Source organism: Uloborus diversus, chromosome 9 (assembly GCF_026930045.1).
Source record: "Uloborus diversus isolate 005 chromosome 9, Udiv.v.3.1, whole genome shotgun sequence".
Taxonomy (NCBI): domain Eukaryota; kingdom Metazoa; phylum Arthropoda; class Arachnida; order Araneae; family Uloboridae; genus Uloborus; species Uloborus diversus.
Window position 1 is genome coordinate 26,188,031 of NC_072739.1, and position 72,089 is coordinate 26,260,119.

At 34.7% G+C, this 72,089-nt stretch overlaps 1 protein-coding gene across 1 annotated transcript; it reads right to left on the reverse strand.

Annotated features, from left to right (window-relative positions):
• Window positions 1-9,976: 9,976 nt before the first annotated feature.
• On the reverse strand, window positions 9,977-56,625 carry LOC129229425 (mediator of RNA polymerase II transcription subunit 28-like). The gene is made up of 4 exons (XM_054863731.1): window positions 56,497-56,625; window positions 25,614-25,680; window positions 14,886-14,998; window positions 9,977-10,432 (listed from the first exon to the last, which is right to left on the reverse strand). Exons 1-4 carry the CDS (start codon window positions 56,548-56,550, stop codon window positions 9,995-9,997), a joined length of 672 nt encoding a protein of 223 aa, XP_054719706.1. The 5' UTR covers window positions 56,551-56,625; the 3' UTR covers window positions 9,977-9,994.
• Between the last annotated feature and the right edge of the window lie 15,464 nt (window positions 56,626-72,089).

Sequence of the window (72,089 nt, forward strand, 5' to 3'; positions counted from 1 at the left end):
TCAGAAGTAAATGAAACAGAAAAAAACTTACTATATGTTATTGAAGAAAAAAAGCTTCTGGTTTTATAGTTCATATAAAAAAATTGCTGGAGGTAAAAAAAAAAATCAGGTAAGATATTCTTGGCTGTAAAATACATTGTAATGAACAGATTTAAAATAATTTTCTGGATTAACCACATAACGAATGAAATAATTTAATTAGCCTTTGAAAAATAACTGCTTATTTTTTTAACTTTAGCATGTGTGGTAGATTTTTTGTCTTCTGAAGATCTTTTTGTGGGCATAGCTACTTTTATAGAAACTTTCTCAGCCATTCCTTTTTGCAACTATGGCACCTTGTCCCCATCTCTTTTTGAGTTAGGAGTAAAAACAACAGCAGATGCTGCAATAGGCTTATTTACTGTCACTTTTTTTTCTACTGCAGCAGCAGTTGGTTTCTTCTTTTTCTTATCTAAGGACAGGTGATACATTTGCCTTGAGGTATGAACAGCTTTTCTCATTTTAAAGTCTGGCTTCATTTCTGTGGATTTTATATTCCTCCTTCGCAGACCATATTTGATAATCGAAGTAGCTTCATAATTTTCTACAGTGAGAGACGATCTGTCGGAGGTTATAATGTCATCCATGATATTGAAGCTTCCTTCAACAAGTGGTCCAGTAAAAATAGATAGCACAGCTTTAATCAGCTTTCCTAAGTTTTCGTACTTAAGAGAGTCGTCAGTTTTCAAGTTTAAAATGTGAGACCACCAATTCACATCTATTCTGCATTTTTTTTTTATCAGAAAATACAGAAAGAGTCTCCAACTCATCTATATCTTTGTCTAAAGTATAGTTTCGGACTTCTTGGAGGAACTTTGGTCTGTTTGTTGGCACAATAACATTTGGAAGAAGTTCTGATAGTTTATCAAAAGCTACAACGGTCGAGCTGTTGCTTCGTTGAGAGGGATCAAGTGCTGACAAGTATATAAAAACTTTACTTTCCAATGGTAAGTTCTTTAATAAATAGGCAGCAGTTTCGACATAAGCAGTTTTAAGGCAATTAAAAAAAACAAGTTGCCACTTTTCCTTCGTTAAATAAATTTTATCATACTCAACATAAGGACCCAAGTTTATATATTTATCTTGAAAATGGTTAACATTATCCTTGAAATTTACATTTACCAAATCCTTAATATTATATTTTGGCAAAACTTCAGGCTTAACAAAATTTACCAAAAATTCTCTATAAAAATCAAAGAGTTCACCTATGAACAATATGAATCAGAGGTTTTTCACCTTGAAAGATTTTTGCTAACCTATTGAAATTAGGTAAAAGTCCTCTATAAAAATTTAAGTAACATAAATATTTTTCTTTGTGGTTAAAAAAAGTTACAAGAATACGATCTTTTCGTATTTGGTTGCTATCAGATCGCTTTTGCTTGGCAAGATAGGCCTGCACATTTTGAATACTTTTGACTTGTTCCAAGCTTGCACCACGTTTTGAGAAAACTGCTTCTGTTACAGAATGAAATTTTTCCTTTTCTTCGTCTACCAAGAAGCTAACATAATATATAAATATGGCATCATGCAGCATTTCAAGTCTGTTGCAGATGACTAGCATTTGTAAGAATCTAGTTTCAACTGGTCTTAAAACACATAAGGATTTGTTAAAATTCAATAAACCTTGCAACTCAGAAAATCTTTCTTTGGCTTTTGGGGATTCTTGCAAGTCATAATAAAGGTCATTGGCAAATTTTTCAATGAATCCATCAAAATGCGAAAAAAAATGTTTTGCAGAATTATGTAATATATGTACAATGTCTCCATGTACATCCAAAAGGTTTGGGTTCTTCTTCCGCAAAAGAACTTCCACCCCTTTTTTACAACCTCGCATTGTCGGACAGTTATCCATCAAACAGCTGATTACTTTATGGTATTCCAGCTGACATTCATTTAAACATTCGTCAATTTTCATAAAAAGATTATTTGCTGTGGCTATATTGCCTTTTTTAGAACCTAAATGATCAGTTACTATCATGTTCTGCTCTTTATCATAGAATCTGATCATAATGTTTAAAATCTTGTCCATAGCATTGCTGGTTGCTTCATCAATATTGAGAGAAAAAAACTCACCATTGAGTTTTTCAAGCAATTCAGCTTTCATACACTTAGCTACTCCGTGGGTGGTTGTGTAGGTTGCACATGTTCTGCCTATCTTTAGTTTCGACAAGGCTAATTTGTCCTTAGACAAGTGCTGACTTAGCTCCACTAAGTTTGGAGCTAATGAAAATGGTAAACAATGCTCACTAATAAACGCTGACACCACAGCCTTCTGATCAGCAATACGATCTATTACTGATACTTTAGCAATTAATGGTTTCGCACCCGGTAATGTTTGCGTTAGTTCTTGCGATACAAGAAACTTTTGATGGGCAGGATCGTTTGAATGCTTCAACAAAGCCTTTTTCCCATTGTTTCCATAGTTAATTTTTTTCGAACATAATATACAAAAGCAATATCCTGCTTCTTTTATTTTTTTGCACCAATTATTGTGCTGACGCCCATTTTTGCAATTTTCTTCTAGCCAAGTCCATCGCCATTTGTTTTTAACACTTGAATCGTTCAATAACGATAGATTTGTTTCGTCAATAAAAATCATTATTACAAAAGCTGAATATTAAAAATGTAAAACATACAAAATAAAACAACATTTAATTTAAATGACAAAATTTCAACAACAGAAATTATAATGCCAAATATGAAACTCTAATTAATCAAGTAGAAAAAGCACGATGCACATTTTTCGTAGAAAGATAAACAATCTCCCAACAGAGTTCAGTTCACTTCACTTCATTTTAAGCACACATCGCGGAGTAATGTAAAAACAGGAGGGATGCGTTTCCTCACCAGCTTCGACGCATTGCACCTCTTTTCCCACGGCAAACTGAACCACGAGAGCTAACACTATTTTTTTTACCACAGCGTTGAGGATGACACGAGCGCTGGGCTTTTAAGACTCCGCCCACCTGCCATCAACGAAGGCAGGGGTTCAAGATGTTGCCGGAAAAGAAAGAGTTAAGCAGTTGCGTCCTTTCTTTTTTTTGAAAAAATATATTTTTTTAATGCTGCGTTTGCAATACTTCCAAAACAAATTCCTAGGTGATCCGAAATTTTCAAAAGACGGAATTCCGTCCCCCAGACGGAAGTGTGGCAGCCATGAAAACAGTGAAGTGTCCAATCAGGCAATTCTTTCATTTTGTACATCGAAGTTAGATGCCTTGGTACTCAAATTTCATTTAAGTAATATAGCTCTTCGCACCAATTTTGAAAGGTGTCCTTTAAGTGCGGTGGTAGGGGATCATCCCAATTAAATTTTCTCTTCCAAATTTCTTGCAAAAGAATCTTTCCTCGTACTGTAAATGGTGAAATCAGTCCGATAGGATCAAATACTTTTCCTGCAGTTCTTATAACACCCCTCTTGGTTGCTTTCAAATCGTGTGCACTTTTCTCACTGAGCAGCTTTTCATTTTCGATGCTCAGAAGGTCTTACTTTGAGTTCCAGCAGTAGCCTAGAATTTTGCAAGAGGCAGAGTTGTTGATGGAGTCTTCGCGCAATTTAACTTCCAGTGCTTTAGAATTCGTCCTCCATTTTCTCATGTTGAATCCAGCTTTTCTCAAAATACTTTTTACTTCTAGATGAAATTTTAAAACAGTTTCTTCGTCTTTTAGACTATGGATAAGATTGTCAACATATAACTTATTGTTTAAGATATAAAATGCATCTGGATAATCTTCTTCATATTTCTTTATGTAATGTTTTATTGTAGTACTAAGCAAAAATGGGGACGGACTTGTGCCAAAACTGACACGCGTCATTCTTAAAATTTGAGATTCCATATTTAAATCTTCCTTTAATCATGAAAATCGGAGCGTGTTTCTATCTTCTAGAGCCAATGCAATTTGCAGAAAAGCTCCCTCGATACCCGCTGTTAAGGCGATTCTATTTAACCTAAATTGCAAAAACAATGCTAACAAATCTGGAGTTAGGTTCGGACCAGAATGTAAACAGTCATTGAGAGAGAGAAAGAACCGGGAGCACAAGACGACACATCAAAAACTATTCTCATTTTAGTTGTCAATTTATCTTTGCGGATGACTGCTTGATGAGGCATGTAGAAAGTCTTTGAAACATGATCATTTATGTTACCCTCCACCTTTTCAGCAATTCCTTTGGTAATATGCTTCGTTATAATGCCTTTATACTGATCACGAAATACAGCATTTTTCCTAAATTTCCTAACTACTGTTCGGAAACGTCCTTCAGCATTGAAATAGTTATCGGGCATTAAAATGGCATTTTCATTCCAAGGAAGGTTTACTTGATAGCATCCGTCAATCATCTTTATAGAATTTTCAAACTGCTTCAGTACTTCATCCTGTTCAGAAAATAAATCATCATTCGTTGCGATTCCCAAACTTTCTGAATCAAATATTTTCTGTAATATATCCCGTTCTTCTGAGTCAACATTTCTAACGATTGCCTTTATTGTTTTTATTTCTTTTGTAAGAGTATTTCCTAAAAATCTGAGATATTGGCTATGTTTTTTGTTACAATTCGAGCACCGATTGTGATTCTTGCAGTATCCATTGCAATCCTTGCATTATCGTGAAATATGGGATTTTTCGAACAATTAAAGCAATATCCCATATGCAGCAGTTTAGCCTTCCGTTCGTCTATAAATAAGGGGCAATTTTTTATCTCGTGATATTCACTGGAACAAAATAAGCAAGCATTTTTGATTGATGCATTTAAAGTCAGTCACAGCTGTTGGGAAGGGTTTATGATTTTCATATTTTCTGTAAGTCGCTTTATTTTTATCAGGTTCATCCGTTTTGCGAAACAAAAAGGTTCTTGCGTGTTTCTATTTCTTGTTTCAGAAATTCTAACAATTTAGAACAATCCCATGATTTGTGAAATACACCGCCAGCTCAGTCATTTCCAACCGAGGACTGCAGTTTCATGCTTATTAGCACTCATCACGAAACTGCAGTCCTCGGCTGGAAATGACTGAGCTGGCGGTGTATTTCACGTATTTCTGCTTTAGCCCGGGCTAATGGGCGGTAATTTCCTGAATAATCCCATGATTCTTTTTCTTTAGTAGAACAGTTATATCCTAAAATAATATCATCAGAGATCAACTTTACTAAGACTGCAAAGAGAATCCCACCGTAATTATTTAGTTCTACTCCGGCTGCCTGAAGGCTTCTAATTTGAATCATTCAAGTATCATATAATTGTCTTAAATCTTCTAAGTTAGAACTTGATCTTACTGGTGTTAGGCTTAACAGTTTGTTGACATGTGAACGCACAACTATTTCATTTTTACCAAATCTTTCTTTCAATAGATCAATCGATAAATCATAACTGCTTGGTGTTATTGGTAAACCCTGTACGCATTTTAAAGCTAAACCCTTTAAAAATGATTTTAAATAGTTAAGTTTGTCAACTGTCGCTAATTGGTTGTTTTCGTGAATAGCTCCCTCAAATTGTCCCCAGAACTCCTGCCAATTTTCGTGTTTGCCATCAAAAGGTTCAATTGTTAGTTTCGGCAATTTTACATTAGGATAATACGCATTAATAGGTTTTTCAGGAACACTGGGCTTCTCTTTTACATTTTCTTCAAAGGTTAAAGAGTGTTCATTTTGTGCATCAATTCTGTTCTCGTATTTATGTTTCCGTTTTAGATATCTATCTTTGATTTGGAGATTTCAAACTTTTCACGATAATCTAAAGTTCCTGCAATTTCAGTTTCGAGCAAGGTCAAATTCTCAATGAGATCTTCGATTTCCGAATCTAATTGCAAGATCAGTTCGGATTTCCCAATTAACTAATTGCATAAGTTTTCCAAATCATCATCGTCTATATTATCTCCACCGTCAAGTAGTTTGGTTACTTTGTTTACAATTTTGGTTAAAGCCGATCTAATGGTTCTCCGTTTACCGTTGGATCTTTCTAATTTAAGATCTCGTTTTTTTGAATCTTGTTCTTTAACTAATGATATTTTTTTAGGCTTCCGGTAATTTCGGCACCCTATAATAAATCAGCAATTCATGAAATTAGAATTTTCTTACCCGATTCTTTTCTTTCGCCTTCTAAATCAAAAGGTCACTACTTAAAGATACCAAAAACTTTAATTACATACACGAACACTTGACGACACGATAAACAATACGGAACGTCACATAAGCACACAAAGAACAGCTTGTTACATTTTTTTCCTTTTCACTCACATCCACATCGGACCTCGCTTCCACCGGTTCGGCACAGAAGCGCCACCTCCCAGGTTTTAACGTTCAATCTGCAACACACGTAGCACATGAATTCAGCTCTCATCAGCCATATGGCATCCTCTACACGAAGGATTGTCGGTAACACCTATCAGATTAAGATGCCTATTAAAAGAGCAGTGTCCAGTTAGTAACCCAACAGACTTCTTGATCTCTTTCCTACTCAAATTAAGCAGTTCCTTGGATCTAAGCCAGGGAGGTTGCTGGTTCAGAGTCTTGGCCTGTCTTTGAGAGTCGGACTGAAGCCACAGGCCATATGATTCAACCATTAGAAGGATATTTGCAGTACTCCTTACTGCATTGTAGGGCAGGCAGAGGGCAAGCTCGGGTCCCATGAATGGTGTATAGGAGCCCTGCTTAGATACCTGATCTGCCAATTCGTTACCCACAATGTCACAATGACCAGGTACCCAATAAAGGGAAACCCTACTACTGCCAGCTAGTCTTAACAGTGCATTATGGCACTCCCAAACGGTTTTGGTAGAGAAGCAGTCTCGATTGAGAGCTTTCAACACACCTTGGTTATTCGAGAATGGTGTTGTAACTACATTAATATTGAAAAACTTATGGAGAAAAATAACCAACCATGGTGTGCAGACAGCCGAATCTGCAACTAAACAGATATTTGATAGAAAGTAATAGTAACAAAAATAAAAGACTTATATTGGGGGCAGGGGATATACAACAGGTTAGGTTAATTAATATCAATTGTGCTTTTTATTTTAGGACCTGATTATGATGTTGATAGTGGTGCACTTTTTGCTCAGCATAAGTTCCAGGCCCAAAATAAACATTCTGGAAAAGTGATTTACCCACATTTTACAACAGCCACAGATACAAGCAATGTTCAAGTTGTTTTCCAAGTCGTTATGGACACAATTGTGAGAGAAAATTTAAAGACAGCTACATTGTTGTAACGTTAAACGTCCATTTTGTAGTGCCATTTTGGAGCTGTAAATATAATCCTATAATCATTTTTATGCAAATGAATACATGAACTGCATATTTTTCTTTTGATACATCTGTTCATCTTTTATACATTTTTTACTTTAATAAACTATTTTTGTTAAAAAAAGTTTGTTACTATTTCTCAACTGAAAAAAAAAAACAATGCATGTGTTAAAAGGACCCAATTTACAATGCAAAATTATTTTGAGCCTTGAGACACTAAGTATTTTTCACTCTAAAAAGGTTCCTTAGTAACTAACTGACAACACATGTGTAGAACATATACAGGTAACAATACTGGCACAATTTTCAAACATTTTAAACTTAATAATTATTGCAAAATGAATAAATCCCTTTCTGCAAAAAAGGAATTATTTTAAATTAAAAACGAACTAAAAATAGCAGGATTGCCACTCATATTTCGGATAAAATAATCTCCATAGTTGCCTTTGCTTCAAATTAGTCCTCATTTTAGTTATCAGGGACAGTCCTGCAATTGCACTTCTACAAATCCTTTACAAAAAATAATCAAAAAAATTAATTCAATGAATATTTATGTTACATATTCTTTTCCTTGTATAAGAATAAAGAGAGTTGAAATTAAAATGTTAACCTTTTTACAAAACCTCAGACAAATTATGAAGTTGAAAATAATAAGAATTGCAGCAACGTATTTCCAGGTGAATAAGAGCTCTTTTTAGAACACAAAGAACAGCTTATAGATGAGAAAACAACTCGTAAAATGGAATGTATAGTAAAAGGTATTTCTGTCCTTCTTTCAAACTTTTAGCTTTGATTCTATTGGTCGCTTTAGAACTTACTTAAATATAAAAAATTTAACAATTTTTGAGTGTTGTAATGAAGAAATCATACACTTATTTTATTTTATACTTTTCAGTTTGAACCAAGCTTGTAGAAAAAGTCTCGAGAATTAAAGAACATTTAGAAAATATTTTATTACATTATTGGCATACTTTAAAAAAGGAAAAAACAATGTTAAAATACGGCTTTTAATATGATTTCATTTGATAAATAATGAAGAAGTTTCAAGCATTTTCATTAGTTCACTTGGTTAAATAGTTTATTTCTGTTAAGAAAATGTATATCACATATCAAATAAAACACAAACTCATATTATGTACATATTTACATTTATTATTTTAGGTACAATAATATCTGTCCATACAGAAAAAAATAAAAGAAAATACTAAAAAAAATTAATTTTAAGAACTTAAATGATTTTAATGATAAATTAAAAACTATGAAAATACAAAACAAATAAGTAAGAGGAGAGGAAGCAATATCACATTGACTGCCAATGACCAGGGAATATGTGTTCGAAGGATATCGCTGTTTGAGCGACTTGTGTTTTTTGAACTTCTTTCCAAAGACAGAACTTCAAAAATAAAGAGAAAAAATTTTCAAATCAGAAAGCAGCAAATTTTAAATTGAAAATATTTTTTAATTAAACTTTCATTCTGAACTTTTGACAGAATTTCATTTAAACATATTCAAATCAAGGTTTTCAATGAAAACAACATAAACTTTTCCCACTAGCCTTTAAATTAAATGCTTAGTGATAATCAAAAATGATTTTTTTTTTAAATTCAAACACATATGCAAAAAGATTGTATTTCTCATCAGAAATTCGAAAACAGAATTTTTCAATACATAAAATTACTTTAGAATTGCATTTCAATCTGACCATATTAATAAATAACAATGAGTGAAATCCCGTTACAATGAATATGAATACAACGAAATACATTCCATTACAAAACAATTCCTGTTACATCAAACAAAATTTGAGGACTCTTGGAGTTTGTTGTTACGGAATTTCACTTTACTGACATGATTAATTGGAACTTTTGGGTGCATTAAAAAATAATGAAAAGAAAAATCTGCAATTTTGAATATTTTTTGTACATTTTAACATTTTTATTTTTGCCTGATCTTCTGAGGATCTATCAGTTTTTAAAATAACTTCAGCTTATTTTTAAAGAAAAAAAAAAAGAGGAAGAAGATCATTTTAGTGGGAAATTGGGAGACAGCTTAAGTAAGTGGGAAGCTCTTGGTAAAAAACAGTAGATTTGACAGGTATGTACATTGTACATGTAAGGATTAATTTCTCATCAGGATTGCCTCTTCCTGATCCCCCTACATGACAAGCAAATCTCTATATGAGGCAGTGAAAAGCAAAGTGATGTAAGTAGACATTTTCAAGTTTTGAGTAAAACATATGAACACTACATTCTAGGTAGGCTTTCATTGAATTTTTTTTTCTAAATCATGCTGTACAGCAGCACTTACCAGGGCATCTAGTACAATCTCTTGCCCCAAGACAGAGAAGGGGTTCACCTACCATTTGTACCTGGTTATCTCCAAATTTTTAATCTTGCCACTTGCATCCCTTTACTTCTCACTACCTCATATGAGGCAGTGAGAAGCAAAGGGATGCAAGTGGACTATTTTAAGTTTCGAGTAAAACGCGTTTAAAGATCAGATCCTAGGTAGGCTTTCATTGAAATTTTTTTCTATATCATGCTGTACAGCAGTACCTACCTGGGATACTAGTACAATACCTTGCCCCAAGAGAGAGGAGAGGTTCCCCTACCATCTGTACTGGTTATCTCCAAATTTTTAATTTTGCCACTTGCATCCCTTTGCTTCTCACTGCCTCATATATCCTTTGCATCTTACATAAACAAACATTAAGAATTCACCTTCCACTATCAGGCATCCCAATGTTGGACATGGTCCTTTCTAAATATGCCAAGGGCCCTTGCAGTCCACCTTGCTGAGCTGCTGCCATGTGTTGTGGATGCATCTGCTGCGATTGCATCATCATGCCGCCTTGCATGTTGGGTGCCGGGGAGGAAGTCATGGGTGGCACCATGTGCTGTTGCATCATGTGGTGGGGGTGGCCCGGTGGAGCCCCACCCTGTGGCACCACCTGCATCGGGGGCATCTGTTGCGGTGGGGGACCTTGCATTTGTGGCAGATTCTGCGGGGGTTGGAGATTGACTGCCGGAGGAGGAGGTCTCGGAGTTCCCGGTACTTCTTGCTGTAGGAGATTTTGCCATACCTGGTGCTTTTCGTTGTACTTGTTGAGGAGATGAGTTTTTCTTAGTAGTTCATTTTTCAGTTCAGTGATATTCTGTAAACCAGAAAGATAAAAATGTATTACAAGAACTTCAACACGATTCCTTTGATATAAAGAAAAATATAACAGTGCAGTTAAGTTTTATCACAGTAGTAGGGGTTTATTTACAAAGAGTGGGTTTGTTTACATACCTTTTACAAAAATCCTAACTTTATAAATAGATCACAAAATTTGACAACAAAAATAAACAGTTCAAAAATTTTCTAGTTCAGAAACAGAAACTAGCAATAATCATAGGTAAAAAAAATCTGTTTCATCTACAAATTTTGATTGAATTCAGTAACACTAAAAAACAAATTATACCTTTTTATTGCAAATATCAGTTATGTTTTTCCCCCGAAACTAAATTTCACTAAGTTCAATAGGTGTTTTCATATAATGTAATCAGCTTTTTTTTAAATTCAAATAGGGAGTCAGGAAAAATATACTTTGAAAAACCAGATTACTGAATGATATGCCATAGCATTATCATTACCAGCAGTTTCAACAGATTCTCTAATTGCAGGTTAGAACAGGGAGCCCACTTATTTTGTTCAGTAAGACATCTTGGTAGCCGAATCTTAAACACAGAAGATAATGAAAAGCATGAATGTTTTGTCTCAGTGTTCCCCCCCCCCCCCCCCCCCCCCCCCCCGAGTTTATTAAATTTTAACAAATACAGTACAGTACCTCTTATCCGGGAACCAGAAAACCGGGAAAATTTTGCTCAATATTCCCGTTATTTTCAAAATTACGAATTTTTCGCGAATTTCCAAAAAAGTTCGTATTTTTTGGGCCAAGGTGCTGTTTAAACCGAAACCATTTTTGTGAAACAGGTGACTTGCTGGCTGGACATACATGTGCCTTTTAATTCCTCGAAAGAATGAATAGCCCCACCTCTTCACTTTACGCATGATTGCCCCCTTCCCCATTCCTTTCATACCATGCATTGTACAATCGCGAAACACGCGGTTGGTGGTCCCATCGCATTATCTATTGCTTGACCAGCTTTAAAAGAAAGGTTCTTTCACAAGGAACGGGTTGATTCCATTCACGAAAATAGGATAGATGAGGTTACAGAAGCAACCCAAAGTGAAAGGGAGTCATCAAATTTCTATTCATAGTTCAATGCTCTTCACCCTTTTTAGAGCAGTCCATTTTTTGAGAGTATCCTGACTATTACTTGAGCTAGAATTAGTTCTCTTGAAGAAAAAAAAGCGTGGTCACTTGTTGAATCGACTGGAGAGGATTGCGAACAAATTTATTCCAATTTTGAGGGAAAATGTCATGGAGATTGTAGTGTAAAAAAAAGAAAACGTGTTAGTTTGAACATAAAAACGAAGGTTGAAGTTCTAAAAAAATTGGATGAAGGCTATTCCGTTAAAACTCTCAGCGAACAATATAAAATAGGGACATCAACCATTTACGATCTAAGAAAAGAAAGTCAAAAAACGAAATTACTCAAGTTCTATTCAAGTTGTGAACGCGAAGATGCTATGAACGATCGCAAGACATTACATCAAGCAAAGAATGCTGATGTAGACAAAGTTCTAATGGAGTGGATTAAGCAAAGAAGATCTGAAAAATTTCCGTTAACAAGGCAAATTATCATGGCTCAAGCAAATAATTTCCATAATGAGCTAGAAATTGAGAAGAACTGTGAGTACAGTGTCGGATGGTTCACCCGTTTCAAACAGAGGCACGGCATTCGATTGACAAAACTTTGTGGAGAAAAAGCTTCAGCAGATATGGAAGCTGCGGAGAGTTACGTGGAAAAAGTGTTGAATTTAGTGCAAATTGAAAATTTGACTTTGGACCAAATATTTAATGCTGACGAGACAGAATTGTATTTTAAATATCTACCTCAAACTACATACGTTACATCAAAAGAAAATCACCCAGGCGGTTTCAAGGTCGCTAAGGACAGACTAACGTTGCTAGCTTGCGCAAATGCATCGGGTAACTGTAAACTGAAACTTACAGTAATCGGGAAAAGCAAGAATCCACGGGCATTAAAAGGCATTAAGGTCTTGCCGGTAACTTACAAAGCGAATAAGAAGGCCTGGGTTACGCAGGAATTATTCACGGAATGGTTCCTGAAGGAGTTTGTACCTAGGGCCCGTGCACATTGCAAATCAGTGGGCTTAGCTGATGACTGTAAAATTGTGCTGTTTCTAGACAACTGCACCACACACCCGCCTGCTGCTCTCCTTAACGCAAACAACATTAACGTTGAATATCTTCCCCCCAACTGCACATCATTAATACAGCCCCTCGATCAAGGGGTTTTGCAAAGTTTAAAGTGCCGCTACAAAGTGGAATTTCTAAAGAAGCTTATCGATGCAGCAAATGAAGGGAAATCCGTCCAGGAGTTTCAGAAAACTTTCAATGTTAAGGAAGCGATCTGGTTGTCCGCGAAAGCACGGGATTATGTCTCGCGTGACACTTTAATTCATGCTTGGCATAATCTAATGCCGACGTCCCTTTTTTTTGAGGATGACTCCAACGAGCTGACAAGTGATGGATTAAAGGGAAAAAAGGAGAAAGAGCTCCAAAATGACCTTTGCGAATACTCTCGGAAGTGGCTAGAGCGGGATCTGTTCTCAGAAACGGACATCGAAGAATGCTTTGACGTTGATAAGGATATTCCTATTATCAATGAAATGACCGATTCCGAAATAATTCAGATGGTGCTACATCCGAATGACACGGAACAAGATAGCGACGAAGACGAGACGAGTGAGTCTGAAGATGTCGTTCCTATGATATCTAACGAACGTTGCATTGAATTAACGAAAGAACTCATAGCAGGCATGGAGCAGAAGTCTTTCATCGATGAATCTCACGTAATGGCGGTGCGCAAAATTCAGCAATTGTTTCTTGAGCGTAAACCCAACTATCGCCAATTAAAACTCAATGAAATGTTTAAAAAATAATTTTTATTGGTGAATTTTGAATTTAAAATAAAGAAAATATGCCTTATGAATAAATTTTAAGATTGATAAATGTTTTTCTTTTGATATTTCTAAGTTAATACGCCTTTACATATAGAATTTTCTTTTTATTTTGAAGTGAATATCTAATTATTATTGTCATTTACTTTTTATAAACAGTCTATAACCGGCGTTTTTTAACGATCCAGAAAACCGGGAAATTCAGTTATCCGGGATCGCGATGGTCCCGAACTTCCCAGATAATTGGTACTCTACTGTATAGTAATAGCTTGCACATTTTCACCATGTGCTTTGTTGATTTTAAAACTAAATGTTTGTATATTAACTAGAAAGATCTAAACTGATGTTTTGTAGGATTCACCAAATACAACACAAGAGCAGATGACACCTAAAGAACAAGTTAATGGCATATTACATAAATTGTAAGCAGGGTTCGAAAATATCGAAAAGATCCGACATTTTTGTACATATATACATGGCATTTTCAATCAGCACAGACTAAAGTCTTTAAATAGTAACTGCATCATCAAAATACTGTTTTATTTTCTTATATAATTGTTACAAGATATATAGACTTACTAGTGGTACCCGCACGGCTTTGCCCGTAATAGGAAAATTAAAAAGTCTTTTGGTTCGCCCGTATATTTACAAATAATGTATGGTGAATTTTCTCACCAATTGGCTTGTACTCATGTTACGGTTCTACCTTATGATAATTTCGTATCTCGCCAATTGGCTTGTGCCCATGTTACAGTTCCACATTATGATAATTTCGTAATTTACTCGTCCATCTTATGATATTTTTGTTCTTAAAATTGGAATAGAAAAAGAACCAAATCGAATTTTCGAAAAAATGCTTCGAGGTGCACACCCCCATGCTACAAACTAATTCAGTGCCAAATTTCATGAAAATCGGCCAAACGGTCTAGGCGCTATGCGCGTCACAGAGATCCTGACAGACAGACAGATATCCGGACAGAGAGAGATCCTGACAGACAGAGAGACTTTCAGCTTTATTATTAGGAAAGAAAATTGATGTTTCTTTCATTATTCGTGTATAAATATAGATTTTATATTAAAATTTAGGTATTTTAAATGGCATTTATATCTGAATGATTTTTACAATCATTTGTGAAATATGGTAATTCAATGTTTTAAAAATACATCATAACGTATATTGATACACGCTGTTCTTTGGATATTAACGATTTTTTCATATGCTCTGTAATATTGATTACATATATACATGTGCCCTGTAATGACAATGCGCCAACCGTCAATCCATTCTGACAAGCTTTACTGTCCTTTACGTTGTTGTTGCAATATATGTATTACAGATGCAGGTCAAAAGTTTCATACATAAAGTACAGTATATAGATCCACTTAGAATATTATTGTACATTTTATTTGTCTTAGGGGTAGGACGAGGTTCTCCAGAAAAATCTTGTAGTTCTAAAGGTTTCATGTGCCAATGAAGTTAGAAGACCATTGATACACACAATTCTGTACTTTACCTCAAGAACAATATGTTCTGGCTTTTGCACAGACAGCAGCAAGCGCTTCTGAAGAAAAAAACATTCCATTTGCTTTGCAACATCCAGGAAGCGTTGAATTGTTTGCTCAACGCCTGAAATGACAAAATAAATATGTTTAATATGAGTACAATAAAACTTTTGAAAACGAAATGCAAAAAAATGTGCATTATAACTAGGCATGCATCGAATATTCTGTTGCTATTCGGAAAAATATCTATTCGGCTGACAAACCAAATATTCAGTTTGGATGAATACTTGAATATTTGGCAACCAAATAGTAAACATATTTAGATAGTCGACAATTTATAATCAAACTTTTTTTATACCATGAAAGAAGGTTAAATGTCATACTAATTCAAATTGTTACTAATATTATGACATTTAAATTAAATTTATTAAAAAAGGGAACATTCAGATGTTATATTTAATTTTTCCAGCTTTTCAATTTCTTTTAAACCTTTCAACATATAACATTAACCTTATTATTACTAACTCAATCAAACATAAAACAGTAACCAGAAGAAGAAAAACACTATTAAATGTTCAAGCTATGCTAAGTCAATAAAATGCTGAATCTTTACATAAAATATGCAGCTAAAAAAATAATTGTTTTCAAAATTTCAAATGCAGTGAAACTTTGGTAACGTGGATAACTCAATTACCTCAGTAACTCGACAAAAGCTAATTTCAATGGATGAAAACATTTCTAACTCGGCACACATGTGCAGGAACCCTTCACATGGTTTAGGACCATATTTTAATAATGAAAATGTTTCTGATTTCATAAGTTCTTTAGATAATGGAGGGCTTTTCACTCTATCTTTTGACGAAGCAGCAACTTCCCAAATTAGGAAACAACTGGGCAGTGGCGCCCGACTCCATGGGACCTGAGCCCCCTTAATAAATCAAGAAAATTATTAGTTATATTATGCTTTCTAAACTCATAAATTTATCTTTTATTTTCCTTGTTTAAAGATAGTTTACCTTGTAAAATACATTAAGTAATGTATGAGTAAGTGTTGCTGATCTGGAAAAAATATATGAGGGGTTTGATTTGTATAATGGGAGGCGTGATAGTTTTGAATGCTTTTGGGAATTGATCAAAATGATGATCCTTCGCTTCCTCGGAATCGACGTATACCAAAGAAGTATGAAAACAACGAAGCCAGCTCACCGCACACTTTCAAAATCCCAAAGGAGTAGTACCAAGTGCAATTTTGCATTGTTGGGAGGTTTACATCAACTGGACTCACACAGGTTATTGCAGTTGAACAAGAGTGCTTGCTTTTATTAAACAGGGGTAAAACAAATTTTGAAAAATCAACTGAGTTTTTCAAAAATGACTTAACCAGACATTGAGAGACTGCGTGTACACTTGAATATGTTAGCTGATATCCCTAATGAAAAATCAACTGGTCTTAAAAAACATGCATAAATTAAATTACCTTTTTACAAAAATACTGTGCATGTTTGTACTTATTTTTTCCTTTTTTCAAAGCCAAAAATATGTGTCGGGCTTGTCGAGTTTTCGAGGTTCTAATGTTGATTATAAGACTATAAAATACTTTTAAAAAACTTTGAAAACTCTCTTTTTTTTAATCTCAAATTTAGAAAATTTCCCACTGCAAGATCTCCTGGCATGCCCCCCCCCCTCCAATATTTTTTTTAAGTCGGCTTCTCTGGGAGTGCCTTTCCATGCAAGTCAAGTGCCCTACCTTATATCAATGCCTAGCTACGGCACTGCACAGCTCCCCATAAAATGGAACAAAAAAATTTTTCTTACTAAGACAAGTGACATGATCTAGTTGAACTAGAAAATTTGTATACCAATTTTTAGATATTTTTACTTTGAAAACGCCTTGTCACATACTATTTGTTTTAAATTATACACACGAAAAATATCTAAATTGGCATTTTCAAGGTACAAAAAGCTGACCTTTATTTTGGGGAGGGGGACTTGGGAACCTCCGTGGAATTACATAATCCTCTAAACCCACGGTGATGTCTGGCCACCCCAATAATTTTTGCAAGTCGGCGTCCTTGCAATTGGGTATGCATTTCAGGTATTCGAGTCTAATAAGCAATTCTGTTAGGTCCTCTTATTTTAAACTAGTGGCACCTGCACGGCTTTGCCCGTAATAGAAAAAGGTCTTTTGGTTAGCCTGTATATTTACAAATAATGTATGGTGAATTTTCTCGCCAATTGGCTTGTACCCACGTTACAGTTCCATGTTATGATAATTTCGTATCTCGCCAATTGGCTTGTGCCAATGTTACGGTTCCACGTTATGATAATTTCGTAATTTATCATAGTTTTGTTCTTAAAATTGGAACAGAAAAAGAACCACATGGAATTTTCGAAAAATCGCTTCGAGGTGCACACCCCCATGCTACAAACTAACTTTGTGCCAAATTTCATGAAAATCGGCCGAACGGTCTAGGCGCTATGCGCGTCACAGACATCCGGACATCTAGACATCCAGACATTGAGCTTTATTATTAGTAAAGAGTAAAGATCATTATTTTTTGGCCATGCTGATGCTAAAATAGTTTGAATAAGTATTTTAGATGCACTACAGGCTGAAAATTTAAACGTTAAGAAAATTTTGATGTTAGGTATAGATGGTCCAAACACCAATTCATTGGTGGCAAAAAAATTAAATGATGAACTGTTTAATTTGAAATACAACGAATTGGTAGAGATTGGTACGTGTAATTTGCACAAAGTTCACAACTGTTTTGCAAAAGATTTCAGCAACCTTCCTTTAGACATCAATGAATTCTACGTTGATCTGTTTTCTTTCTTGAAATATAGTGCTGCTTGTCATGAAGATTTACAAAAGCTGCAAAGACTTTTGGAGTGTGAAGAGAATTCCTTTTTAGACATGTTAGCTGTAAATGGCTTACTCTGGGTCCTGATACAGAGTGTTGAGTGTTAATGAATCACTCAAAGAATATTTCATAGATTTCCTGCCGAAACAGAGGAGTAATTTCAGTGCTCTCAAAAACAACTCTCGTTACAAGCATATCGTAAGCAATTTTAAAAAAAAAACTGGGTACTCGTAAACATTCACTTTGTTGTTGCACTGTCACAAAATTTAAAGGTTTATTTACCATTGTTTCAAACTGAGTGACTTCTTGTTCATATATTGTATTATAAGATGAATGATCTGTTACATAACATTTTGCTAATGTTTATAAAGAACAATCAAGTGTTACCCAGTAGGTGAAAAAAAAAAATTTTTTAATTAATTTTTTAAATTACTTCAGTGATTTTAAAGCTCTCAATAAGTTAGCTGTTAGCAAAAGCTCTTTTATTACTGGAAGAAAATCAATCAAAAAAAAAAAAAAATAAATAAAAAAAATGGCATTATGGTCATGCTTGATCAAATTAGCGAAATGTTTTAAAGGTGCCCTTGGTTTAACGAATCATGTACTGCAAGATTTACAAATTTTGCATCCCATGATGAAAAATAAATCAGCTGATGCAATTCAACGATTGTGCCAGCCACTTAAAGCCTATAAATCTTGATAGAGGAATAGATTAGTTTTTTAATAGCAAGTTTATAGGGTGGACCCCGAAATTACTTAAATATGTGAAAAATTCAACTATGAAAATCATTATAGCATTGAGGTATTCTGGAGCAAAATATTTGACCTAAAAAACATTTTCCTTTAAAACAAGATGTCCAAATCTTCCAATTTCGATTAAGAATCGTTTAATTCATGCCCATGGAAATGCAGATGTAATACGAGGCTTTTCCCTTAATAACAATATATTGACAAAGAAAAGGTTAAGTTTATCCAAATCTACAATTATAGGCCCCAGACATATTAAAGGTGCTGTGGAAAGACGGATATTTTTTTCAATTTCCATGACTGGAAAATTGTGAAACTAAGAGCTATTTAGCTTATGCCTTCGGAAAAAGAAGCTTTTGCAAAAGTTTCCAAAGATACTTCGGACGAAGAAGATAGAAATTTCTGAACAGATAAAAAATCAAAGAGAGATAGTTGAATTTTTGCAGGAAGAGTTAAATTCACCTAATAGCTGTTTATCTGAGTATATGTATATACAGATACTCAGATAAACAGCTCAAGGCTCTATCCATCAGTCAGGACAAGCTACTTTATATATATAAAGTAGCTTTTCCTGACTGACAATCAACGCACAGCTTTCAGATGACATCTTTTGGAGCTAACAGAATAATAGAAGACGGTTACCTGCCGACTTTTAAAGTTAAGGGGCAACTTGACCATTTGGTTGGAAGCCTTCTACGTTTGCCCAATCAAGAGCCTCAATTTCTTCAAATTTACTCTGTTGGTGAAGATGAAAGAGAAGCAAAGTTGAGATACAGCAACTTCTCAGATGTGAAGCCAAATCTGATAAAACAGTTACAAGAAATGTTGCAAGAAGAAAATTCATACATAAAGGACCCCTAAAAAACGCTACAAAAAAATACCCAAAGGTGCTAATTTTGAAATCGTTATTCACACTGATAGAGCCCCAGCCGATGATCGCATCGGATGTTATAATGCACCATCAACAGGGTAAGTAGCTCTGGTCATTGTTGGACAGCAGTTCGAAAAAAAGAGACAATTTTACAAAGCCACGATAGCAGGTTGTGTGGTATCAGCGAGTTGCACCATTCATACGACGCTCTACAATATCCATTGATATTTTGTTATGCTGAGGATGGCTACTCCATTGATATACCTCAACATGATTCAAAAACAAAAACTGCTCTTTCGAAAACAGTATCAGCATTAAATTTTTATTCATACCGCATCATGATCAGACAAAGAGATGAAAATAGATTACTTTACTATTGTACTCTATTTAGTCAATATTTAGTGGACATGAATGCCAAAATTGAAACAGAAAGATTGAATTACATCCAAAACAATCAAGCATAGCTAAGAGCAGATAGTTACGTACATTTAAAAGATGCGGTGGGGTAAACAGGACACCGATGTTTCTCAACTTGGACAGAAGGTTGTTCTACTTTCAACCTTTACTGGATTGCCTAGATACATCCACAAAAAGACAAGATGCACTGATTTTACATTCATCATTATGGCCGTCCTGATCTTTTCCTTACTTTTACTTGCAACCCACGATGGAAAGATATTTCAGATGCCTTGCTACCTGGACAAAAACCACACGATCGCCATGACAGTTTGGGTATTTTATTTGAAAGTCAGAGCAATGATGTCACTATTTATGAAAGGGAATTTGTTTGGAAAAAGGTTCACTGCTTTATGTATGCTGTGGAATGGCAAAAGCGAGGACACCATGCTAAACGTTGCAGTCTATGTTGTGAGGTCAATGGCAGTCTTCTTAGCGGATGCCGTGATTGCAGACCACGTGTGACCAAACGACGGGAAATGGTTCTGGTTGACACAGGAACATACAGGGTATCTTTCACCTGCTGCAGAATCGAGGAACAAGTGACTTGTGGGTCTGCTACAGATTGTCAATAGATGCGTCGATCCACGCGTTCTGACGTCACTCTGGCTGCCCCTGCACCCCTCAATCTTGCCACATTTCGTTGTTCTAACCATCTTCAGCACAGTCGATGCACCGTGCTCTTATCCATGTGGGTATCAGCTGCGATTTGATGTACGGACCAACCTCCCCTTTGCAGGTCCGATCACCATACCCCTTGTAAATAGTCTACCTGCTAGAGGTGCTTTCGTTGATGTCGGCCTGGCATTCTCTCATGTTGCACATATCCTCCAAGACAAAAACAAAATTTCTCCGATAATTCTCCAGTCAGAAATAACAACACGAATATTGCCCATTCTGCAAGTTCCTTCCCTTATATCTTACTTCATGTGCGTCGGAGAGCTGCCCATTTTACATCATTTACATAACTCAGTTATGTACGTTAAAATTTGCGTAAATTTCTGAACACTCCTCCTTGGTGTTGCATTTTCAATGTCGAGCAGTGTATGATAAGCAAAAGTATGAAAATCCAGAGTTCAGAGAAAAGGAGAAGATGAGACAAGCTGATATTCAACATCTTAAAAAGGATAGATTGAGTGCATCCGCAAAGATGAAAATGAGAGAAGCAGCCAAAGAAAGACAAAGACAATACAGAATGCGCAAAAAGTTGGCAGTTACAGAGGCAAAACAAGGTCAGAGTTCAAGTGATGTTCTTGAGCAATCTTCTAGCCCTTACAGAGTGCCTCAGACATACGGAAAAGCTGTGCGTATAACTCTACAAGCTCATCCAAAGTCACCTCGAAAAATGAAAGCTGTTGTGGCAGGATTGGCTAAACCGTTGGACTAAAATTATTACAGGAGATGAAATATGAAGTAAAACCAAGTAATGAGACTGAAACTTTAGTCACCAATTTCTTTTTCCGTCCTGATATTGTGTACACAGCACTAGGACAAAAGGATGAAATGACAATTTGGGTAAAAGGGGAAAGAAAGCAGGTGCAGAAATATTACTTAACATTGCATGTTAAAGGAAGCACATTTCTTATTTTAAGAAAAATATCCCAACAATCCAATTGGATATTGCCAAATTCAGTAGCCTACATCCACAGAATGTTTTGCTTCTTAAGAACACACCAGCTGACCAGTGCAAGTGCTTTTTGCAAGAGAATTTCCTTATGATGTTGCATGGTCTAGGACTGCAATACAATCATCAATTTTGGGAGGGACTGTTAAGTTCACAGATTATATACAAAAACTTGCAATCTGATTGTTGGCAAAATAACTGTGAAGACTGTCAAAATGGAGCCTGTCTTACAATGGAAACTAATAAGCTTACACCTGAGTCCCATGTTCAATAGGGGGCTTTGGGAGAAACACCCTGAAATAAAGAGGCTAGAAATAAAACATCATGAAAGCTGTGCTACCGAGTTACTGAATGATATTAAAACTGCTCTTTCACAATTTCAAGAACATGTTCGCATCAAGCGAATCCAAGCATCGGCATTCGAGAACGACAAAAAGCATGGTTTAGTTCTTCAATTGGATTTTGCAATGAATTATGGGTGTGAGTGACAAGGAGAGGTGCAGTCAGCATTATGGAGTCGAAGCTCTGTTACGTTGTTTACTGCAGCATTGTTTGATGCACAAAATACCTTGTGTTTTCTTATTGTATCAGACACCAATGATAAAAGTTAAAACACTGTTGCAGTGTTTTTAACCATCTTCCTAAATGTAATTCAAGCTAATAATAGATCAAAATTAATAATTTGGACCGATGGCCCATTGAGTGAATTTAAGAATCGGTACATGGCATATTTACAACATGAACTAAATTTAAAATTCCAAGAAAAATTTCATAACATAAGCTGGAAATATACTGCCACTTCTCATAGCAAAAGAGTTGTTGATGGTATTGGCGGGGTCAGCAAAAACACGAGTGCATGCGGATGTTATGGCCAGAAGAGAAACAGTCCAAACAGCTTTAGATTTTTCGAGAGTAGCTGCTAAATTTATGCCTAATATCACAGTTATGTCAATAATGCAACATCAAATCGATGAAGAATCTGAAGCTACAGATTGGTCAAAAGCACAGGAGGTAAAAGGAATATCAAGTATTCATGCAATGATTTTTGAAAATTCGGAATTGCATTTCTACATTAATTGTGGCTGTAAAGAAACCACATTCATTTTGAAATATTTAGAAGTAGATAACAAACGAATGTCGAAAGTAATTGTTACAGGTTCATTCCTTTTAGGAAAAGTTACAGGGAAAAAAAGATGGCAAAATTTTGTATGTCAAGTTTCGATTCCCAAAGATGAAAATCATGACTTAACTGTCTCTAAAGATAGTATCAGCAACAAGCTTTTCTTATGTAGAGAATGCTGAACAACATCGAGTGTCTAGAAGTGATATTGTGAAAGTCTTGCCAATGCCTACAATTTCTGATAGATTTGTAATGTTCAATGAACCTGTCAATGCACAATTTGGGTAGACACAAAACTGTAAAATTAACCTTAATTAACGCAAATTTATTATGTTTGTTTGACTTGTGTGCAACCGTGAATTAAATACCCGAAGTTCGAGGAACTAAAACGGGTTGTTACAAGCCCAACGGAAATTGTGGAGTGATCTCCTCGGGGGGGGGGGGGGGGGGGGGGGGATGGAATTAAAAACACATTTAACAGTCAAAAACAATTTTCGTCAATAACAATAAAATATATCTTAAAACTAGAAATATGAACAAGGGTAAATAATCTACTTTTCTGATGCTGATGATCCTCCTATAGTGGCATTAAATAGTAGTTTTAGTTCTGCAACCCCACCACCAGCAAAAAAGCAGAAAACGATGCTGGAATTTCAACCTTTGGACTCGGCTTCTCTCAGTTCTTTATGTACTGAAGCCATAACAGAGTATTTGGCCACTGCCATGCAGCCCTACAACACAGTGGAACATCCAAAATTTAAAAAGATGGTTCATTCACTGAATCCGAAATACAAGTTACCAGGGAGAAAGTATTTCTCTTGCACATCTATTCCAAAGCTCTACAATGACACTGTTGCTAAAATGAAGAGAGCTTTGGCAGAAGTGTGTGTCAACCAACTGTCTATAACAACTGACTGCTGGACTTTCATTGCGAGTTCTCCATTCTTCGGTGTAACTGTACATTTTATTTCCCAAGAGTGGAAGCAGACTGACGCCTGTATAAGTTGCAGACATTTTGAATCCGACCACACAGGAGAAAACATCTCTGAAATCATTACAGATGTTATGTCGGAATGGGGTATTAATGTACATGAAATCTGCTGCATGACGACCGACAACAGAGCGAACATTGTAAAAGCTGCAGCGGACTTGAAACTACCGCACATATTATGTTTCGCACACAGCATAAACATTGGTGTAAACAAGGCATTGGAGATCCCAGTGTTAAAAAAAGCTGTGTCGCGACTTAAGTTTCCTCAAAACAGTGTAGCACGCAGCTGGAAAATGAAAAGAGATCTACATAAAGCACAAGCAGACTCAAACTTGGATGCTATGACTCTGCCCAGCGCTTGCCCAACTAGGTGGTGGAGCACAGTGAAACTCTGCCACCGATTTTTTCACAACCAGCTTGCAATCTGCAAAATGCTGTTATCATACACTGATAAGAAGCATTTGATGCTAGAGGGGGCTGAAGTCAGTGCAATTGAGGACTTCGTTTCTGCCACTTCCCTGCTTGAGGACATGACGAAAACCTTGAGTGGAAGTAACTATATTACCGCCTCATCAGTTCTTCCACTTTATTCAAGGATAAAACAGCAGCTGCAACCTCAGGCAGGACAGGGGCAACTCCTAACAAAAATCAAAGGTGCAATTTTGGCTCCTTTAGAGGAACGCTCCGGTCTCCAGTCTCCGATGACGAGAATTTTAGGGCTTGCCACACTGTGTGACCCTAGATTCAAATTAAGGTTTCTGGAGGATCCAGTAGGAGTTGAGCAGTCTGCCCTTCAGAAAATGGCAGAATTAGTTCAGCCAAGTAATTCGGAAGAAGTTATAAATGTTCCCCCGAAAGCAAAACAAGGCTTAAAAAAGTTTTTCAACTTTGCAGAAGAGGAAGAAGAAAACCTCTCAATAAGTTCCATAAATCTTCCCTCATATAAAGCCGAAAAGGAAATAAAAGAGTATTTGTCCATGCCGAGGGTTGGATGTAATGAATCCCCTTTGCTATGGTGGAAAGACCACCATTCTTCATTTCCACTTCTGAGGGTACTTGCTAGGAAGTACTTAGCGATGCCAGCTACAAATGTACCCTCAAAAAGAGTGTTCAGCACAGGTGGTTTGGTTGTAACAAAGCAAAGAGCTTCCTTAAAGCCTAAAAATGCAAATATTTCTGGCCCAAAATATCGACAAAATATAAAATTATTGCTTTGTTATTTTAAGTATTTTTATTTTCTGTTTTATTTATTAATGACAATAATTTCATGCATTTTATCTAATAGTATAAATAAACTAGCTTCTCTTTTATGTATATGGAAAAGTTTTGTTTCATTTTCTTTTTTACATTTCATCTACTTCCTCATTATCTTCTTCTTTATGAATATAACTAGATGTTTTATGTTTAAAATTAAGAATTGCATATTTGAATCAGGAAAAGTTTCTAAAATACAATTGCAGGGCAAGAAATGTGTTCTCACAAACTGGAAAAAACAATTTTGAAATTTAAAAACAGTAAGAAACTTATTCTGATGTTAAATCAACACTTATAACAATATGTTACAAACTTATTTTGATGTGATTATTATTTTAAAAGTAGTTTATAAATTTCTGAAATTATTTATATAGTGCCAAAATCTGTACTATGCAAAATTTCTGGTCCCACGGATGCTTTAACAATCTTCTACTGTACATGTAAAGCTTGGGATATTATTCAAAACTCTCATTTCGAATTAAAGGTAGTTATTTGTATGACCCTGTAAGAGATGAAAGCTTGATTTTGATATTTATTTTAGAAAGGTGTGGAGAAGGAATTTTTATAAGCCCCCCCCCCCCATGTAGTTGACTATATCGATATATCATGAAGTTTAGTTTCCGATATATCGCAATATGCAAATCCAGATATCGTCCAGCCCTATTCAGTGCATCCTTTATTTATAATAGAAAAGTTGAACAGCATTACATTATTTCAGTACATTAAAAACGAAATAAAATTTCAAGTAGAGCAGAAAGAATTTTTGCAGGAAATGCATAGATATTATCATGACTACAAAGAATTACACTTACCAGTTTTAATTTCTTCTGAATCACGTACATTAAAATGATCAGGATTTGTCAAAGCAGCAAGACAAGCCTGGAAAATAAAGTAATAACATATTTTACAACATTTAATTTCACATAGAGTCTAGCACTACAAATCCAAACTCGAATTAACTTAAAACCTCATCCCTCAACCCTTTTTTTAAGAATAGAGAAAGAAAAAAGAATAGAGAAAGAAAAGAAACAAACATGCATCAAATCTATAAAATTTCCTCTACTAGTTTGATATACTTGGTATTTAGCTAAGCTAATCTCTTGTGCTATACTTCCTTTTTCTCGCCTACCCTTTTGTGCATCTTTCTTTTCCTCTCTTCAGCGTATTTTTGTCTCGTTTGTTATCAGTTAATAATTTGCGATGGAATATACATTCGCCACCAATAAAGTACAAATAATGAAAACCAAAGGAAATCAGATTATGTTTAAAGAATGAAAGGTCCGTTCGTGTAAACTATTTACGATATGCAACACAAATGGTTTTGTTATAGACATGAATGGGCCCATAAACAGCTAATATTTTGAACAACGCAGAAATTGTGAGAATCATCTCAAATGATCTTTATGATCTGATGAAATTACTCAAGAAAGATATTATTGCAGTTAATCGAGGTTTTCGTGATGTGATAGAATACTTGGAAGAATTGGGATCCAAAGTGTTGGGTGTTAAAGCTTTGAAAGAAGTTTATTTAAAGTTTATGTTTTAGTCTCATGGTGGCAATCGTTTTTGTTTAAGTTTTTGTTCTGATGAGTTGAGGACGATAGTTTGCAATGTTTTGAGAGCAAAAACAAATAAATATCCTTTTGATCCTAAGTGGTGGCCTTCATGGATAAAAGAAGATCCAACTAAATGGCCTTCTTCTGAACAGGATTATGACTTGGAAGCTATATCGGAAGAAAACAGGAAGATCAAAAGTACTCCAGCTTGTTTTCCCAATGAAATGAATAGAAGATTCTTGGCTGGGTGCCATTTTGAAAAGCTTGTTTTGGAGGTATGAATAAAATTTTTCGACTGTTTTTGATAGCTTATGTTATGTACATTTCGGAAGCATTTGATGCCACATTGTCAGAGTTGAACATTTTGAGCAATTCAAGATGGCACCCAAGCATTGAAAATTTTGTTCTGAAGCAACATTAACTTTTAATGTATTTATGCAATCAAACCTACTATAGGTTAATTCCATGTAAATGTATCCAACAAGTGAATTACAAAAATATTTTTTTTTAAACAGTTATAACTTTTATATGTATTTTAGAATAGTCTGAAATGTAAAAATTTTATATCAAAAACTATTTTTGTTTTTATCTGTGGCAACACTGCTGTTTCAAAATGGCTACTTTGTTTTGAAAGCATGGTCTGTCTTTTTTCATCATTTTGATTTCTTGAATTTAAAGGTAAGTGGCATTTTCATCAGATTTTTGTAGATAAATTATTAAAATATAATATATTTACCATTAAACAACCTATTTTAAATAGTGATTCATGAGTTTAAGTTACTTAATAAGAAGCATAAAAATCACCTTGTTTTGGTTGTAGTGTAAGTCACAAAAAGATACTAAAGTTTCTCTACTTGATTCAAAATTAAGCTTTTCTTTAAAATTTTTAAGTTATTTCTTTCTATGTGTAATGTCTCTAATTAACACATGTTTAAATTTTAAATTTTAAGTCATTTTCTCTATTTATGAAATATTTTAACTTTGTACTGTAAGTCACAATGTAGTGTCAGTTACAGCTTCTGTTTGATCTATCTGCTGTAGACAAGCCATTAGATTTGTACATTTCTGATATTTTGTTCATTTTGATTTTAGATGGCTAAATCAGCAGCTGAAAGAAAAAGAGAGCAAAGAGAGAGACTTAAAGCTAGTAATAAATTTCAATCCTTTAAAGAAAATGAAACCAAAAAACAGAAGAGTAGGCGTACAGCAAAGAAAAAGTCAATGACCATTGAGGATAAAGAAGCTCTACGAGTAAAGAAAAGAGAAGAAATGAGAAAGTACAGACTAAAAAAATCCATAAGAGATGCTTCAAAAAACCAAAGTACTTCTTTTGATCCCAATTCCGATTCACCAAGAAAAGCATTTAAAAGTCCAATGTCATTTGGGAAAGCCATTGCAAAAGTCAAAAGGAACCTACCCACAAGTCCTAACAAATGTCAAGCTCTTGTGAAAAAGTTAGCTCACCAGCTAGTTCCTAACATCTTAAAATCACCTGCTTCCCAGTCATCAAGAGTAACCAAGATAAGTAATGAAGTAATTTCTCATGTATTATCTTTTTTTGAAAATGATAGTATATCCTACCAGGCACCTGGTATTAGGGATTTTATAATAATGAAGGATGAAGAAGGCAACAAAAATAAGATTCAGAAGAGATATTTGATGCTGACTCTTGGAGAAACTTATGAAATTTTTAAAGCTGAAAATCCAAGTGTTAAGATTGGTCGCTCTAAATTTTGTGAGTTGCGACCAGGTCACATTTGCCTCAGACATCAAACACCATCAAATTTATGTTTGTGTATTTACCACGAAAATGTTCGATTAATTTTACAAGCAGTCAAACAGTTACCAAATTATGCTTCAGAATTGGTCAAGCTAATTGTTTGTGATGGCAATATGGAAGATTGCTTTTATGGAAGATGTTCCGTTTGTGGAAATTTACAGAAATTTCACAATGTCATGGAAGAGCTAACTGAAGATTTGAATTTGGAAGAGGAAATTAAATATTCACAATGGATGAGAGATGAGACAAAAACCCTTTTCAGGGGAAATGTTTCTTCTACTTTAAAAGATGCTTTAGAAAAATTAGAATCTAAACTTCCACAGTTTTTAACACATGTATATATCAAGCGACAACAAGATACTTTTTTTTTAGAATTGAAGGCAGGCATATCAACCAACACTTTGCTATTACATTTCGACTTCAGTGAAAATTATAGTTTCTTCTATCAAGATGAGATACAGTCGGCTCATTGGGTCTCGAAATCGTGCACAATATACACGGCCATAGCATATTTCATATATCAAAATGAAAAAAAAAACTGTGCCAATAGTTGTAGTATCAGATTACATGCAGCACGACAAATACGCAGTAGCTGCATTTAATGAAAAAATCATAGAGAAAATTCAATGCGACTATCCTGAATTGTTTATTTCAAGACTTATATACAAATCAGATGGAACTGGACAACACTTTAAGCAAAAATATTCAATCTGCATCGCCATGTTCCAAAACTTCCCCATTGTTGAATGGCATTTCTCTGCAACCAGTCATGGTAAAGGACCTATTGATGGACTTGGTGGCACGGTGAAGAGAAGGGTCAAAGAAGCCACCCTCTCCAGGAAAATTGATCCACATTCTGCAGAAGAATTTTTTCTCTGTGCACAAGATATTTGTCCAAGCGTCACATTGTTATATATTTCTGACAACAACATAAAGGGAGAAATAACTAAACTCAATGATATTTGCTCTCCAAACGGAAAAGAAATATTTCCGATTCCCGATACTCAGAAATCCCACTGTTTCATTAAAGTAAAGAAATACATACTTAAATTTTCAAATGTTTCCTTGAACCCCAAAAAATTTTGTACAGTTGATTTAACCAATGGACATGTAGATACAGAAAAAGATGGAGATGTAGATGTGGAAAAAGATGTAGATATAGAAGAAGAAGCAGATGAAACAGAATTTGATGTCGGCGGCTGGGTTTTAGTACCATTTGCAGGAAAGAAAAGTGTCAAATATTTTGTGGGACAGATATTAAGCAAAGATTTGTTTTCGATAAAAGTGAAATTTCTGAAATGTAAAGGAAGTTACTTCACGTGGTCTGTCAATGAAGATTCGTCAGACATTGACATTGAAGAAGGTATTAAAAAATTACCGGAACCTAACTTTGACCGGCGGTTACATATCACTTTTCCCACTTATGATTTTACCATGTATGCAATGGCTTAACTTTAATTTACTATATATACAGTGACTAAACTTCCATTTACAAGATTTAAAGTTACTTAAATTTGTTCAGTATCCATTGTTGTTATAAAATTTACATCCTGTAGTGTAAGTCACAAAATTAATGTAGTGTAGGTCACGCACAAAAATGCTAATAAATATTTTTCTTTAATAGTTAAAAATTTGTTTGTATTCAATTTTATAGCTTTAAACCTTGTATTAAAAGAATACACTGACAGAATGTTAAATTACTGCACCAGTGAAGAAGAAAATTGAATTTAGAATGGTATCTAAAACTTGACTTCCTTTCCTGTAGTGTAAGTCACATCATGACAATTTTATGATTTTTTGGTAAAATACAAAATGTAAAAAAGTTTTTGTATATTGCTAAAAATACTACATGTTCAGAGGTAAACTGACATACAATAAGATTTTTTGATTAAATGAAAATTGATTATTAACTATGCAAACAATACTTGTTAAATTGTCAATTGTAGTGTAAGTCACGCATGGAAATGACCTATAGTGAATCATCTGCATACCCAGTGTTGTTCTAATGATGGTTACCGGGTGAATAGTCTCTGGCAACCCTTCTCCCCCCATATACACTTTAGTATAGAGTAAGATGAACATTAAAAGGCTTTTTTTTTATAAAAACCTCAAAAATTGTGCTAATTGTTTAGGGCACGTAATTGTGTGATAGAAAATTACCAAACGCGTGTCATCATAACTTAATTTTTAGACATAGTTGAACACATAATCGGAAATGTATATGAATCTTAAGAAAGGAAATGTAAAGAGTGAACATTTAAAAAACTATTTTTGTTTAAAAATAATAATGATAATATTTCAGAAACTAAATTACAATGCTGCAAAAATTTACGGCACCTTCTCATATTTTAGTGCCCGGAGCCATTGCCCCACTCACCCATCTCTTCCAATGGCCCTGCACGGAAACAGCAATAAGTGCACTAAAACAGATAGTTTATAATATCCTTATATATTATTTCTGTAGCCTGTTTTTGGTTTCTACGCCAGATTTTCCTCAATTCTTGATCGATTTCTTTGATTTACACCTTATTTTAAAGCTTATGGTGCTGGCTACTGACGAAAAATAGACCCACGGTCTAAAAATCGTTTTTTTCAGCCGAAAAACGTGTTTTAAAGAACCAGAATGAGGTTTTCGGTTAAACTTATAACTTTAACTTGCACTATGGCCGACAGAGCTGAATAGCTTGATCGGCAGAGCGTTTTCCTCGTAACCAGGAGAATGCGTGTTCGGGCAAACGTCCGGACAATCTGCAGCAAAAAATTAGAGAAATATCGTGCATTACATTAACACTTAATTAAGTGAATAACAAATATGAGGAAATAGAATAAATGAGAAGGAAACGCTCCTTGCTCTTATGAAAACTTGATGCGACTTTGTGGCTAAATTACTTCTGAAATGTGCGTTTTCTTTTTTTTTTAAAGCTTTGGCTCTGGTTAGAAAATTAAAGCATGATGTAAGCTAAAATATAAGTAACAGGTTTAAGATTTTAGACTACAATAGAATTGTTTTTTGTTTGGAAAAAAATAATAAATCGTATATTGAAATATATATTCTTCTAATGAGTTTTTGACTCTTTGTACAAATAAAAAAATTACTACCTCAATTTGAAGAGTAAAATACATATTTTTTCTTCTTTTAGCAAAAAAAAAAACAAAACAAATAGCTTATCACATTTTTACTACATTCGAAAAGCTACGCTTAAAAAAAAGCATAATTTAATTTATTTTGTATTTTAACCGTGCTGTTAAATGATGAACACGTGCTGCCATCTAAGTTATAATGGTTCAAGCAGCCTGCGGTTACAAATTGTAAAAATCTTCAAAAATAAAAATATTTTTCTTCAATATCTTATCTAGTATATTATTCCCCTCACATTTTAAAACTTATCAGGCTGGCTAATGAGGAAAAATAGATTTACGGTCGAAAAATCAAGTTTGAGAAAACGCCCCTTGCTGTTTCAAAACCTTGATGCAGCCTGTAGTTTTTATGCATTTTTTTTAAAGCAAAGTTGTAATGCAGATTTCCATTTTTTAACGTCGCTTTGGGGAAAAAAAAAAGCCTGTGTGTGTGTTTATATTTTAATAAAGCTTAAAAGCACTGAACTTAGTTGTTCGGTTAAATTGATAAGTTTTTTTCGGTAGAGCGTTCAGCTATAAACTATATGAATTTCGGACAAGTTTGGGCTGTCTGACATAATATTAAATTTATATTAGTATTACGCATTACATGTACTCATAACATACAAACGTAATAAAATAAATGCAGTGGGAATGTTACTTGGTGTTTCGACTACTTTATGCAGGCTACAGTTATCATTCGGATAAGTTGACTGTTAATCGAAGGGTGTTCTTCCTTTTTTTAAAGCTTTGACTCACCCAGTAAACCTTTAATTTTTTATTTGTGCGACTGTGATATAAAACATTAAAATTATTATCAACGTCATTCGTAAGAAATCATTTTCTACTCCTCTGCTTTCTGCTGAAAAAAAAAATACATTTTCTGCTGAAAAAAAAATACATTTTCTGCTGAAAAAAAAATACATTTTCGTATAACATACATACATACGAAAAATTACTTAAAAAACGGATTCAGGTTAACTGGTTTTGGTTTTGAATTTTAAGTGTTCGATTAAAAGAGAAACATGTGCGGGAATTTAAGCCGTAACAGTTAAAGCAGCCTGCTATGGGAAATAGTTCATATTCAAAAATAAAAACACTTATTTTCAATCTAATTTATTACTTCTTTAGAATGTTTGTTTCAATTGCTACGTCAGATATTCGTCATTCTTTAATCAAATCCCATGTTAGACAAATAATTTTAAATCGTATCATGCTGGCTAATGACAAAAAATAGACGCATAATCTGATTACTTTTTTTCGGCAGAAAGCTTTTTTGCTGTTTTTTACTACGCATTCCTTCAATGAATAGCATTTGAAAAGTAATACGCAATTGCTAGGTTTGTTGGCGTGTCGTGCTGTTAATCAGAATGGCGCCAATTCGAATCCGTGCCAATAAATATCTCTTTAATGTTTCTTTTTTTCCCGTCAGATGCTCACATGGACAGGACTGTATTTGCCACAACCTGTTTTTTCACATGCACAATTACTGCTTTTTCACAAGTCACTACTCAGCCACACTTTTAATGATATTTATGTTTGCATTGAAATTACGTACAACCAAAAGGTGAGCGATGATCAAATTATCTCAACGTTGTATTTAACGAGGTTTTGTTACTGATGTCTTCAAATTACATGCCTTTTCTTGTGCGCTTACTTTTTCCGTGTACTTTTTTTTGGTTCTTCTTCATAATGTTCTTCCTTTGAAATTTTTAAAGAACGAAATGCCTTATGAAACGATTTGAAGCACAGTGCGGAGTTCCGCACGTGTCAACTAGTCCAAATCAGTATTTCCTTGAATAAATTATTAATAGGGAATCAAGACCAGGGGTCTGGCCAGAGGATATTTGGGTCCGTTAACGGACCCTTCACAAAAATCCGATCAACCAAAACGGACCTTTTACAAAATCCCGATCAAACAAAACGGACCTTTCACAAAATCCCGATTAAACAAAACGGACCCTTCACAAAATTCTGATAAACAAGATCGGATCTGTCAAATTGTTTATTGAAAGAGCAAATCCGAAAGCAAAATAACGCATATTTCTGTGTATAAACCGATAATTTTTGGAACCTTTTTTTAAGTCAAATTAGAGGGATCAGCTTATACAAAATCGGCTAATTTTGAAAAAAAAAAAAAAAAATCAGCACTCTTGGGATGCTCCTGCAAGCGATAAATAATTGCTACTGCCAAATAAATATAATGGTTGTTTGTTTTATCACAGCTAATTAGCAGGGGTGTTTTTGTAAACTTTTCTGAAAAGGCTTTGGTAAGCATTTTTCTCTGCTCATGATTTAATAAACAATAATAATATATATCTGCAAAATGAACTTATGGGCAAAGGGATAGTAAGGGTGAGGAAAAAATATGATAGCTTCATATAGTGTTACTAACTTCAAAATTATCACCACTTAGCGTCTGGCGTTGAACCTTTATAATGACTTGATTAGAAAATATTCTCATCATTTTGCCAGCTTGTCAATATTTCCGTTTTTAGGGTGCGGTGCGATGTTTAATTGTTATTTTGGGAGAAAATTATATGGGTTTTGATTTTTCGATGCTGAAAAGGATGATTAACTTTAAATAAACTCTTTTAATTACAGTTTTTTTTTCTTTAGATGTCTACATTTTGAAAAATGCAATCTTTTAACATCCGATATGATAATCATATTTTGTTCTTTTTTCAAGCTAACTTCGCTTTATTAGGATTCAAATAAATGAAAAGTCTCTTTATTTCTGTTAGAACTCTCATTTCAAATTTTTAAAGCAAAATTCCACTTTCTGTTATGAGTCAAAAATTAAAATGCTAAATATATGGTTGATTTTATTTTATTTTTTGGGTCAACTGTGTCCGCAGATATTAATGATATGTTTATCATAGGACTCTAAAATGCAATTTTAAAATAATTTTATCAAAAATATTTCTTTTACAAGCCGTTTTTATACTTTTCATGCCTTCACTTTGAGATTTACGATCTCTTTGCATCCGCTATGGGAATCCGATTTTTCGAATTTTTAATGATTATTACGCTTTGTTAAAAGGTAAACAATTGAAATATATATTTATTTTTGTTAAAATCACGGAATTTATAAGTTTTAAACGAAATTCTGTGCTTTTTAAGAGTGTCTTGGGTCAAAAAGTTGAATGCTGAACCCTATTCTGAATTTTATTTTATTTATTTATATTTTTGTTATACAATTATTTTAAGTACTGTACTGAAATATATCTAGTATAATTTATAATAATGCAGAATGGTAGATAAATATTGATACTTGAAAGAGCGATGCCCCTCTCCCCCCGGCAAATATCAGAAAAAAAATCCAGAATGATTTTCTCGACGTAGAAGAGGAAAACACTCAACTTTAAGTTTAATTGATGCAGTTTGTGCCATCTCTAAACTCTAAAATTTCGTTTGAACAAAAAAAATTTTTTTTTTTTGCGAAATTTTTTGATTTTTCACAAAATTAATTCATTTTTCACAAAATTATTTGATTTTTCACAAAAAACGGACCCTGTAAAAAATCCTGGACAGACCCCTGAAGACATAAACTGGGGAACTATACACAAGTAATGTATTAACCATCGGTGGATTTCCTCCAACTGACAGTTTTAACCTGCATGCTAAAAGCTTAGCGATTAACCAATGAGTGTAGACGGCCATTTGTAGTTTTCACAGCAGATCAAGCTATTATATAAAGTAGTTGTAGATATTATGCGGAACCATCTTGAAAAGTTTACTATCTTTGTTCCCTGCTTAAGGTAGGATGCATACATTGACCTATTTTCAGGGGTGCGTAGGTTCTCTTATGGCTGAGAGTAGAATTTTAGAAATTCTTGAGTCTGTATTTACTGGGGTTATTGAAAACGTTAAAAGGAAAAAAATTCCTCTGAATATGCGAGCATTGTGGTTTTTGGCAGAAGAAGTACTGCGACCAGTTTTTGAAGAGAATGACATTACTAGTTTTGAAAATATGATTGAGAACTTAGAAGAAAAGCGCACACAAGGCCGAACCACTCCTACGCGGATTTGCAATTTTATTCAACTAAGTCTGTTGACGATGAGTTATGTGCGGGCTGAAAGGGAAGCAGACTAGTACCTTAATCTTTGGTGTGTACAACAAATGTTGCCCTACTTTGCTGCTGCTGGGCATTAAAACTATTTACGTTATGCTTCTGTTTATGGAATGTTCATGGAGTAAATGACATAGTACTGAGACAGAGAAGTGGCTATTGGAACGGAGATATGATGATTGAAAGCAAATTTATGAGATACGGACACAGTGAAATTGGAAGCCCTTTAACTGGTTTTACTCCAAATAAATCAGGAGTAAAATGCAGGGCATTAAGTATGCATGCGACAAGTCAACTTAGAAGTGATCTATGTGACATGAGAGAACATAGAGGTTCTGACAAATTGCATTTACACAAAGAAGAAAGCTAGAAGTGTGTAAACAACCTTTAAATCCATCAGAGCATCCTCAAGGATTAGTAAACATTGTATCTGGAAAACGAGTATAGCAGCTAAATCAGATAATGTGGACAAAGCATATGAAATGGCTACGAAAGCAGTGCATAATTTTCAAGAAAGCCTTTCAAGTGGATTTTATGTCAGTCTTAAAAGATTTGTTGTATGCGTATATGAGGATACAGTACAGTGCAATTAGACCTAAACCTCAACATTCAAAGTACAAGTTTTCCTCCAACACTCCAAACTGCTCTACACCGTCCACATACTGCTTTGTAAAAAGTTACACCTTTTTGAGCGTCAAGTTTGAGGGGAAGGGGGGGGGGGACAGTTAGTAAATTAGTAGCTTTTTTCATTTTTTTGGAAATATTTAGAAAACTATGCCGTTTAGCAAGAAAAGTGCAATATACGATTAATGTACGTTTAATTATGAACAAAACGGTCATGTGCATAATCTTGTTAATGGAACAATTCCAGAGTCATAGAGGGTGTAAAAGTAAACATTTTTTGTATTTTTTCACATTTTTTTGGAAAAATGAAATTATAATTACTATGTAAACAGAAATAACTAAACAATTTTACAAAAAGTAATATTGTACAATAGTACAATCGTATTGTAGTCCAAAAGAAGCTAAGCAGCACCACATAGGGCCACGAGTCAAAAACCTTCACACACAATTTCATCTATGGTCTTTCTTTCCATCAGTCATCCAGAGTAGCCAACTTAGGGGTTTGTCCCCTAAATGTAAGGGGAAGTGTTTGGAAAGGTGTTTCTTAGAGGGCAATCAACGACTTAATGTAAGAACATGAGCCAGGGGTGATAGTGGAGTAAAGAAAAATTTTCAGAATAGTGTGAAATTTTCAGAAACTATGCTCCCCTCCTCATAAAAATCTCTTCAAATGTGCATAAAAAATCATTTGGGGGGGGGGCAACATTTCAAAGCTTTTTTTTTAAATTAATATTTCAGTTTTAGAATGTGTTGTCAGTCCAAAATTTTTGGTTAATATGCAATAGTGTACAGTAATTTGAAGAATACTTGTTCAATTTTTTAAATTTCTTCCCGAGGAAGTCACATTGTGTAACGTTAATTCTATCGATTGTTTACTATTCGAATGCTATCTTCGACCGATTTATTTAATTTTTTTAATTACATGTATTTTTTGCACATTTTAAAACCATTTATTTTGATCAGAGCAGACTTTCAATGAGATACACTTGAAAAGAAAGTTAGCTGTTCAGTCTATAACCTCTATTTCAAAGCCTGTGACAATTACAACACTGTAGGTGTGAACCCTAATACTCTCGTAAATCGGATGATGTGTATTGTGTACTGTAAGAAATGATCAGACGCTTGAAGAAATATTTCAATTTGAATTATGTGCTTATCCTCGCTCCTTATTTGAAAAATCTGGCCTGATGAGGAAGGGAAGTAAATCTTCAATAGTGATTGTTTAGGTTTGAAATTCAAATTAATCATTGATCAACCCCAGATTTAGAGAAAGTGTCCTATATCATTGATGGGGGTCACCCTCTTCATCGTGTTGTTTGGCAATGCCCAGTTACTTTCAGACAGATTTGAGAGCAATACATAGATTACATAATTGCTCATTAAGTGTCAGCAGTTGTTATTTTTGATGGATATGAGCAAGGAACCACAAAAAAGAATCACATATGCAGATCATGTTCTACCATTATAACATAGAAGTGAAAGTTTCACACTCAATAATGTAACTATTAATCAAAGTGAATTTCTAGCTAATGCTAAGAACAAAATAGTCATTTTTTCTCTCCTTACAATGCACTTGCAAAGAGGAGGTTGCATAGTTCATCAAGCAGAGGTGAAGCTGACTTATTAATAGTTTTAACAGACATTGATAAAACTAAGAGAAGAGTGAAAACTTGAAGCTTATGTAGTTGATGATGACATGAACTTAGTAGTCTTGCTGACTATTCACATACCATCAGCAAACAAATTGAAATTAGTGGTATGTGCACACACTCATATAGAACTTACCACCAGATCTAGTATAGTAGTGGTTGAATGAGGTAAAAAAAATCCGCTCGAGTGGGGTTGGAAAAAGATGCGTGAACACCTGAGACCAATTACAATGGTGTCCCACCAGTTTCGCCAACATTTCATCCCCCCTCCCTGATTTTCAGTTTTAATCATACTTTTTAAATATTTAAGCGGGGTGAAAATTTCAAATGTCGGCGAAATTAGTGATAAACCATTACAACAACTTTCTATTGCTCTCCAGGAATTACCCTCCTTCATGGTGTCAGCTTGCAAAGATGAATGCTCCGTAACTGCGAGTGCAAAAAACAGTGGTCTAAACTGCTCAAGCATTTGTGGTAATTATTCAGGCCTAGGATAGGATAACAGGGACACTAACATCATAAACAAAGATCTTGAAGAGAATGATGCTACGTTTGAAGAGAACTAAATACTGGAGGACACTTTCAATTGAGAGAGCCCTTTTGATATTCTACATTTTTTATTCAGTACTACTATTGAATAGGACTCGACCGATGCATCGGCCTGGCCGATGCATCGGCGCCGATGGTTCAACAATTTAGCCATCGGCATCGGCATCGGCGGCCGATGCTAACTTGCAGGAAACATCGGCCCATCGGCCTTAAAATACATCAAAAAGCCGATGGAATAGGCCGATGTTTTTTTTTTAAAGGACCTTTGCTATTTTACTTTTTAATACAAAATAAAGGGAGTTTTTGATTTTTGGGAGTTTTTGGGAGTTTAAAATTGTTTACTTAAATTTCAGTATGAATTTCTGTTTTAGTTACCCCTGAAAGAGTTTTTAATACTACATTCAGGTACCAAACAAGTCAATTATTGCGTTGTTTCTTGAAGTTGGATGTATGTATATACAGTCGAGTCCGCTTAATAGACTAGGCAATTTGCCAGGAAAAATTATTCTATTAAGCGGTATATTCCATTATCCGGGATAAAAATAACACATCTCAACGGTGTAGTACATTGTAAGTTTATTACATTAAGCGGGGTATTCTATTATACGATATTTCATTAAGCGGGTTCGACTGTATCTCTCATAAGTCATAACTCAAAGATGGTAAGCTGTAGAAGGTTAAGTTTTCGCATGTGGGGTGTGCGTACGTTCCAGTTGTGCACTTCCCTTTTTGTTTTCGATCGGGTGTTCTGAAAAGCCGGTTTACTCATTTTTTGTAGCTACTAATTACTTATTTCAATGTAAAACTAATATAGTGTCTCAGACTGACGATCATTTGGTGATACATCCGCATTGGAAACCATGGAAACAAATATGAGATGGCGATTTGGTTTTTGTGTCATTTTGTTAGATTCCGTTGAACCGACGGTAATTTTTAATTTTTCAATATTTGTAATATGAATCACAGTAATGCATTCTTTTCTGTATCGCTTCGGTGGAGTTACAAGTTTGGGGTCCGTCGAAATACATTTTGGGGCCCCATTTCTCTATCACAAAAGTTGTAAAACATTTATCATAAGCATTTTTGTAACTCCTACGGTGTCCCTATAGTTATGGGACCTCTCGTGCAATTGCAACATTTGCTATATTTTAAATCCGCCACTGCACGTCAAAACAAACTCGAGTGCAAGTTTAAAAAGATTTTTTTCTGCTCCATTTTTACTTTCTTCTATATCTAATATATAGAAGAAAGTATTGGATTCGTGCAAATTTTCGAATTTCGAATTTTGACGGATTCGAACGTTTTGAGGTGTGCTGAGTCCATTTCGACCATTTTTGGAAAATGTCTGTCTGTGTGTGTGTGTGTGTATGTATGTGTGTGTGTATGTATGTGTGTCACGTCTGTGTGTGACCAGTTTTTTGTGGCCGCTCTACAACAAAAGCTACCGCATGAAATCGAACGAAATTTAGTACACATATGTGCCCCTATGTGAACTTGTGCCCATTAGTTTTTGGCGCGAATTCCTCCAAGGGGGGTGGAGCAATGGGACGTTTTTCGAGTTACGCGTGCTTGCTATTCCTCAGGAAGTTACTGGCGGAATGAAACAAAATTTGGTCCATATGTTGGTATTAACAGGAACAGGTGCTGATTCAATTTTGGTGTCAACGGGGGTTGAGCTGTAGAACGTTTTTTGTCGTCAATTGTGACTGCTGTATCTCAAGAAATAATGAACGGAATGAAAGAAAAATTTATCGGCAAGTAGCCCTTAGTGGGTATAAGAACTGATTTTATTTTTGTGTCAACAGCTAAAAGGGGGGGTAGCGCAATCACCCGTTCTTTTTTTCCATTTTGAGTGCCCTATCTCAAGAAGTAATGCTACGTTCTGGTTGAAATTTGGAATATATGTGAATCCATATGTAAACAGGCTTTGGTTCTATTTTGACGCCGATCGCTCCAAGAGGTGTTGATTTTTTTTTTTTTTGCGAATAAAAATATTTTTATTAATGCAACAATAAGAAAGATAAATCGTAATAGATTGTCGTCTGCGTATTTCTCGTGATTTTAATTGTATGGAAATGATAGGAAATATTATCTCAATGATTTAAAATTTTGAACTGTTGCCATCTTATGTTTGTTAACAAATAAAATATTTGTAATTCATTCAAGCAAGGCTTTTAAAATAACTTTCAATTTTCGCTCTTTGCTTTGCTTTTGCAATAATTCAGACATTGGGATAGTCGTCAAGTTTTTGCATGTGTCATTTTGTTTTTGTTGGGAATATTGCTTCCTCGTCAAGCATGGGGAGGGATCAGAAAAAAAAAAAAGAAAAATATAGAAGAAAGTTTCGTGATGGCCACAACATACTAGTTATGATTATTTTGAACTCGATTTTTTACGACTATTTTTTGAATTTCCGAGACTACTTGCGTGCCCCTCCTCCCATTACCTCAATTTCTGAAATTAAACTCTAGTTGTACTTCTGAGTTCCTTAAATTAACACCATTCATAAAATTAGGTTTTTTTTTTAAACTTTATCTATTGTTTAGAAAGAATTTAGAGCATTAATAAAAGAAATTGATTAAAGACGTTTTGAATGGTGACATAATTAGAAAATCAAAGGGACTTTTGAATTTTTTCTTCAGAAGTGCTGAAGTAGATTCAGAAACTCTTCCGAGGCGTTGGTGGTAGTTGTTCTGTACTAAAAAAATGAGGCCGAAGTTGGGGCCGAAGTGTGAGTTACTCCAAAATCAGAGGGTGACCCCCCCTCCAAAACCCTCCCTCGTCGTTTCAAGCATTTCTTAAATATTTCTTGCGATTATTTATTTTGGTCAAGAAATGTCATTTTGCGTATTTCTCATACTTGTTTCACCTATATTTCGCAATGCGCCTTATTTTTTGCATCATTAATAGCGATCGATTTTTTTTTCTGTTGTAAGTAACGATTTTTATGTATTTATATAAAATCAATGAATAAGTTATTTTCGTTTTTTATAGAAAAGTTTCAAGGATTTTCTATTATGCATTTTTTTTAAATTTCAGAAAATTATTGCTAAATTTAAAAATTTAATTTGAATTTGTTTGTAAAGCTTCATAAAAGATTAAACAATCAAATTGTTCAATATTATGTTAGCAAACATCAGATCAAGTAGTATATTTCTTTCGGTTATTAACTTGGTGTAAATATTGAGTTTTTTTTATTGTAGCTGCGTTTTAAGAACCTCGCTCTTTTCATGGCTATTTCTTTTTTCAGCAAAATGTATTTCACTATTATAGCTTTTATGAAAAATGCAAACTTTTCTATTCATAAATTTTAAATAAGTACAAAAATATTCCTATTATGACAATTTTCTTATTATATTGTTATTCAGTAACAATTTTCTTATTTTTAACTTGCCTAAAGTACCTTCTCAAAATGTGCCACTAGCTCTCCGATTATAAGGAAGGGGTGGAATTCACGGTGAATTCTTCTCTGTTAATATAATAAGCTATAAACGCATTCCCAGTAAAAATCTGTACAAAGTACACTATTGGCAAAAAAGGTAAAACTGGGAGCATAAAAAAATTACCCATATCAAAAAAGGTCATAAGGTCGAATTTTGACTAATTTCATGAATATTTACAACTTATGCACGAAATAAAATTACAAAGCATATGATTAATTTTAAAGACAAATGAAAAATTTGCTTAAAGGAATCATTTGAAAGTTAATAGAACAAATATTTTAGCATTTATGTTTCGAAAAAGAAATCTGTTTTTTACTTTCTTCTATATCTAATATATAGAAGAAAGTATTGGATTCGTGCAAATTTTCGAATTTCGAATTTTGACGGATTCAAACGTTTTGGGGTGTGCTGAGTCCATTTCGACTATTTTTGGAAAATGTCTGTCTGTCTGTGTGTATGTGTGTGTGTGTCACGTCTGTGTGTGACCAGTTTCTTTAGGCCGCTCTACAGCAAAAACTACCGCATGAAATCAAACGAAAATTGGTACACATATGTGTCCCTATGTGAACTTGTGCCCATTGGTTTTTGGCGCGAATTCATCCAAGGGGGTGGAGCAATAGGACGTTTTTTAAGTTACGCGTGATTGCTATTCCTCAGGAAGTAACTGGCGGAATCAAACAAAATTTGGTCCATATGTTGCCAGTAACAGGAACAGGTGCTGATTCAATTTTGGTGTCAATAACTCAAACGGGGGTTGAGCTATAGAACGTTTTTTGTCGTCAATTGTGACTGCTGTATCTCAAGAAATAATGAACGGAATGAAAGAAAAATTTATCGGCAAGTAGCCCTTAGTGGGTATAAAAGCTGATTTTATTTTGGTGTCAACAGCTAAAAAGGGGGTAGCGTAATCGCCCGTTCTTTTTTTCCATTGTGAGTGCCCTATCTCAAGAAGTAATGCTACGTTCTGGTTGAAATTTGGAATATATGTGAATCCATATGTAAACAGGCTTTGGTTCAATTTTGGCGCCAATCGCGCCAAGAGGTGCTGATTTATTTTTATTATCATTATTTTTTTAGCGAATAAAAATAGCTTTATTAATGCAACAATAAGAAAGATAAATCGTAATAGATTGTCGTCTGCGTATTTCTCGTGATTTTAATTGTATGGAAATGACCGGAAATATTATCTCAATGATTTAAAATTTTTAACTGTTGCCATCTTATGTTTGTTAACAAATAAAATATTTGTAATTAATTCAAGCAAGGCTTTTAAAATAACTTTCAATTTTCGCTCTTTGCTTTGCTTTTGTAATAATTCAGACATTGGGATGGTCGTCAAGTTTTTGCATGTGTAATTTTGTTTTTGTTGGGAATATTGCTTCCTCGTTAAGCATGGGGAGGGATCAGAATTATAAGAAAGATATAGAAGAAAGTTTCGTAATGGCCACAACATACTAGTTTTTTTTTTTTTTTTGCGATTATACCATTCCTTATTCGTAGAAAGGATGTAAAGTGAAATGAATAAACGATCCTTTAAATCCCTGATAATCTTATTAATTTATTTCTGTTTGATTTTTTCCTTTTTTTGCCATCGGCCAACGGCATCGGCCATCGGCCATCGGCAATCGGCCATTTGGAGGAAAACAATCGGCCATCTTTGAACAATCGGCCAACAATCGGCATCGGCCCATCGGCCAAAAAATGCCATCGGTCGAGCCCTACTATTGAACTCAATTTATGAACTTCAAAAAGTTTAATAAAAAATGGTTGCAATATACAGCCAAATATGCTTATTTTCCAAAGAAAAACCTTTAAAAGATGCTCTTATAGAAATAATAGGATAAAAAATAACATAATTATAAATCACAATTTTTGTGTGTGCAAATGGTATTCTTATATTCTCTCTCTCTCTAAAATCTATAAAAGATATTCATTCTTAATGTGGCACTGTCCAGAGAAGGTTCAGGTTTCTCCATACAGCCATGGAAACCTCTTTCTCTTAAAAAGTAGCGCCCCCTGAGCAGGCGGTGAGATTGTTGTTCCTTCAAGGACTTATCACTAACATACCACCGGCTCCTGAAATCGCAATTTGCATTCAAAAACAACAATCGCTTAAAAAAATAAGTTTCCTTGGTGATAATGAATATTTTTTCCAAAAAATCTAAAAAAACTGTAACTGTAACTCAGGAACCTTCATTTCACTTCTCAAGGGCCACAATGCCTGTCATTGTTGTGACTTAACCAGTTAGGGCACCCTCGCCGTTCACTTGACAAGATTATGCACAGGACCATTTTGTTCCTAATTTCATGAAGATTATTTTGTAAATAAGTATAGGAAACGTTGTGAGCGTTTAATGAAAAAAAGAATCTCAATAATGTTCCTAAAAGTGAAATGTCTCCTAAATCGTTAACCGAACAAACAATTCAGGAGTGCCTTCCTGGAAAACTAACGCCTAGGAGAAAGAAAATTGCTAGGCAGCTTTTCTTACACAATACTACTGTAGCAGTTATGAGGAAACATTATGCATCATCTAAGATTCAAAGACAGTCCCTCAAAAATGCACTTGCTCCTTTGTTGAAAAAAGTATCGAATTGGTCATTCTGCATTAGCATCATTTTTAGGTATTAAAACTGGAATAAGAAAATATGTTCCACTTGCGAAAAATTTAAGTGAGATTAAAAAAAAATTCAGTGAAATCATTTTATCTTAGGGATGATAATAGCCGTGCTACAGCAGGAAAGAGACTATAACAAGAAATAAAATCAAGAAACAGAAACGATTTCTTTGCACTTCCATGAAAAACTTATACAAACGAGCTGATGTGTGCATCACATGACTTCCTTTTACACCAATTTAATGCTATTTCCCTATTATTGCAATTTTAATGGGATTCTCTCTCTAACTCTTTAAATATCACTAGCAATGGCCACATTGAAAGCAGATTAAAAAAAAAAAAAATCGCCAAATTTTTCGCCAAGTTGGCGACAAAACTTGGCAACCAAAAGACTGGCGATATATCGCCAAGTGACCGCCAAATTATAACACCACTTGAGTTTGCATCGAAATTAACAATGATTTCCCCCCAAAAAGGTGCAAAAGACCCCTTTAGAAACACCCGAATGCAACCAAAATAGGAGGTGCACAACTAGACCCCACTACGAGTCTATGTACCAAATTTACTCTTTCTAGGACATACCATTTTTGAGTTATGCGAGATACATACGCACATACACACATACGCACATACATACAGACGTCACGAGAAAAGTCGCTGTAATTACCTCGGTGATGGTCAAAATGGATATTTCGCGTGTCTATACATTCTTAGGCACTTTTCCGCATGTGGTCGAATCGAAAAAAAAACTCAACATTCATTTGGGGGTGAGCAAAATGGAAATTAAGGGCGATTTTTGAGTGAAAATTTTTTCGCGAATACAATACTTCCTTTTTTGTAAAAGGAAGTAAAAATATATAGATGAAGGTAACACTATATTGTACTCTTCATTTGTATCTTGCCAACCATTTCATGTCGTAATTCCTACTGTTAAGGACAGACAAACCCGCATGTGTAAACTTCAATCCAATGACCAATTCAAAGCGGATAAATTGAAACAGTTAAAATTAATTGGTTCCAGCAACCTGACTGATTTAGCAAATTCCTGTGGATCCTCAGATGGACCTGTAACCCAGTATCGACAAAAAAATTTTTTTTTTTTTGTTAAACAAGCGCTTGTTTGATTATGAATTTAAGCAAGGGACCTGGTCCTTTTTTGAGGCTGGCCATGGAAAGGGAGCAGCAGATGGAATTGGGGCAGCAATTAAAAGGAAAGCAGATACGCTCACTACTCATGACAATGACTTGATGAATGCATAACAGTTATACGAGTCATTAAAGACCGACAACTCAAAAGTAAAGATGTTTTACATTACAACAGAAGAAATTGACAAGATGAGTCTGCTTTTGCCTCAAAAAATTCCTGCTTTAAAAGGAACTCTGCAAGTGCATCAGCTATTTACTGAACTTTCAGGGCAACTGAAATACCGTGATGTAAGTTGCTTTTGCTCTCCACAAAGAGGACTCTGTAACTGTTTTCCATATTCTGATTTTTCTCTAAAGCACAAGAATATATTTCCCAAACGAAAAAACAACAAAAGAAAACCAGTATTCATTTCAGATTCTGAAAGTGATGATGTGGATATGGAACAGATTTGCGAAGATGAAATGACAAAGGCCAAAAATTCCTTGTATGAAGATGTGGCAAAAAGGTAATCGGATAATGTACAAGTTTCCTCAAGCAATTGATGTTTTTGAAAAATAATTTGATTAAGATATGTTTAAATTTGAAGTAAAAGGTTTTTCCCCCTATAGTGCTTAGATAATCTTTATATATAAAAAAAAGAAACAAGCTTAGATTTGTTCCTGTGTAACCTCTGTTACTTTGTGTAACCTCTGTTACCTCATGTAACCTCTGTTACGATGTAGAAAAAAAAATTCTAAAAAAATTACATATTGATTATTATGCATTCTATAAAATTATTTATATTCCTAATCAATGCCTTGACAAGGAGTAAATATTATTTTTAGAATATAATTCATAATCTTAATTTAGTGGAAAAGTTTAGTGTCTAAAACTGCATCTTAACTATATAAACTACTTAGTTATTTTTTTTCTCTCCTCCTTAATAAATTTAAATAAATTTTCAGTTTTAATTTAGGTAAGGACATCACTTTAACTCAGAAATTAAAAGTTTTCTTTTGTCACTTGCTTTTATAAATAATAAAATTCAACATTTTGTCCAGTAACAGAGGTTACAAATTCTCGCACTTATGTCGTTTAAAACATATTTTCTGTTTTAACTACAAAACATTAAGCTATGTTGGTATCTTTTTCCTAAAGTTGAAACTTTTTAAATTAATATAAAACAATATTTAAGACGAAAATAAGAAAAAAAAATTTAACAAAAAAAAAATTGGAAATCTGCGAGTAAACTCGGAATGACCCAATAATCAATTTTGTCATTTCAAAACCTCAACCTTTATTTGTGGACTTTGTCATGTTCAAAGAAAGGAAACACGATGCCCCATATTTGGCAGAGCAAATTGAAAAGGTAATGAAGGATCATGATGTTGAAAAGTTTTTTGTAGTAATAGGTGATAATGCTCACAATATGAGAGCAGCTTTTACGCTGATTAGAGAAAAATACCAAAAATATTGTTCTATTAGGTTGTCTCTCCCACCTTTTACATTTATTATGCAGCAATATTTTGAAGTGTAAATCACTTCAAAATTTTCTGTCGCATGCAATTGAAATTGTGAAAACGATAAAACGCAGCATGTATTACAAGCAATGTTCGTCAAAATTCAACACCAAGAGGTGGCGAAATCTGCTACTCCTTTAAAACTTCCAGTAAACACCAGATGGGGCAGTTATTTGTACTGCCCCAATGTTTTCAACGAATAATTGATAACATTGTACAAGAAGAACATCTCTTAGACACTTTTCCGTATCTGGACGATGTCACTGTCTGTGATGTAAACCAAGAAGAACATGACAGGAATCTGTCCAAATTCCTAACTGCTGCTAAGAAGGTTAATCTCACTTTAAATGAAGAGAAATGCATTTTCCCCACTTACTCCATATCGCTTCTAGGATACATCATTGAGAACAGATCTATCAAACCTGATCCAGAGCGCCTACAACCACTCTTAGGCTTACTAATTCCTAAAGATACTGCTTCTCATCAAAGAGCTTTGGGAATGTTTGCACATTATGGACGGTGGATTCCTGCATTTTCAAAGAAAATTCACCCTCTGTTAACTTACAAGTCCTTCCCACTGCCACCTGAAGCTGTCAAAGCTTTTAGTCCTTAAAAGAGGATGTTGCCAGCACCTCACTTGCTGCTATCGAAGACGGCGTTCCTTTCCGTGTCGAGACGGATGCCTCCAATTTTGCCTATTGGTGTTACACTGAGCCAATCTGGCCGCCCCATCGCCTTAATTCCCGAACACTCAATCACTCTGAACAGAGACATTCATCTATTGAAAAGGAGGCGTACGCCATTGTAGAGTAGTTGAGATATTGGAGGCATTACCAGTTAGGCAAGCACTTTGTTTTTACTGACCAACTCTCTGTATCTTTCATGTTTGACCAGCAGCAAAATCAAGAATGAAAAGATCTTGCGCTTACAGCTGGAACTTGCCTGCTTCAAATTTGTTTGTTTTGTTTATCGCCCTGGAAGCCAAAACTCTACTGCAGATGCCCTCTCAAGAGTCACAGCATCTACGTCTACAAACATACACAACTTAAAAGATTTTCACTCGGCTTTGTGTCACCCAGGAATCACTAGGATGTACCACTGGGTGCGTTCAAAAAACCTCCCCAACTCTCTTGATGACGCTATCAACGCTTGTCAAGTTTGCAGAGAATTAAAACCTAGATTTGGCAAAAATACGGGAACTCTGATTAAAGCAACATCACCTTTCGAGAGGCTCAACTTAGATTTTAAAGGTCCACTACCCTCAAAGAATAATCATTGGTTTATCTTGACTGTTATCGATGAATTCTCAAGATTTCCGTTTGCTATCTCCTGCTCAGATATTTCGTCAGCCACAGTGATCTCCTGTCTTCAGTATCTCTTCTACCTGTTTGGAATGCCAGCCTTCATCAATTCTGACAGAGCAGGGGCCAATCCAGGGTTTTTTTCTTACTACCTATTTTTGTGAAAGTAGGACATCAGCATTGTTTTTGTGCTTTTTAAGGAAAATTCCAGTTTTTGTAAAATAATATTGGAGCAACTAAAATTTTAGTTTGAAAAGTGTAAAAGTCATCCATTATAATTTCTAACAGTTTTTTTTTTTCTTTAGAGAGGGGGGGGAGGGACTAGAAATTTAAGAGGCACGAAAAATACCATCGTATTTAACCCCAAAAGGCTTCGTACTGTGTACAAGTAAGGAAATTGTCAGAAAAACGGCCCTCCAAAATAGATGCTAAAATATTGCGTAAATGCACTTTGTAGAAAATCGGCAAAAAGCGAGTTAAAACACAACAAAAATACTCCCTACTCAAGCGATTATTCATATAAATCAACTTAACATTCTATTTAATGAGTAAATTTTGTTAGAAACAGAGGAACAAATTTAAATGCTGGTTTTTGTGAAACTTTTTATTTTTTAATACTGTTTTTGTGACTGCCGATTTTCAAAGTTAGTTTTGTGAAGCTGCAGATTTTATTCGTTGATTTTGGTGAAAGTACCGTTTTTAAAATAGGATTTATGAGAAGGTACCGAAAAACAGTAGTAAAATCCGCCTGTATTGGGCCTTGCAGAGGTATCTCTTTTATGTCAAGTGAACTTAAATCCTACTTGACCGCTCAGGGTTTAGCTACGAGCCGTACTACAGCATACAACCCTGCTGGAAATGGCCAATGCGAGAGGTATAATGGCATTATTTGGAAATCCACTGAGCTAGCCTTGAGAGCTGAGAGCCTCCCTATCGAGCAATGGCAAAGTGTTCTTCAACCTGCACTTCACTCGATCCGCTCCTTACTCTGCACTGCTACCAATGCTACACCACATGAAAAGATGTTCGGTCACCCTAGGAGATCTCACTCTGGATCCTCTCTATTGTCTTGGCTCACTACATCCAGGCCGATTTTAATGAGGAACCACAACCGTGCCAACAAGTACCAACCACTAGTGCAGGAGGTAGAATTTGTTGAAGCCAACCCCGAGTATGCTCATGTCCGGATGCCTGATGGAAAAGAGGGAACAGTCAATGTTCGACACCTCGCCCCTATGGGTTCTCTTCTCCCTGAACTGCCTCCAATAAGGCTTCTAGAGCCTCCCTTGCCCAAAATCAAAAGTCCTGAGCCTGTCGAGGAAATGCCTTCTGACGCTAAATTACCTACTCCACCAAGACCTCAGCTAGATACACCCCCCTAGCCACTGTCAATTTCCAGAATCTGAAACATGGGTGCAAGTTTGGGGATGTGTTCAAGACGGAAAATATTTTGAGCCCCCCCCCCCCCCCCCCACACACACATGCATGCTTAAAGAAAAATTTACGATCATAAATGTTGTAGATTTTGAGTATGGCAGTTTTGGAATCTGTGTTTACTTTGAATTTTTCACTTTTGACTTTTCTAACAATATGGACCTAGTAGTTTTAATTATAATATTTAGGAGTTTTGATATCGTAGTCCCAAAAACCACCAATAATTGGGGTTCTGGGGGCTCTCCCCGAATTCAAAAACTTCAATTTTTTTAAATTGAAGTCTAAAAAGCACAATGATAGGCCATTTTGGTAACGTTCAGGGAAAGGGGAGGTTCAGGGTCCCAAAATCACAATATTGGGTGATCTTCAAAAATATTATAGAAAGAGGGAGGGGGCGCTGGCTCTCCCCGAAATTGAAGCTTTAAAAACGAAATTGTACTCCCTCTTTCATAACATTTACACGCTTTTTGAATGCATTATCGAAGGGACGGAGTTCAAGAACTCTCCTTCGGCAATATTTCGAAATTGAAGTTCCAAAAACGCAATTTTAGGCAATGTTGGATGATGTTAGGAGTAAAAGCAATCGGGGCTCCAAGCCATTAGTTTTTCTGCCAATCTTAAATATTTTTATTGCAGCAATAAAATCGCATTTGATTTTCACTTTTGCAACATAAACCAGTTTTTATCGCAAAGTCTCCCCAAGATAGCGGGAACAAACCAGAAAAGAATGAAAGGCGGGGGCGATTAATGAACTGGCAAATGAGAAAAAAAAAAACGAAAGGACACACACCTCCAAAAGCATGTTGTAAACAAAACAAGCTCATGGCGGAAAATCAAGAGAATGTTCATGTAAATTCAAGGTTATGGAAAGATCCTGCAATTAAAGCATAGTTTTCGAACACTCAATTTTTCTTTTTTTAGTAAAAACTGAAGGAAAGTAATAGAATTTCTTTCCGTCCCGACCTCCGTCTCGGAAATTTTGTCCAAGACGGAAATCCGTCCTGAGACGGAAGGTCTTGCACCCATGATCTGAAAACAACCCACTTACCTTTTGACTATGTAACTGACTGAACTTTTCAAATTTGGATGGGGTGATTGTGCTTTTAGTTAATGTTATTTTCCTCATATCTGTTTAACTCTTTCAACGTATTTAACTGTAACTGTGTTTAACTGCTTTACATTCTGTTTACCTTCTTTCATTTCTTGACTTGCAACCATCCTCAGTTTTATATTTTTTAATTAAAGCTTTAGTAAGTATGCTAATCATGTTGTTCACTCATAACTAGGGATGCACTGGATAGTGATTTTGCCGGATACCCGATATCCGATGCTCCCTTACCTGCCGGATTCGGATATCCGGCAAAAAATAAAAAGCTCTCTCCGTTTTTTCTTTATTTATATTTTTAGTTCGAACAGAGATTATTTGATTATTTGAAGCCTGAGAATTCAAATTTCACTTGCCCGATCTGCCACCCTCCCTTCTCCTTCCTCTAAAATGTGTCATGCTTTCAATAAAATGAATTGTATGTTTGTTCTGAGATTTTTTTTTTTTTTTGTGGATGGTTTTTTTCTAGGTAGATTTCATCTCATTTTTATGGAAGTGGAATAATTTAAAAAAGGGGGAGAAAACTTTAATGGATAACTAAAAATGGAAAAAATACAAACGCAACACAAAATTTTGGATATAAATGAATGCAATGAAAGGATTTTAGCATGTGTAGAAAAATACAAGCAAATATAATTTCGAAAATAGTTCGTTTGTACAACTATGCGCGCTGGGTGCAAGCATCGACTACGTCATTGGTCACTACATATTGGTTTCTTGATGGTTCTTCATCCTTTTAGTATCACTGAAAACGGAAGTTTCCACACCGTACTACTCTAAACATTGCTTTGTTTCAGTGCAACTATTCGGCATTTTTCATTAGTTTCTTTCATTCTTCGTTTTAATGTTCATGAGATATAATGGCACCAAAGCGTGCATTATTAAATTATTAATACACTGTAACTATAATATTGTTTTATTTACATGTTTCTCTCCCATTGACCATTAATTTTGCACATCGTAACAGAGTTTTAGGTTGAATTATGCAGCTTTTTTTATGCAAGAAACGGTAATATATAGTTAAGAAATGGTTCAAAATAGTGAGAGAGGTGTTTACAAATGCCTAAAATTTTTTAGTGTGTTTCTAAAAATCCGAATTCATACATTTTTCTACTACGCTAAATTTCAACTTACGCGAGAGGAGTAGTGGAATGCATTCAGGGGTCTGTCCAGGATTTTTCACAGGGTCCGTTTTTTGTGAAAAATCAAATAATTTTGTGAAAAATGAATTAGTTTTGTGAAAAATCAAAAAATTTCGCAAAAAAAAGGAATTTTTTTGTTAAAACGAAATTTTAGAATTTAGAGATGGCACAAACTGCATCAATTAAACTAAAAGTTGAGTGTTTTCCTCTTCTATGACGAGATAGTTTCCTGATATTTGGCGGGGGGGGGGGGGGGGGGCATCGCTCTTTCAAGTATCAATATTTATCTACCATTCTTCATTATGTTAAATTATACTAGATATATTTCTGTACAGTATTTAAAATAATTGTAACAAAAATATAAATAAATAAAATAAAATTCAGAATAGGGTTCGGCATTCAACTTTTTGACCCAAGACACTCTTAAAAAGCACAGAATTTCGTTTAAAACTTATAAATTCCGTGATTTTAACAAAAATAAAAAGATATTTCAATTGTTTACTTCTTAACAAAGCGTAATAATGATCAAAAATTCGAAAAATCGGATCCCCATAGCGGATGCAAAGAGATCGCAATTCTCTAAGTGAAGGCATCAAAAGTATAAAAACGGCTTGTAAAAGAAATATTTTCGATAAAATTATTTTAAAATTGCATTTTAGAGTCCTATGATAACATATCATTAATATCTGTAAACACAGTTGACCCCCCCCCCCCCAAAAATAATTATAATACTTACTAATATTATATATGCGAAAGTTTGTCTGTATGGATGGATGTATGGATGTATGGATGGATGTATGGATGTTTGTTACTCTTTCACGCAAAAACTACTGAACGGATTTTGATGAAACTTTACAATAATATAGCTTATGCATCAGAATAACACATAGGGTAGTTTTCGTCCCGTTATGGGGGGCAAAACCCCCTTAGGGGGGCAATAAAACACAATTTTTGTATAAATTCTCTAATATTGGGATGAAAAAATACTTGCACATATTTACATTATATGTCCATCGAAAGCTCTGATTTTTCTGCTGAAGATGGCACCTGTTCGAAATTTCTAAGTAGAATAAAAAACGAGTTATGTGCTTTTTAGATCCATGTTCGAAGGCTTTCCTCAACTCAATACAGTATTTAGTGTATCATCTCAACTCCCTATCGATAGCGACAACTGTTGTATTGTTGACTTTCTTTGCTTTTCGTGATTGTTCAAGGCTTTTCTCAAGTCAAATCTTGAAGTAAGATTTTGTACAAGATTGGCAAATAATACATGATTTGGCTAATGATTTTTCATTTAAACGGAACTTTAATGTAATTAATGGTTTTTATTATTATTTATGCTGATTGAACACTTACTCATTACCCAAACAACCAGCAGATCGCCAATATTTTTGCAGAAAGATTTCCGTAGCTGATGCATTTGGCAGTTTTTTCAACGCTGCTGTTTTTGAAGTCGAAGACTACGTCATAATGTTTCTCAGCTTTCACCATGTAAACAAAATATCGCCAATCAAAGAATTTTCAAGAGACTTTTTTACTGTGTTAAATAATCCAGCAACTAAATTAGGCAAATCCATAAACAGCACAAAAACGTCCATTAATTTTCCTTTTTGCACAATTTCAAAAAATCACCAAATTGTATTACTTATTTTGGTAACATTTCGGATGAAACTGTTTAGCGCCATTTTATGGTGACCAAAAATATCTCAGCATCTGGCGACGATATCTCTGTAACGAAAATTAATATCATATCGTTTTACAAAGTAAGGAAAGAATGGGGGAGCTTCATCGAAGGTACCCCGAAACGACTTTCGCAAATTCGGTAAAATCGCACCAAGAGCCACAATGATTGAAATTTCCCGAAATAACTAAAGCAAGTATAAGGGGATTACGAGAGCAGCTACTTTTTTTTAATCACTTCGTACTTCATTAGCCATACAGAGAAGGTTTTAGACTCCATGTTAAAAAAAAAGTATCAACAGATTAATCTTTTTAAATATGAGAAGATTATTTTCATGTTTTTTAAATTTGTATATGCTTAAATACAGTGCTTAAATCAATACTACTTTGTTCTTTATACTTATTGCTATTTTAGTTTTATGGGTAAGGAAGAAACTCGATTTTTAATCACGTCAAAAAGATGTGTTTTAAATTCTTTCACTTAAAACAGAAAACAAAAGCAAGTAACAATTTTTTCTAATAATTATTACTGACCCAGGCAACGCCGGGTATTTTTGCTAGTAATAAAATAAAATAAACCATCTATTCAGCATTTTAATTTTTGACTCATAACAGAAAATGGAATTTTGCTTTAAAAACTTGAAATGAGAGTTCTAACAGAAATAAAGAGACTTTTCATTTATTTGAATCCTAATAAAGCGAAGTTAGCTTGAAAAAAGAACAAAATATGATTCTCATATTGGATGTTAAAAGATTGCATTTTTCAAAATGTAGACATATAAAGAAAAAAAAACGGTAATTAAAAGAGTTTATTTAAAGTTAATCATCCTTGTTAGCATCGAAAAATCAAAACCCATATGATTTTCTCCCAAAATAACAATTAAACATCGCACCGCACTGTAAAAACGCAAATATTGACAAGCCGACAAAATGATGAGAATATTTTCTAATCAAGTCATTATAAAGGTTCAACGCCAGACGCTAAGTGGTGATAGTTTTGAAGTTGGTAACCCTATTTGAAGCGATCATATTTTTTCCTCACCCTTACTATCCCTTTGCAGTTCTAAGTTCATTTCGCAGATATATATTATTATTGTTTATTAAATCATGAGCGGAGAAAAGTGCTTACCAATGCCTTTTCAGAAAAGTTTACAACACCGCTGCTAATTAGCTGTGATAAAACAAACAACCATTGTATTTATTTGGCAGTAGCAATTATTTATCGCTTGCAGGAGCATCCCAAGAGTGCCGATTTTTTCTTTCTTTTTTTTTCCAAAATTAGCCGATTTTGTATAAGCTGATCCCTCTAATTTGACTTAAAAAAAGGTTCCAAAAATTATCGGTTTATACACAGAAATATGCGTTATTTTGCTTTCAGATTTGCTCTTTCAATAAACAATTTGTGACAGATCTGATCTTGTTTATCAGAATTTTGTGAAGGGTCCGTTTTGTTTGATCGGGATTTTGTGAAAGGTCCGTTTTGTTTCATCGGGATTTTGTGAAAAGTCCGTTTTGGTTGATTGAATTTTTGTGAAGGGTCCGTTAACGGACCCAAATATCCTCTGGCCAGACCCCTGGCATTCCTCCCGCAAGTCGGAACTTGACTGTATTTTAATTTTCAACACGGTCGCTCCTCCAACTTCAAGCACTTTGATATGAACCATTTCAAGGTCGACTTTTCACTTCAGCGTGTTAAAGCAGAGAGTGAGAGAGGGAGGGAGATATTATTGGCAACATACCGTCAGCAGATTCGCGAAGGAGTGGGGGGGGGGGGGGGGGGGTACGACGCAGGGGAATGCCAGAAGCTAGGTTTTAAGAGGAATGGTCGTTTTTGAAGCAGCAATAAAAAGAGCAACAGTGAAAGGTTTAACTGGAATTTTTGCAAAAGTAAATTCAAAATTAAACCCTCATTTCGTACCGGATAACCCCACATCAACCCCAGATATCTCTCACATTTTTACCGGATAACTGCCCGGATATCCTGCAAAAAACTGTCGGATATCCGGATCCGGAGTGGCTTGCCGGATCGGATACCTCATAGTTCCGGATAGTTAAAAAATCAGCCGGATAGGCCGGATACCAGATAGTTACCGGATATCCGGTGCATCCCTTTTTATAACAGTTGTATTTGTTGGTGGGTTGAGGGCATGATCAAAATCAACTGCACCAGCAGTTGATGTAAGCTAGTAACAATGTACAATCTTTTCTTTCTCCCCCTTTTCCCCAACTGTAACTACTTTTATCATTGGCTTGTGGATCCCAAAATAATTTTTACTGTGCATTATCTTAATTTGCAAAACAGTTTCAAAAATAACTTTAAAAAAAATTTATTAGCCCATTTTTCCCTCGAGATGTTTTTCCATCCAGTTACTCATTATAAGGCTTCAAAATGTGGAATTTTAAATCTATTTTTCAGCATTTCCTCCCGGGAACCCCCCTTCCCTCCGACCCCTTAAATTACAAAAGGATCTCATAAGCTGAGATAACTCAGGGCCCCTTTTCAGTCTAAATCCGGCCCTCATAACAGCTAATGTTGTTGACCCCCCACCCTCGGAACTTGGTCCTATGCAATTATTTAAATATAGACTGCGGATAACACGGAAAGGCGGACAATCGGGACACAATTCTTCGATCTCATCTAAAATTATTCAGAACTAAGTGCGGTTTCGTATGAATAATATATGGGAAGACCATTTTAAAAGAACGGCAGGTGAATTCAGCTGTTCATTTTGGACCTGGGCACTGAAGCGAAAGGCATTTAAATACAACATTCTTAAGAGCTTCAAACTTTTCAATTTGATCAGATAAATTTCATTTAAAATCTTGAGCTTTCATATAAAATAAATCTGAACGTAATTCAAGAAACTTTCAAGCGAAGTTTAACATAGTTAAAACGCACGGCTACGTGATTAGGAATTTTTAACATGACTTTAGTTTCTTCATTACTGGAATAGAAATAAATAGAAATAGACACTAAATACCTGATAAGAGTTCTCAAAATCGTCAATAATCGGCCCGCTAGTAGTCGCTGCCATTATAGTAATTAGTTAAAAAATTAAATGAAATTGAATACAAAATGCTTGAAAATCCGAACTTCAAACTTCATTTTTGCAGTTGCAGTTAAAATAAGGATCAACTTTTAAAAAAAAAATGGCTGATCTGGTACAAAAAGTTGTCTATCCTTATTATACTTTTAATTTGCTTTAACTCAATTTTAACTATGTATACAAATTTCAGTTCCAAATGTTTAATTTTAATTTAAAAAAAAGTTGTACTTGGCTGCGTTCGGAAGCAAGGAATATTTACACCGGTGTCGCACTTGGCTACAGCTCAACACATCCGTAGCATTTTTTGTTTTGATGCCGCCATGGAGATCAGGAATGAAGATACACGCACGCTTATAGATTTCATAGCAACTCCTTCATGTCTCTCCTTCGTACAGGTTAAAAGAGCCTAGCTCTGGCCCATAAAATTTCCTATCTGTATCTGGATGCCGCCAGCTGAGTGTTGTTCGCCACAGTCAGGGTGTATTATTTCTCCTTTACAGAACTTTTCTGGGTGGCCTACTTACAAACATTTGTGGCAAATTCTTGGGCGTTCCATGAAATTATTGACTCTATATCTTATTCTACGTAAATATATCTGTTTTCTGTTGCTTTTCCCAATTTCTTTTATTTAAATAGCTGATATAGCTTCTTTTGTTCCCTTTTTCGTGAATCTGCATATTTGTGAGCAACGCCTGGTTCCTTTATATTTTCCTCTTATACAAAACATCAAGGTGGCAGAGGCAATGCGTGAAATAATTGCAGCCCTCTAACAATACAGAAGTCGGAAGCCTGGAATTCAAATCAAATTCATGGCCCCGCTAAATTTCTGCGTATGCTAAATTTAAGAATTAAGTGAGGCTATAGTTTGTTATTACGAATTTCAATTTCCATTATTTCATTTTTTTTAATTCGTCGTGACATTATTCTTTATCATGATGTCTATATGTAAATAATCTTCAAAATGAATTTTGTTTGCCTTCGTGAGATTCCTTAAAATGAGATTCCATTTTTGTCTTCCACAAACCAACTTCATTTCCATGTATCATACAGCTCTAGTCTTCAGTCATTTTGCTTTAGTTAACCATCCTTGACGTTTTATATTTTCAGTTTTTTTTCCTTTTCTAAACTATTTTTATCTCAATGAGATGGTATTACATTTTAGAACTACCCTTGGGAAAGTTTCTTTACTGGCTGCAGCAAATTCATCCTCAGGCCTAGTTGATTGCCCAGAAGATGCTGTACCCAATGAGACTCCCCACCTTGCTCCACATGAAGGCTTTTCAAGGAACTAGCCAAAGCTGGGGAGTCTCTCGTCGTCTAACCACAATTATGATGGCAGCCAGCGACCCGGATATGTTCCTCATTTTTATTTAAATTGTACATGAACTACTGGTCGGAACAGTAGGAAACTAGTAGAGAAACAAAATACAATCTTGATTAAATAAATACTAAAACATTACTAGATGCTGGGGGGGGGGGGGTCCTGGAAATCCACTGCCTACGAATAGGAGTTACAGGAGCCGGTACCAGCTGTGGGTAACTAGGGTCAGGCTTCGTCTGTTTGTCCTCAGCGATGTGTCTTCTGTCTTCCTCTTCTTCTGTAGCTGTCGCGTTCGGGAGATAGTCAAGTTCGGTGGTAGTCATAGTTGAGTCTAGGTGGTCCTGATGTCCTGTTGGGAACAAAGGAGAGGCAGTAAGAAATTTTTTGATGTTGCATAATTTTATGTATTCAGTGTTATAAAGATTACCTCTGATCTCTAGAGCTGGAAGGGCCCCACCGCCTAAGGAAGCTCTACGCTGATCCGTTATACTGCAGTTATTTATATAATGTTGAGTTGTGCCTGGGGTGTCACAAATTGTACACATGTTTTGAGTTATGTTGAACCTGCTTAGTATACAGGGGTTTTAAAGTGTGCTGAAATTATTTGGTTAGCTACTGGATTGGAGTGTTTAATTTTTGGAATTCTAATAATCTGCTGGTAGGTACCTCTTCCATTTGCAGTGTTGTCCCAAAGTTTCCATTTTCCCTTGTGTCATGTTCTTGGAAACAAGAAGAGTCGAATTTAGAGGAATAAGCAAATAATAGCCTTTTCATAATTAAGTTAAGGTCGGTTGCAATCACCAAGTGTCAAAAAGTTTCATTAAGGAATAAGTGCTTATTAAGCAGCAGTTTGTAACAACATTTTATAGTGACTAAAGCTTCTATATAGTCTTCAGTTTCTACCACAAAGAATCTTGATTCATTTTGTTAAAAGACCAATCTTTTCCAATTCCTTTTCAGATCCTTTTTGATTTATCAATTTCTATTCTCGACAGTTGCTTTTGTGTGCCCTTCGCTCATTTTTTGACGATTTCAAACTTAAAGGTTGATTAGAAAGTTATAAATGCAATATTCATAGAGTTGAGAGAGATTTTTGAATTAGACATGTGCATAGAACCTGTTTTTAGAAACCATTTTATTCTCATCAGCAACAGTGCAAATGGATCTGTTGTTTCCAACATTCTTTTCTGAGTAATTTTCATAAGTGGAAGAGACAAAAAGAAGACACTGTTACAGTGACGAAGAGTTATAAAAAGGAAATTGTATGCAGCATTTGATCCCAATACGCAATTTCAAAATCCTGACTTTTAAAATGAGCAAAATATTGCTTGTAATTTTTGTGTTGCAAAACCCTTTATAAAATTATATTTCTAAAATTAATTCTAAACACAAATTATTCGGCTAGAGTTTTGTGAAAGGTTTTGCATTTTGATGTAAAAAAATCGACTTAAACAGTCGAAAATCTACATTTTGACTTAGCTTTACAAGTGTCATATCTGAAATATTTAACTCTTCAGCTACAGTTTTTATTTTTTGCCCACCTTACTGGGTCTGTCAAAACATGTTTAAAATCTTCACATTTTCCAGCACATTCCTTCAAACAATTATGTTTGAAATCTTAAAATATTTGTTAGATCTGTTGGGCAGATGGGCCCATTAAGTTTTTCATGTATAGGGGAAGTGTTTTTATTTTTTGTGTGTCCTTTATGGTGTAGACCCCCCTCTGTCTTATATCCTAGCATCAAGCATTGTTCTAATAGTTTTGTTTCAGATGACTTGGATTTTCTGAACTGGTCATTTCAGCTTGCCTCCAAATATGCACTCTGTATAGCATGGCAGGGAGAGTTAGTATTTTGTACAACATTCTTATGAGTTGAAAGTTGGCTTTTATTTGCCGAGGAGAGGTTTTAGCATTAAGTTTGCTTTTGACTCTACTAACAACTTTTAGTTCTTGACAGCTATTAGAGATAGACTCATAAAAAACAGAAACAAGCTAAAAACAAGTTTCTTACATGTAATCTTCCAAGCTTTAATTTGTTTAAAAGGCTGGATAAGCTCAATAATACTCCATAAGTCATTTTCTTTTACAAGTGCCTGATCGTTTATCACTAGCATCCATAACTAGATAACTTATACACATGCCGTGCTCGGATACATTTGATGATGTGCAGATGCATTTGCTGTAGATATGTGCATTGGCTGAAAATTGTTAATATCCATATTAAACACTAATTATTTTAAAATTTTGAAGGTAAATTAATGAAAAATATTCAGTATTGCTTTCATGAATACATGGTTTAAAGCAAAAGGCATTTTCTTACTCGGAATTTTGTTTACCCACTGCAGGTTGATTTTCATTCCTGCAAATAGTTTTAGCTACTTCATATTTTTAACTCACTATGCTAGCATCTAATACTTCTAGCATATACTAATAGCATTGCTACTAGTTATGCTTGTCAGACGTCCCAATCAATTTACCACACGTCCCAGTAAAAGATAAATCTGATTACAAATGCATGAAAAAGTCTAAAACATATAACTGTGAAGCATTATTTAGGAATTTCAGTAACTTATAAATACTAACCTGTAAGGAATAAAACGTTGAAAATTATCTGCATGTTGCTATTTTTTACTGGTTTTTATTCATAGCATTAAGAATAAAACATATATCTCATACTCAGGTTTTCCAATATGGCTAAACTTTTTATAGTCTCTGGAACCTTGTTCCGAATCATTATTCCCTCTTGTTTCTGCAGAACTTGATCAAATTTTTCAAGAACTGTTTGGAATTTGTCGGAAATATCAGCCATCCAAGCAGCCAACCTGCTATTAAAAATACTTTGGCATGCACAAGTACATAAAAAAAAGTACAATGTAAAATTTTTTCCACCAACATGTATCAAATTAATTGATAAGAGGATTAACAGATAAAAAAGAAAATACAAAAAATATTTACTTATGAAAATGCCATGACGTTCAATAAGGTTGGTTTCGGGTGTGTTGAAGCAGATGGGCTTTGAACCAACTGTAAAATCATCATGGGGATGCTCTTGCGTGCATGATGAATCAAGTGAAGCAGTAGATTCATCAGGGGCATAAGTCGCAGTATCGTAGGACTAGGATATGGTTCCATACCTGGGATTTTACGTGAAGATTTTTTTTAGGGGACAAAGACGATTCGCATTCTTTCTCAGGAGACTCGCTTGATATCTACTTTTAAAACTCTTTCAGTTGATCTCCTCTGTATCCAAGCTGGAGGTATCTTCCGCCAATGGAATAACTTGTGATGCTTCATTAAAAGTATCTGAAAATTAAAAAAAAAAAAGATATGCATAATATGTATCAACTCTGGACTGGTTACTGCCACAAGCATTTGTTCTGAATCAAATTTTAAATTTGATTAAATTATGTGATTTTAAACGGCGCATGATTAAAAGAATAGTATTAGGAATTAACCATTACTGTTTAAATTTTAGGCAATTGTTTCTTGAACTACTGTCTTAAAATTTTAAAATAAGATTTTTGTTTATCTTTTACATTATTTGAAAAGCTGCATGTTACAATTGGACAATGGAATTTTATACAATACTAGCATTCCTGTACCCGGCATTGCTCGGATAATAGAATTAGGAGGGGATAACAGTGCTTGGTTTAGTTACGAAAATCCCCTGTAATAATTACTTTATTATCTATATTTTTTTCTAATTTTGGGAGGGCCCTGGGGCCCCTTGTATCTGTGCCCTTGTCCTTCACCGATCCTTAACAATATTGAATTTCTTTGCAAACGCAGCCATCCACATTTTATTGTTATACCTTTGTTTAAGCAAGTTCTTTGTATACAACATTTTTGATTCTTCTTTTTTTTTCTGGTGTTAAAATTATTCAGCTGTTTGATGAACTGACTCTGGAGCAAGCTACATAAAATTGGCCGTGTGAAAAAGTCTTCTCTTAAATCGATCCCGCCACTTTTAATGTCTGTCCTTGTGAGTTATTAACGGTTATGGCAAAGAAAACTTTCACAAGAAGCTTTTCTTCTGAATTCAAAGGGATAGTCTGATGGAATTAGTGGAATGCGGGGTATTAAAAACCAACTCTCCTCGAGTACATCCAGTAATTATCGTAGCTTCGATTACGTACTTATTAAGTCTAGTCACTTGTAGCCTGGTGCAATTGCATATCTTTGGTGGACAAAGGTTTCCTAGTAGCATGACTGGTGTCCCAACTTTCAGGTGAAGTAGGTGTGGTGGAAAACCTGGAGGGTTTAAGGTATTAAGACTCTTTTGGATACTGCACTGCATGATCACGATTTGTTGCGCTCGCACAGCCATTCAATTGTTTTTGTTTTTATATCAGCAAAACTAGATAATTCTTTACGATGAGATCTGGCAACTCCGTGAGATATAATAAACCCAACACCTAAGGAGATATGCCCCCCCCCCCCCATAAATGTACGACTCTTAGCTATTGAAATAAAAAATGTGAGTTTGATGGTGTTTTTGCTTTAATAAGTAATATTTGAAGTGAATGAACAAATGTTCACCCTTTAAGTGAAATATTAGGTTTTTTAAAAAAATCAATCTTATTGCACATCAGCAAAAAAGCAGAAGTCTGATTTAAAACTTAACAGCTAAGACCTAAACAATATTTGAAGTATATTATTAAGAAACAAATCATTGGGCTTGAAGGTCATTAGTATTTTAGTTATTTGTCAAATAAAAACAATTTATTAGACCATAATATTTTAGTTATTCTTTAATATTGTGCATTTGAAAGGGAATTTATTATACTTAAAGTTATTGTTTAAATAAAAGCAAATCATTAAGGTCTAAATCGCAATATTTTGGCTATTTATAAACAAAAATTCAAACATCAAATGAACAAACATCAAATTATTCTTTAGGTCAAGTCAAAGCTCCTTAGGTAGCTTTCTCTTTTTACCTTAAATTTTTAAACTTGGATAGAAACGTCCTTTATGTGCATTGGCAAGCATAAGATCTGCGTTAATCACTGCTTGAAAATTTTGTCACTCAGGTGGCACCTTATCTAAAGCAGTTTTAAAGTCCTTGATGTAATTATCTATTTCATGCAGCATATGTTGAAGTATCTTTACCTAGTCTGGCTTGACATCAGGATAGTTATGTGAGCTTCTTTTTCATCTTCACCTACGAAATATATCAGTAAGAATTGAGCCTGTTGCTTTGTTTCTGGGAGCAAACTTCCACGCAAATGATAAACTTATCCTTGAACTTTGAATGTTGGCATGAAACCAGTCTCTTTAGTTTGCTTGGCTCCAAACGATGTCATTTGAAAACATTCGTTGTTCTGCCGAATTCGATCAATAAAATGGCGGTGATCTCGATGATGTCCCATGAGCAAACTATACAGTAGTTCTGATAGAGTTGGTAGTTGTGGAAGCTGTACTTTCTTTTTACTCCGCTGCAGCACAAACCTGGTCTTTCACGTTTGAACTTTTTTTGCATGACACACTGGGCATTTATTGTCCATAGTACCAATATCATTTTCATATTCTATATCATATGCAAAACCTGAGCAGGTTTTCGTTTTCCATGGACGTAAAGAGTGTTCAGTTCGTAAACCAGGATTTTTTTTTTCTTCATATTTATTGACTGATGCAGCTCTCTTCTGGCTGACTTCGTTGATATTTCTTGACTGTAGTTTTCAACTGCTTTGTACATGTGGCGTCTCAAAATCTGGCTAGTCTGTATTTCCTTTTTTTCTTAGTGTTTGCAAAATCAGAGGTGTTATGGAGTGATTCTGTGTTACATTCAGAGACTATACTGACTTCATTTACCGGTATGTAAAGAAAGTGTCCATTAGAAAGATTACCATTAAATTGCAGTCTTCTCACAGGGAAAGTGTCATTGTCAAATTTTGCATAAAATTTGCCTTAAAAGTAATCTTCAAATAAGAACTGAAAAATATCTCCATCAGCAAATAATCCACCAAAAACATGAACCTGCAACATTTCCACTAAGTGGTCTTCGGAGCTTTCGTAATTTTTACTGTGTTTATCACATGACATAGTAGAAAATTGATCCCAATTCAATGATTATAAACGTAATTAACTATAATAGTACGAATTTCATTAGACACAGCTTCACTATTATACATTAAAAACGAGAGATCGAAAAAGACATACACTATCACCTGTAATATGAACCACATGATGAGGGAGAATAGTTCCGTTCACATTGATGTGAACGGAACTCTATTCTACGTATATATGTTATCTCAGGACATTGATTTTTACATGTATAGATTTTTTATGATGAGGTATCAGAAACATAAATAAAATTTAATTAAAATTTTTAGATTCAGGAAACCATTAAAAGTGTAGAACACTTGATACTTTAAAAATGAAAATAAGTAAAATAAAGGTACCATTTCTTACTAAAAGTCTACAGAAATGGAGAATATTAACAAACACAATAAAGAATTATTGTTCATCATTAGATTATTAGTAGAAGTTCACTCAAATGTGATTAAAAAATACAAATTGTGAAAAAATCTCAATTTTCAGTTTAACTAATTAAGACATCTTTCATCTCACTCTGTTTCGAATTTTTTTGATAGGATGGGAATCTACCTGACTGAAAGCTTTACTCCATGAAAATATAGATAAAGAGGTACAAAAGCCTTAAATTTCCACCACATGCCATAGTTAAGCGAAAGAACAAAACATTGCATAATATGAGGAGCTGAGATCAAGCCATTAGAAAAGCATAGTGAAATCTTCTTAACACCTAACTTCAAGGGATCGTAACAATGTAAAGGGAACTTTGTTGTAATGAAATTCAAGGAATGTAACGGCAATTAAAACGAAACTGGCATTTTGTTTCGTTTGATGAGATTTTACTTTACATACCAAAAACATTTTAAAATAACTTACGATATTTGTGTAGAACCCTGATTCTACATTTGACGCGGTCTTTAGCTGCTTACGCTTTTTTTTTTTATTTTAAATAAGCTATCCCTTGCCTCATCGGTCCTTACATTTGGGAAGATGGTTCGCGAAGAGAACCTGAAGACGAGCAACGTTCAGGTCGATCTTCAGGGATGGTCGGCGGTGTTGTGCGCACTTTAGTTCAGAATAAATACTGCACTAGTTTCAACGGAGGCAGTTGCAACAGCACTTGACAATTAACTGATCGACCGCGTGTCGTTGCTAAAACAAATGTTACTATTTGCTCAATATATGGGTGCCCCATTTCACTAATCACACGCCTAATCACCATGCGACTTTTACTCACAATCCTTTTTATTTCATGATGGCTCAGACTGAGGATTTGTGGTGAAGAAAACCTTTCGTAACACCAACTTATTTGTACAGCAGATAAATTTGCAGACTCTCTGCAATTTTCTAATTCAATTTTTCATTGAATTTTTCCCACATGACACAATACACTGATGAATACAATAAAACACAATGAAATACAATAAAATTATGTACATTAATATACAATAGGAAGAAGCAATCCTTCGATCGATTCGGAATTCTTTTCCCATTTGATTTGGAAACGCGAGCACAAGGATGCAGCGAAACCCCCTTTTTTTATGTATGAAATTTCGAACGGTGCGATAAAGTTGCCTCATATAGATTTGAACTAAGGATTCCCATTTAAAAGAGTTATAATATTAAAAAGAATATGAAATATTGCAAAATGAATGGCACTAGAGGCAACTGAAGGTATCAACTCGGATCAAAAATTGTTGGCACACATACTAACAATAACATTTGGATACTTTACCGGGCTATTGCAACTAAGGATTCCAATTTCTTACTTTAAAGACTATACATTTAAAAAAGATCAAATTATAAAATTTTGTGTGATGAAAGGCAGCAGAGGCAACTGAAGATGTTGACAAAGATGAACAAAATTTTGTCACATAGGGGAAAATGACCCATATTGGACCACTGCCTGAATTGGACTTCAAGACATAAAAATTAATACAACGCTCTGTGTTGCATTTTAACAAGGGGAAGGCAAGAATTTTTGGGGAGCAGCATGGAGAGAATTTTGGGCAAATTTGGGGTAGCATTCAGACTATACTACCCCAAATTTTGAGCAGAATGATAAAAAAAATTAGGTAAATTCAATTTTTGTAAGTCGTAAATCAGTGTTCGTTAAAAAAAAATCTCTGGTTTTCAGTCATAGTTGATTAAACTCGGCACATTTCCAGGCACGAGCAAGCGTTTCCCGTTATTTGACGATGACTTGGGAATTCATGAAGCATTTTCTGGCCTTTTCAGTTCAGAAAAAAAAATGAGGCAGTACCATGTTGAGCTTTAACTAAAATAATTTTCCTATATAGGATAAATACTTCATTTTGTATGTCCAGTGTAACGATCAGGCCCAGATCTACAACTTTTGGGCCCCTCTGCAACAAAATCTATAGGGTCCCTCCCCAGAAGCCAGCAGTGTATATTTGCAACGTTAAGTCTTAGTGCTAGTTTTTTTTTTTCCATTCCCCCCCTCCCCCCACAGTCTACGGATACACAGAACCGGGTCTGCAAAAATGGTATATATATTATGAGAGCTCCTTGCAAGCAAGTGGTGCACATGATTTTCACAAGAAAATACCTTGGTACTTAAAATTGTCCGTTATGCTGATATTTCCAAGTGTATGTTTTATTTAATGAGTGTTTATTGCTTTTTTTCTACTAGAAACATTTCCAGCCACTCAATGCATATTATTCTTTCACAGAAACTTCTTAAAAATTCATGCTATTTTTGAAAAAAATATCGCACATCAACAAATTTCTTTTCTGGGGTTAACTATGACTCGAAGTGACACAACACCTTCAATAATTTAAACTAAAAGCATTTCTCGATAATTCCAGAGCAGTGATTTGACGCCTGGCACAATTGTTCTCATACGACTCTTTCAATGGTGCGGAGTCTGGTGCCCTTTAACATGTGTGGCTTTGTTTAAATTTTTATTGAATTTGCTTATATTGTGGAAAGTTTTTGAACAATGCTTTACCCTATCAGAACATCTTCAATCCGTTACCTTTATTTTCAGACTACTCAACAGAAACTGTTAATGATTTTACCTTAGATGTATATATTTCAACCAAGCGTGCAACTTTTTAAAAAAAATAACTCCTGACACAATTAAAAAAAAAAAAAATTAGAATATGTGGCAAGAAGCCACATGACGATAAAAAGTCAAGCATTGGTTTAATATTTTATATGAATAATAGATTCAGTTTTTAATGAAATTAACCCAAGATTTTTTTTTTTTTCAGTATTGTTGGCTCTGTGTTATCTGGATTGAATGTTAATGAAAATGAGATAATATTCTAAAGATTAAATTTGACATTTTTAAAGACAATAATTAAGAATAATCCTTAAAAAATGCCACATTTTGCATTATTTTTAACAGTTTGCATTGCAATAAGCATCCAATTCCGTTCATGAAAACGTAGGCACTTAAAAGGCTTGCGTACCAACATCTCGGGAATGACCAAGATTGGCAGCTATGCCAAGAATTAAAATATAAATTTCTGAATTTGTTGCAAAAAAAATTTAAAATTCTCATGAGACTACACTTTAGTTGAAAAGTTTTTAGCGCTTTGAGTCCAAAGCAAAGAGGATAAAGTGAAATTTTAAATTTTTCCATTTCTTAAGAAAATTAGTTTTAAAAAAAAACATTTGATGCACATTGAGTTATTTTCATTACTTTGCAGTTAAATAAAGCTTCCAATTCTGCTCTTTTTGGAAAACTTAGGCCTTAAGCGTCTTATCTACTTCAATTTTGTGAATGACCAAATATGGCGGCTATGTTTCTTGCTGAAACATCCATCGCCTTTCCGGTCAAAAAACGATCTCCAAACGATCCTTGCCCAAGTTGATTTTTTTTTCTTTTATTTATTTTTTCTTCGTCTCGCAGTTTCTGCTACCAGTAGATATCCTTTTACATTCAAACTTTTTTTTTTCCTTTTTTGGGGGGGGGGGGAGGGGGGAGGTTAGTTCCAACTTTGTCAAACAACATTTCTTGGTTTTTTAACTCAACAAAAGTTTTCTTTCAAACTTCACTTGTCGACCGATCATTTGTTACTTAAGGCTGCGCTCATTTCGATTGTTCTTAATTTTAGAAGGTGTAGAAAAGGGGGAAATAATGTGACCGAATGAATGAAATAATGGAAAAGAGCACTTTTGCTCGTAGGAACAGTGACAATATTCTAGTACCTATGATAAACCTAAACCTTCCCCCGCAGACTGCATGACGTCAACATGAATGCTCCAGAAAATGAACAGCCAGTCGAAAAACACTTCCTTCCTTACGTAATGAAAATTATTTCGTCAATCATTCAGACGTGTAGGTGTCCGATTCAGACATCCGTCCTCTTGCTTTCCGATTTGCCCGAGCGAATAATCTATCTCACAGATCGGATCTGGAGCCGAAAGCGGAAATGGGAGAAAGCGATGGAATTCAATTTTTTCCGTAGGCAATTACAGTTGAAAATGAATGCAACCAGAATACTTAATGTAGCTGAAGTGGAGTTTTGCACTGTCGAAAGACTCCCAAAGATGTTGGCATGTGAGGATTGAATTGACCATCTTGTACTTCCGTGTGAGAGTACACCAGTGAGATTTACCATTCAATACCAAATAGGAGATTTGTTGGGCACATTGAATGGATTAACAGCAATCCTGGGAATAGGTAGTGGATGGTTTTATCGAGGACAGAAAGTTTGCCTTGTGAATAGCCAGACATTCCTGTGGCGGACATAGAACTGAGAAGGAGCCGTAAATGTCACCGAGTGTGTGGCACTGAAGTCTTTATCACACAAATTAAAGATATAATTGAGAGCACAAAATTTTACCAATGAATACATCAATAACAAGTCAAAGGGGTCTAAAACCAGAAGAAAAGAACTCTGTATAAAGCAACTGTACAGTTTTATTCTAATTTGTCCCATTTCGGAAGCGCAAAGTCCCTTTCAGGAATATATGTTCCTAATGGACTTCAACTTTGTTAGGAATAATTTATTAAAAAATTATTTTCACATTTAGTGCAAATGTATCAACAAAACTTAGTTCATAAAATTTTGAATTATTTTTATTTTACTTTACATACAGTGACATCAGCCACCTGTCCTTAGGGGGTCCAAAAAAGACAATATTCCCCTACTATCCATAACAGAAGGCAACTTTTCCGCACAGTTGGAACTAAAGATTCCGATTTCTCATTTTTTAAAAAGATACTGACAAAAAAAAATAAAATTAATTTTGCATAATGATGCACACAAAAGTCCAAAAAAGCCTCTGAATGTGCAAGTGCAACTGTGTTATGTTGACATGCTCGTTAAGGTGCATTGAAAAACTTTTTAAATTCCAATATCATATAATGCAGAAAAGTAGCTTGTTATGTCGTTAGAATGTGTGCAGCATTTTGTTGACCGGAGTCGATATCTTCTGCTGCCTCTGGGGTAAATCATTAGACAAAATTCCTAAATTTTGCCATTTTTTTTCAATATTTTTATATAATTTTCCTTCCAATGTTGCAGAAAAAATGCTTTACATTATTGTTCAAAGTAAAACAAAAATAAATGAGCGGTTGTGTGCATCACATGACTTCCTTTTACACCAATTTAATGTCATTTGCCCATTATTGGCAATTTAACATGATTCAATAGTTGACTCCCTAAGTATCACCAACAGTGGCCAAATTGAAACCGGATTTGAAAAACAAAATCTCCAAATTGGTGACAAAACTTGGCGACCAAAAGACTGGCGATATATCGCCAAGTGTCCACCAAATTACTTGAGTTTGCATCGATATTACCAATGATTTAACCCCAAAAAGGTGCAAAAGACCCCTTTAGAAGCACCCGAATGTAACAAAAAGGGGAGGTGCACAACTAGACCCTACTAGGAGTTTTACGTACCAAATACGTATCTTAGGTTATGCGACACACATACGCATACAGACGTCACGAAAAAACTCTTAATTAACTCGGGAATCGTCAAAATGGATATTTCAGGTGTCTGTACGTTCCTGTGGTACGTCTGTGGTCGGATGGGAAAAAAACCTCAACATTCATTCGGGGGTGAGCAAAACGGAAATTAAGGTCGAGTTTTGAGTGAAAATTTTTTCGCAAATACAATGTATTTCCTTTTTTGTAAAAGGAAGTAAAAACAGAGTTAAAAGCCACATTTCATGAAGAAGCATTTTATGCAGACGAATTTGCTCTAAATATGAAAATATTTTTTAAATAAATTTTTAACAAAGTTGCAAAACTGCAAATTAGGAATATATCTCCCTAAAATCGACCTAACAGTTTTGAATTCCGACCCAACGCAAGAAATGAGACAAAATACAAACTGTACGTACAGTTGTTCTACAGAGCTTTCCAAGTACAGTAGGACCTCGATTATCTGAGGGGACTGCTACTTCCTCGGACTTGATTAATAGAAACATACAAAAACTTGTCAGGATCGCAAATTTCAATAAGTATCGATAAAAAACGCAAAGAATATTCTTCAAGGATGAAAATGAACATATAAAAAGGAATGTTTTACAGTTAAAAAACTAAAAGTGAAAATAACTTGTAGTAAATTTTATAAAGTCAATTAAATATTTTTACAATATAAAGTTTAAAACAGAAAAAAACGGAAATTTACGAAAAATACTTTTATTTCGAAATTAAAAATTCATCATTTTAATATACATTCAGGTTTTAAAAAAAACACATAAAACACCTGAACAACAAAGAAATGAAACTTATCTTTGTCAGGGCTTACCTATCTACAAAAAATAGACTTCATTATCAGCTCGATTAACAGAAACCTCAGTTAATCGAAATTCGGTTAATCAAGGCTCTACTACACGTGGTTTTTACCGTCTTGTCCAAAACTGTCCGAAAGTGTCCAAAACGACATTTCTAGAGAAACTTATTTTGCGAGAAAATATCAAAACACAATATGTCAAAGTTATGTTTTATATTGAACATTCAAGTATAAATATATATGTAACTTATTTATACAGCCGATTCTAATTACGTAGAAGTAAATTACTTATTGAAAATTTAAATTTGTATGCATAAGTCTCCCCCCCCCCCCAGAATAGGTTTTGCATTTTTCGACATTTGTGCATGCGTGCAAAAGAAAATGTTCAAAACAAGTGCAATATTTGACTTTACTACAAATAATTGTCATTTATGGCATTTACAGAACATTAAAATATGAATTAAAAAAAAAATTGCACTAGTTTTAAAATATAAGTGCATATATTTATTCCATTTATTGTTATTTAATCTATGATTTTTTCATTAAAATATAATGTAAAACTAATACGTAAAAACCATTTTTTTTTAAAAATCAGCCTTATTTGCTGCATCTAAATATTACACATTTAATAACATTCCTTTGAGTTACATTCCTTGAGTTCAGAACAAACATTATCGAATACTCCTTAATTAAAAACTATTAATATTTATATTAAGGCATCACCAATATTGCAGTAAACACAAATTGATTAGATTACACCCCTTTCGCTTTCGAATACTTTTAAACAGTTTAAGACGCTTTCGGACAGTTTTCGACGACAAAAACCACCTGCCCTGTCCTAAAACCGTTTTGGACAGTCCGAAACCCAAACCTGCTCGGGCCTCTTTGGCATGTCATTGAGGCACTCACCGGTAAAATTTCATGCACTCTATTTTTAATCTTTGACTTTATTCAGGTGACAAAGTCAATGCCACAGCCTCTGTAATGTTTTGGGCTCCTTCTCAGTTCCATGTCCACCACAGGAAAGTCTGTGTCTATTCACAAGCCAAACTTTCTGTCCTCAATGAAACTACCCACGACCTTATCAATCCTTGCCGCTAATCCAGTAAATGTGCCTAACGATTCCCTATTTGGTATTGAATGGTATATCTCACTGGTGTACTCTCACAAGGAAGTACAAGGTGGTCAATGAAATCTTCAAATGCCAACATCTTTTGGAGTCTTTGAACAGTGCAAAAGTCCACTCTAGCTACATTAAGCATTCCCGGTTGCATTCGTTTTCAACTCTGCAATTGTCTACGGAAAAAATTGAATTCCATCACGTTCTCCCCGTTCCCGCCTTCGGCTCGAGACGAGATCTGTGCGATAGGTTATTTGCTCGGGCCAATCGGAAAGCAAAAGGACGGATGTCCGAAATGGACAACCACACGTCCGAATGATTGGCGAAA

Bases quoted from the DNA above. Each gene is read 5' to 3' on its own strand.
- LOC129229425 (XM_054863731.1), bottom strand. From the start codon at position 56,550: ATGGCAGCGACTACTAGCGGGCCGATTATTGACGATTTTGAGAACTCT. The intron at 25,681-56,496 runs GTATTTAGTGTC...TTTATTTTCCAG, and splicing joins ATTTTGAGAACTCTTATCAG to GCTTGTCTTGCTGCTTTGAC. The intron at 10,433-14,885 runs GTAAAGTACAGA...TCTGGTTTACAG, and splicing joins CAGAACATATTGTTCTTGAG to AATATCACTGAACTGAAAAA.